Consider the following 64,205-nt stretch of genomic DNA (forward strand, 5'->3'; position numbering starts at 1 on the left):
ATTAAAATCCAAGAAACAAAATCGCAGGTTTACCACATTTTTACCAGATACATTTTTCAGATATAAAACAGTGAATCAAAAGTAGACCATGTACTTTTACAAATTGTATCTAGTAAAACTTCACATTGTTAAAAACTTCCCACTCACAATCAGAAATGTAACAATTGTTTCAAAAACATAACATCTGTAGAGTATGTAACATAGTATACCTTTATCACTTTGTCTCAAACAAGAGGGGTAGGACTAGATCCACTCATGGTCAGCAATGTCTGAGATGAGAGTGAGGACTCTGGGATTGACTGAGAACACTTTTTTCTTCTTGGATTCAACCTTGGTGCCTCTCTCAGGATTTATGGAAAAGAAACACCTTCATGAAAAAAGGGCGAGAGAGATTGAGGAAATTAACAACCTGAGGTGGGATATCAAATGGCCAAGTTTGAAAAGCACAAAAATAAATCCATAATAAAATAAATTTTACCGTTGAAGGAACTCCAGTGTTGATCGTAGTTCTACAGGGTAGTGTATGTTAAAGCAGTAGTAACTGCCAAACATTAGGCAGATAGCAGAGGTGAAGGTTGTGATGCGGTTGTTGACAATCTTCTTGTCAATGCTCAACATGAATGGCTCAGCAGCGAAGCAGGAGGAACCTGAGAATTAAAACAACAACAACAACAACAACAAATTAAAAACTTTAATAACAAGAACTTTAATGTCAGTCATATATACAAATACAGAGATGAGATACAGAGACTTGTTACATGGATCATAGGATGAGTTATGTAACTAGTTGAACTTATATGGTTGTGTTATCCAGTGTATTAGTGAGGAAGCAACAGAACATGAAACTAAACAAGCCAAGAGTACAAGAACGTGGCAGTTACAACAGAAAAAAAAAAGTTGAATTTTGCTCTTTCAGCTTACCGCAAACGATGATGAAGGGTGTTAGTGGGATGTTGAGTAGAGAGAAGTACACAGCCAAAACCTTGTGCTTCTTTTTGGCAGAACCAAGTGGGTTCACTACTTCAAATGCATCCTGGTATAGAACCAACTTGAGGCAATGTGGATTTTCCTGAAAAAATTTGTTTGACACAAACACATTACCATCACAACAGTCCCTGAGAACATCTGGTCTTGAAACATTATTAGGATTCACTGATATGAGACCTTGCCAAAAACTTGATTCCAGCATACCCTTCAAAATATTTAGCAGAGGAACATGATAAGCAAATCTCTCCATCCTGTTCTCGTCCCTGCTCAAAAACACTTTTCTGGGTTCAGCATACTTGAACACATCTTTAAAGCACTGAACTCTTGAATAAGCAGTTCTCAGGGGCCCTGTGTGACAAGCTGAGAACAAGTCAGATTGTTTTACTGTGTCACAGATTTTTATAATGTCTTCATCTGAAACTGACATATCTTTTAGAAGTGACCTTAGTCTATTCAATGTATACATCTGTCCCAATTCATGTATATTTTGTATTTCTTCAACAATGGTTTGAATGGTAGATGCTGGCAGAAGATGCTGTCCCTGTAGTTTAATGTAAAACATACATACATTTCTGAGATACAGGTCACTGAAATTAGACCCATCCATACCAGGGTCTTCTATATCTGATACACTGGCACCTTCCTGTATGGTGGCACTTGTAGATGGACTCTCTGAGTATCTTTGTTTAAACCACAAATCACATTTTCCTAACGTTTGTGTTTTCTAGACATATGGGGGGTAAATGTAGATTTTACAGAGAACTCACTTTGGCATCCTCTCACTGGACAAGTTACATGCCGTCCCTCTTCTATGTGTTCCTGTAAGTGAGCAATCAAAGCTTTAGTTCCCTCACATTGGCATTCACAAAGTGAGACAGTGCAATTCAAACCCATTAAGGTAGCATTCTGAGAAACAGTTGCGGTACCAGTGTGGTGGCGGTAGAAGTGAGACTTTAAAGCAGCATATCCAGAAAACACCTGCTTACAACTTACTTCAACACATTTAAAAATACACCGGGGTTCATTACGATGCAGTCTGCAATGCAAAACATAAGCTGCAAAAATACATAATCAATATGACACAGCTGCGAGGCTAGCTAACTTAAAGCTTCAGCCGGATGTCAAACAAGGCGGGAAAATCCAGGCCGCATTTAGACAAAGCATTCAAATATAGCTATACTAATTAGACGGTTTCCATTAATACACCCGTCTCCAAAACACGTCTCAAAACGCGCACTGCTGGTTTTGCAAGGCTCTTTTCAGCCTGATGTAGCTAACGCTAATACTAGAAATGAGCTAAAGCTAACGTAAATTTATCATTTGCGCCTTCACTGCCTGCAACACAATGCTGTCGATAAATAAACCAAGTTGGATTATTTTCTTACCGTAGTAACTGAAAATGAGCTGTGGCAGACGTTAAATTTAAAAAAATGAGAAACAAGTCCACGAAAATGAAGATAGCGTGCTGCCGTAGTCCAAAGCAAAACTTGTGTGGAGCTGTACAGACGTTATCTGCAGTGGAGCCTGATGCAGTGCGCTGATTGGCCCGTTTGAAATCAGGCGCCTTGATGTGAAACGGTGCTCTAAACATCAGGGGAAAATGCCTAGTTTTGGTAGGAGGTGCTTTTAAAATCTTTTTTCTTCATATGATAATTAACTATGAATAAATAGAACAAACAACAGATTATTGTTTTAACACTTTTGGGATTATATGAATTCACTCAATAATATAGTATGTCTATCATTAGCTGTAGGTCTCTCAAGTTGTTGTTAGCTTTTACATTTTAAACTCATGGTTTATTGAGTTCAACAGAATGTAGATTTAACAGCTACATCCCATATTCTTTACAAAAACTACATCCAAAAATTGCCCTAATACATTTCTAGTATAAAGATCTTGGGACATATGTACCTGTTATATGAATATGCTGTATTAAATGTGCTATGAATCAAGAATGGATTTAATGTAAAGTGCTTTGGGCTTCTTGAAAACCGCTATCTAATCCATTATTATTATTATTATGTGAAATTAATGCAAAAATCACAAAGTCATATTACAGCATGTATCCATTACCAGCACAACCACGCTTACATTCAGCAATTAAAACCTGTATTTTTTTCAATAAATAAATGTAAAAAAAAATTGTGTTTGCCTGTTCTAAAGTTTATTGGAATCTTCCGTTAAAAAAACTATGCAAGAGTGATTTACAGAAGGTTTATGTATTTTTTTCAGAGAAAAAATGTACATATTACGGTTTTTCTACATTTCTTTATTTACGGCAATTTCACATCAAATCAACAGTTTTAAACTGTTATATAGTTAACAGGAAGGAGCAGTTAATGGGGAGAACTGTAGATTTTGGCCAGTTAATTGAATAATCTGAAACTCTTGAAAACCAGTTTATTAAAGTAATTACCTCTGAGAGGTTGGTTTGTGTGTTTTGTAGAAAAAGCAACACATCATCCGCATAGAGACTGATTTTATGTTCTATGTTCTTACATTTTATGTCCTTAATTGTTGTAGCCTGTCTAAATGCTGCTGCTAGAGGTTTGATAAAAATTGCAAAAAGTGAAGGGGAGAGTGGGCATCCCTGTCTGGTGCCCCTCAGGAGACAGAAGCTGGAGGATGTCTGGTCATTTGTTCTGATACGAGCTGTTGGGGAATTGTATAATATTCTTATCCAGTTTATGAAAGAGTTTCCAAAACCAAATTTGTGTAAAGTTGCGAATAAAAATTTCCAGTTAACTCTGTCAAATGCTTTTTCTGCATCTAGAGATAATATTATGGTTTCGATGTTTTTATCGTATGAGTAGTCTATTAAATTAAGTAATCTACGAGTGTGTTAGGATGCCTGGGTCATCGACCCAGGGTTTTTGAGTTTTTGATATTATTTCTACTTCCTAGTTTTTGGTTTCTTTGAGTTCTGTCTTATGGCTTATGTCTCTGTCTTTAGTTGCTCTGTCTCCCCTATCACCTGCATCCCCTTGTCTAGTTCGCGTCTATGTGTATCTTAAGTTCCTATATCCCCGTGTTCAGTCAGTGTTTTGTGTCTGCCCTGTTCCCACGTCTCTGTTCCCTTTGTAGTGCCTGCTTATGAGCCTGTGTCTTTGTTCAGTCTGTGTTATGCGTTTCCTGTTTTACTTTGAAGGTCTGTGTCTTATCTCAGTGTGTTCAGTTTACGCTTCTTTGGTCTCGTCAGTTCTGATTTGTTCCAGCTGTGTTTCCCTCCTGTTACCCATTCCCTGATTGCTCCCTCTGTGTATTTAAGCCCAGTGTTTCTCTGTGTCCGTGTCGCAATCTACCGTTTTCCTAGCTGTGTGTTCTGTCATTCCTCCAGTTTAAGTTTGTTTTGAGTTTTTTCAGTTATGTTATATTTTGAGTACCAAATTAAAGCCTTTTTGAGTTCACGACTGTCTCCGGAGTCTGCACCTTGGGTCCTATTCCTGTCTGCACACAGCGACACCTAACAGAGTGTTTGTTGAGGAGTGCCGACCTTTTATGAAACCAGTTTGGTCAGGATGAATTAAGAGGGGGGTCATTTTCTCTAATCTCTTTGAGAGAGCTTTGCAGATTATTTTAAGGTCTACATTTAAAAGAGAAATTGGACGATAGCTTGAGGGAAATAAAGGGTCTTTGCCTGGTTTTAGCAGGAGACTAATGTTGGCAGAATTCATATTTGGTGGTAGTCTGCCATTTTCCTCGATTTCCTGCAACATGCCGTGGAATACTGGAATACTTTTCGGGTTTTTTTTTGCACCGCTGCGGGATGCGCAGTCTGACTCTGGGACTGTGGACTGGGTCGGTTTGTCATTTTGTTGTTTTTGCTTGTTTTGGTTCTGGCCCTCCGTCCTAGTCCCCCCGCCGCCCGCCCTGAGTTGGTTGTGCTGTTTTTGTTTTGGTTTTGGGGTCGTCAGGAGCCGACCCTTAGAGGGGGGGTACTGTCAGGGTCCTGGGTCTGAGCAACCCAGGATCCCTGAGCAGTTATGAATTATATTTTTATTATTATTATTATATGTATTTTGGTGTTGCTGCTACTCTTCTCCATGCTTGTAGATGTGAGTGTGTGTGTGTGTGTGTGTGTGTGTGTGTGTGTGTATGTCTGCGGGTATGCTTGGAGGATGGAGCTCAGCCACCTGCAGGCCTGAGGGGTGTGGCCTACATCTGCCCTCACTTGCATCCCAGTCACGGAAGCTTTGGAGGTATTGCGTAAGAGATTACAGGATGACCCCAACCTACCTATTTTACATACAAGGGTCAATACTACAGGCAGAAACATGGGGAGAACAAACAACCTCTGGCAAAGCAGATGGCACAACACAGAAGAGCTACCTTGTCAGGCCAGGACTCTGCAGTCTATTTACACCTACAGGTCAGTTGTTACGTGTTCAGATATTGAGGGTGAGCACAAAACAACAATTGGTCCAGGAGAGTCGGTCAAACAATGATTTTTAATGAACACACGCGTGGGGAGATGAACACTGCACACCGTCAGCATCGATCTCCGCCCAATAATACACAAGCAGTTGTTTTTATAACATCAGGGTATTATTTATGACGCCCCCTCATGCGTCAAAGCAGATACAATACATGCATAAGTTTCAAAACCACAAATATTCTGTTGACGACTTTTGACACATTTAAAAGGACATCTTCTCCGTCTCGAGGCCAGGTGCTTCCTATTAATCTTCTAACTCTCGCTTATCTCTTGGAACAAACTGTCCCTTAGGCAGACACAATTTTGCAGTCACAAGCTTTTGCAAACTATTATTTGAACTCTTACCTAAACATGAATCTAACTACTGTTTGTGTGTGTGTGTGTGTGTGTGTGTGTGTGTGTGTGTGTGTGTGTGTGTGTGTGTGTGTGTGTGTGTGTGTGTCGACCTCCAACGCACTCAGCCTCACCCCACCCGTTGATGCTTCTGGCCTTTTACCAGACAGAAGCTCTCTGTGATAGGTGTAATAATCTTAACTAAGAACATGTGTAATCTATTAAATAAATGCTTTGATGAAATGATAATTAATGTAATGGTAATGATGATGGTTATGAATAGTAGCAGTAAAATATTTCCCTGATCTCCACAGTATTCATGGTTATGTGCTGGGATCAATCTCATTTACATTGTTTATGTTTATGTTTCTGCAGTATCACTAGAAGGCAAAGAATATACTGTTGTCCTTTTTTCCCTCTTTATAAAACATCTCTTGTACAACATATCCAATTTCCTTCCACATGTGCAAAAAGCCTTGCATCTCTAACTTTCTCTCCAAATTGATCAATCTGAGCTATCCTTCTGTAGAACTGAGACCCATGAAGACTTGGGATCTATGGCATTGGTCTCATCTGACTCAAAAAGCAGAAGAGACCAGCTGTGTCTGGTATGCTAACTAAATCCTGGAGGTGGTGCTGCTGTAGAAGAGATATGAGGACCAACATAAAGATGATGGTGCAGCTGGCATGAATGGTTTTGATGAGCAGGCTGACTGATGCAGTTAAAAGATAATTCAAAAGCACTAGAGAAGATTTTTTTTTAAAACCATACTAGCCCCAAAATTTCGAAAATAATTAATGATTAATCAAATCAAAAATCCATCAAAAATGTCCCTCCCCCTCCCCCCAAAACAGATCCCAGTAAATATGTTTACTTTAGATCACAGATGGATTTTCAGGTAAAGAACCTCAAATCAACTGTCATGGTTCTGGGTCAGTTTGGCCCAGTATTTTGAGTTGTCATGTTTTTGCAGGTTTAGTTTAGTTCCATGTGTCATTTTCTGTCTGTCTCTCAATGTCGACTCTGCATCTTTGTGTGATGGTTTCTTGTTCCTGTTTTATTGAGAAGGTCTGCATCTCATGTGAGTGTGTTCAGTTTTACCTCTGTCTCGTCTTGTTGATTACTCCCAGCTGTGTCCCCCACCTGTGTGTAATGTCCCTGTGTTTCTCTGTGTGCATTTAACTCATTCACTGCCAGCCATTGGCAGTGAATGAGTTAAACCCATTGACTCATTCACTGCCATTGACGGCTATAGACGTCAATGGCAGTGAATGAGTTAAGTCGCGTCTTCTGTCTTTGTAGTTGCTGGTCCGTCTGTGTTTCCACCCTGTGTCATCTGTGTGTTTCCCTGCAGTCAACCATCATCTGTTTCCACCCGCTCTCATTCATGTCCAGGTTCGTGTTCTGTAGTTAGTTTGTTCCCAGTTTAGTTTAGTTTAGTTTGTCCATTTCCTTTTTGTGTTTAATAAACCACCCTCGCACCTGTACAAGTGCCTGCGTTTGGATCCTCCTTTATTTTCCACACGGCTCATCTCACTCACCGTGACGGTACGGACCAGCCAGATATGGATCCAGCGGCATTCAGCCCACCCAGGGAGCTTCAGGAGGCCGTTATCGACTCTGCTTCTAAATTAATCAACCAGTGGTTAGAGCATGAGGGAGAAGCGTCTCTTTACACTGTGGAAGCCAACCTACAACACCTTATTTCCAGTTACCCCTGGTTATTGGACTCACTGCATCCGCTCGTACAGAATTTTGTTCTTCACGAGCTTCACCTTCACCCTCCCACCGCTACCGCTTGCCCACTCGCTTCAATGGAGGACGTGCTGTCCGACCGGCCGGACAAGGAATTACCCGGTCCATCGGAGCCGTCTCCGAGATGACAGCGAAGTTCGCGCCAACGGCGCGGCACCCCACAACCGGATGTAGGGACATGTAAGCAGTCGGCTGTGGTGAGTGAAAGGGACAGTTTTTATGCTGCGTCAGACTCTGTGACTGTGTTTTCTGGAGCTATTTTTTGTGTGTCTTCTGAATATAACAATAATTTTTCCGTCTCACCCATGGCCACTGCTCCAAAGACTGCCTTTGCTGAGCCCACATTCAGGGTTAATGACTGTGTTTACGCTGTTGTTTCTAAACCTGAAATTACTGAGTCAAGCACCACGAGTTTAGGGAATGACTATGTTAGGGGAGCCTTTTCGTCCGCCTCGGTTTCTTCAGGTAAAGCAATAAACTTCCCCGAAACAGTTTTTCCTGACCATATCCACATCTTCACCACAATTCAATGTGGGGCCTGTAACACAGTTAGCAGTACAGTTAGCAGTTCAGCCAGCAGCCCAGCTGCCCTCAGTTCAGCCAACAGCCCAGCTGCCCTCAGTTCAGCCAACAGCCCAGCTGCCCTCAGTTCAGCCAGCAGCCCAGCTGCCCTCAGTTCAGCCAGCAGCCCAGCTGCCACCAGTTCAGCAGCCTACCCACTCGTTCATTCAGCCACCATCCTCACTGTCTCATTCTAAGCAGGGAACACACTTCACCACAACATCTGCTGGTTCTCTTAAGCTGGCCATGTCAGAGACAGTTGCTCCCTCTAGGGCCTCCCCAGAGGCTGGGTGTCAGTCACCAGCCAACTCTGGACCCCTAGAGGTCAAGACGCCAGCGCCAGCAGCCTCACCGGAGAACTCACCAGAACAGTCTCAGCTCTCAGCACCCCCTGAGAGTTCAAGTGAGTTCACCCGTCCGTCTCCGTCCTCTGCTGAGTGTATTGGGGAACACTTCCAGCCCTCTGAGGACTGCATCCCGCTGTTGCTGCCTGAGTCTAGCCACTGTGCTGCTCAGTCCCAGCCAGTGTCCACACTGGCAGAGGTCTCCGTGCCTGCTGCTTCAGTGTCTGTTTCCACTGGAGGGCCAGAGGGGCCCGTCCAGTCTCAAGCCATGTTAGCTGGTGGTTCAGGTGAACCCAGCCAGCGTCCTGCCTCGTCGGCTGGAGGGCCCGAGTTGCCCGTCCAGCCTCAAGTGTCGTCTGCTGGAGGGCCCGAGTCGCCCGTCAAGCCTCAAGCAGAGTCAGCTGGTGGGTCCGAGGAGCCCGTCCAGCCTCAAGCCGAGTCAGCTGGTGGGTCCGAGGAGCCCACCCAGCACCACTCCTCGTCTGCTTACGGTCTGGGGAAGTTTGTTAAGCCACCACCTGCTGAATCATCCCCTATGACTTCTACACTGTTGCCTGCATCCACATCACCTCCTGCAGCATCACCACTGTCAGGTTCCGCAGCCGTCCCGCTGCCGTCAGGTTCCGCAGCCGTCCCGCTGCCGCCTGGTCCAGCCTTCCAAGTGGTCAGCCTCCAGAACTGTTTGCCCGTCGCTGCCGTTGCCGTGTGCACGGTCGGCCTCCAGAACTGTTTGCCCGTCGCCGCCGTTGCTGTGTGCACGGCCGGCCTCCAGAACTGTCTTGGTCTTTGTGTTGTCGACCCCCGGGTCGACCCCTGAACTTTTCTCGGACTCTTGAGCTCTAGTTTGGTTTTGTTTTTGATCTGTTTTCCAGTGTGCTTGAATTGTTTGCTTGCGTTTTTGGACTCTTGTGCTCCTTGTTTTTTGTTTGGTTTCTGGTTTTCTGTATTTTCATGACCATTTACACTGAAAATCCTCAATGAAGGCATCAAAACTATTAACGAACATATATGGAATCATGTAGTAAACATATAAGTGTGAAATAACTCAAATAAAACATGTTTTCTATTTTAGATTCTTCAAAATAGCCACCATTTGCTTTGATTACTGCTTTGCACATTCTCTCCATGACCTTCATTATTTAGTCACCTGAAATGGTTTTCTAGCAGTCTGGAAGGAGTTCACAGAGATGCTGAGCACTTGTTGGCCCTTTTGTCTTAACTCTGCGATCCATCTCATCCCAAACCATCTCAATTGTGACTGTGGAGGCCAGGCCATCTGGCGCAGTACTCCATCATTCTCCTTCTTGGTCAAATAGCCCTTACACAACATAGAGGTGTGTTTGGCATCATTGCCCTGTTGAAAAATAAATGATGGTCCCATTCCCCTCCACAAATCATTACCTTATCATGGTGGAGGTGTTTGTATGTCCCATGGATCCCAGGGGCTATGTTGTCCGGGGGCTCCTCCTGCCTGGTAGGGTCTCCCATGTCAAATTGGTCCTGGGTGAGGGACCAGACAAGGACTGATCAGCAGTGGGGTTTTTTAGCAGGTGTTTGACCATAAAGGCCTTATTTGTGCAGTCTCCTCCTAATAGTTGATGTAGAGATTCTGAGGTGCTCTTAACTTTTGCCATTTGTGAGGCTGGTGACTCGGGTGAATTTATCCTCAGCAACAGAGGTGACTCTTGGTCTTCCTTTCCTGGGGCGTCCTAATGTAACCCAGCTTTGTCATAGAACTTGATAGTTTTTGGTCTTTGGTATAGTGAAAACAGGACTGTTGGAAAACCATTTCAGCTGACTACGTTATGAAACTCAGTGAGAGAAGACCAAGGGTTTGCAGTGCTGTCAATAAAGCAAAGGGTGGCTACATTCAGGAATCAAAAATATAAGATATATTTAGAGTTATTTATCCATTTTTGTCTTTGCTACAAAATTAATCTTGCTTCATATATTTGACCTCTCCAGTATGTGTCTACAAGTAGAAAGTAGTAAAAATAAAGATGAATAAAACCGTTGACTATTAGAGTATATAAGCAACCTGTCCATCACAACTAATCAGAACATGAAATCTGTTTTTTCTGTACAAAAAAATATGTTGATCCAGTTTAGCAGTGACGTCAAACAGGAAATAAGTCAGAGTGCAGGTTAGCAGTGTGGTCACTGTGTTTCCTGACACACGTCAGTCATGCTGGTTGCTCATGTGGTGGACATTGAGACATTCATACTCTGATATCATATGTATTTGTGTACATTATATAATCTTAATGGAGTGTTTAGATATTGGATGGTGATGGGCTGGATAACTTTGTCATATTGGTCTTAGAATTGCAACCTGACACTAATCCCTAAATTTTTTTACTGAGAGATGCAGACCCTAAATACAAGAGGAAATGAGGGCAAAGAGGAAACACCTGGCAAAAATGTAACAGAACAGGCAGGATGAAGCAAAACAGAACAGGATGCACATGAGACAGTAGACTATCAAAGTAAAAACATGAGGAACACACTGAGACACAGACTGACAAAACCTAGGAAACAAAGAGAGGAGAGAGCAAGGGATGAGAGTCCAGAAACAAAAAAGCAAACCGAGTTTAAAACTCAAATAATTCAGGAGGAAGAACATTAGTCCAGAAATGAGTCTGAACTAAGGAACAGAAGTTCAAAACACAAGAAAAAATAAGCTCTGGGGCTCGACTGCAGGGCCAGCAGGGCCAGTAGTGCCAGCAATGGAGCAGGTCTAGAGGCCAACTGCAGGGCCAATGGTACAGGTGACGAAGGTATAGGGGACAGCCACTGGTCCCTGCTCTCCAGAGCCCACAGCTGGCAATGGAGTTGCCTAGATGGGCTCTCCCGAGGCTCCAGCAGGTGATGAAGGTGGCTGGTTGGTTTCACCTGAGCCCCTAGCTGACATAGGAGGATGCTGTATGGGCTTGCCTGAGACACAGACAAAGAAATGAGTGCAGGCACCTGCCAGAAACCAGTCACTCCCACCTTAGCAGTAGATACCGGTGCAAGAGTATAGGCTGGATCAATACCAATCTCACCCTGGGAGTTGGTACCAGCACAGCGAATGGCTGGCACCAGCTGACCCCACCCGAAGAATAGATACAGCTGCAGGGACTAGCAAAGCCTTAGCGGGCCAGGGAACTTGAGTAGGGACCAACTGAGTCCCGACCACCCTCACCCGAGGCACTGGTATGGGTGCAGGGATATGCTGGGCCCAGGCATCCCTGGGAACAGGATCAGATGAAGATTTAGGCACAGGGGTGCCTAAAAACCGCATCTTATTAACCCTTTCACGCATAGTGGTCACTAGTTGTCCACCTAAATGGACGTGTAACAAAACTCTTTGAAAAGTACATGTTTAAAAAAAATAAGATGAATAAAAATACTGCAGAAAAAAAATCCTGCTTGAGATTGTCATAATTCATGCATGAAAGGGTTAATCAGCAGACCGTGATAATAATAATCTTAGTGAGCTCCCCGAACAGCACCACAGTCTCAGGACCATCCATCGCAGAAATGTGGCATGAAGTTTTCGATAGATTTGATGAGTGAGTATTTTTAACAGTATCAAAAGGTGAGGAACCATAAACAGCTCTTGAGGTGTTCAGATGAGATTCACAGACAGTCTTCAGGCAGATCAACTTGGATGAATAAACACTGGTCTCAGAACAGCCAGGCAAACATTAGTAGACTCTAACTCAGTGGTTGTGGACTTTCAAACAGTCTTAAAACTAGCGGACATAAGCACACAAGAAACAGATTCAGAGTGCACCGACAGAAACTCAGTATGAGTGGTTTGTGTGGTTCATTTGCACAGGTTTGAACACAGTGATCGTACTCAGGAGCAGAAAGAAAAACAACGTACCCTTTGGAGAGGTGGTCTTATTCGAAACAAACTACGGAGAGGATCATTCGTGGTGAGAATGTAATCCAACCATCTGAACCCATTATCGGGTTTACGTTCCAAGTTTGAGCAAAAAAAAAAAACATCCCATGATCACGTATGCTTCGTATTGTGGGATGCAAGAAGTTGCTATGTATGTACAAGGTTCTGCACATGCCAGAGTACTTCTGTTCTCCAAAGGTCCAAAACAAAGCACCACATTTTTTTTTATTTTATTGCTTTTATTTTATTGCTCCTCCCCTACAGAAGAAGCCAATGAGCAGACTAAACATTCTCACATAGTTTGTAGTGACACATTTTGGTTGGATGTGCATCATAGCCATCGTTCCCCCAAGACTCTGGAACTCACCCCTCTGAATCTGAGGTCTGTGCACTCATGGATCTCTTTTTTAAAAGTGAAAACTAATGTTTTTAAACCTTGTTTTAAGGAAACTTTTTGCTTTTCTATCATTTTTATTGTGAAGCTCTTCATAAATTAATATAATAACCTGACATTCTGTTGGCTAAAGTGTTTACTTAGATGAGTGGTTTGTGTGGAATGTGCAGGTGTTTGAAATGACCTCAAAGTATTAATTGACTGAAATGCTGTTTACCACAGTGTTGGGTTTGCAACACATGTGCAGGCATTTCAAAAATATTAATAGATTGATATACTGGTAAGAAAAAGTTTTACCCAGATATATTCAATTTATTCTTTAAAAAAATGCTTCACACGCACTATTAATCAGCTTTTCTTGCACTTAAAACTGCAGAAGGATAAATTAAAAAATATAATATAAATAGATAGATCTAGATTTTCAGTATTAGCATGTTGTTGGCCTGAAGAAAAACAGGAAGTACAACAACGATTGCAGGTAGCTGTGTGGTTACTGTGTGTTTACTGATCTGCTTTAAACTAGAGTGACACAGTTAGACAGACAGTACATAACAACCTAAGCTTCTGCTGCTCATTAAAAACAGCGTCAAACAAAGGTAAGTCATTTTTATTTCTATACCTGGATCCAATGATAATGAACAACATTCATGGTTTAATTAGGAGCGCAGGGTTTGTAGTTAAGCCAAAGATTCTTTATTTGTGCCCTGCGATCAATAATATGCTGCATACATGTTGTAGTTGAAGGCAACAGATGACCAGGAGGTAGAGCAGGTCGTCTAACGCTGTCACAGGCACAGCAATAAACTGAATACTGAGATGTACCCTCACTCGCTTTTGGATCAAGTGAATGCTTTTCTGATATTAAAGAATTTCAATACTCGACCCTCAGTTATGACTAGATGAAAGAAGGCAGTCCTAGTTACTTAAATAATCTGTGTGTTAACTTTAGACCTGCCAAGTTTCTAGAGTCATATACATTTAAATGATGTGATATTACTACTGCTGACACAGCAGGAGCTATTTTGATCATTCCAGGCACTTAAAGGACATTTCCTGATTATAAATAACTAAGTGTTAGCAGGGCCCAAAGTAAACCAGGTCTGGTTAGACACCACGTTGCTAAGATTTGTAGAGATGAATGTGTTCCTGCCCTCTGTCAGAACAATATTGAACGTGATTAAAAAACTAGGTGAGCTTACTCACATTCAAAGAGATCATTCCCACTTTAGTCAAGGGCTTAAATCAGATTAATGAGACGTTTGATTCATTTAGAAAGACATATTACTACAGAGTGAACATTAAAGATTAAAAACCATAAAAGGGGTTTCTTTTAAAGATGAAGATGATATCTATGCACGGTTTGTTTCAAAGAGGGGGGTTTATTTTTAATCTCCAGAAACATGGCTGACCCAACAAACATAACTTCATCTTACAATCAGACCTGTGATCTGGCCGTCCCGTCAGTCAGCCCTGTCTTTATGGTTGCCTACAGTCTGGTGTTTCTGGTAAGTTTCAAAATTTAAGATTACGCTCTGTTTGAAATGTAGTTATTACTGAAGTCCTGTTCTCTCGATCCCTTCTGTGTCCTCTTAAGGTGGGTTTGTTTCTCAATGGCATCATCGTGCGGTTTTACTGTTGTGGAGCTCGGCAGCAGGCATCAAGCAGCTTGATGGTCTACCTGAAGAACCTGACAGCTGCTGACTTCCTGCTCTGCCTCTGTCTGCCACTCCGCATCACCAAGTACGCCACCAGCTCTCTCACCATTCGGAGGCTCTACTGTAGCTTTGGAACTTCTGCCTTCTTCCTCAACATGCAAGCCAGTATCCTATTCATGGGGTACATCGCTGCCAACAGGTAAGGAACTAATAATTTATCATTTATTGTAAAAGTGACGTCTGCACTGATTCGTGAGTTTGTCTACTGCCTCCTTTCTCTTCTCTCTCCAGGTATCTGAAGGTGGTCCATTCTTCAGGGCCCCACTTCCTCCAGACAGTACGAGCTGCATACATCATCTCCATGATCACCTGGGTTAGTGTCCTGGCTCCAATAATCACCTATACCATACTATTTTTCATTACTCAACAACCTCTGACCTCTGACCCTGGTTGCTGTGAAGCCCTCATTAGTGCATCAATTAGACCGATCTACAAAGTCTTCCAGGCCTCCTCTTTCATACTCTTCCTGTTGGTCCTCATATCCCTGGTCTTCTTCTACTACAGCACCTCCCGCAGGGTGTTACAGGAACAGAAGAAGCAGCTGGCCTCCCGCCACTCTGAGAAGCTTGTGAAGTCTCGCAGGAACATATTGGTGCTTGTCAGCATTTTCTGTGTTTGCTTCATCCCGTATTACTTGGTTCGGCTTCCCTTGGCATTTAAGTTGGGCGGCAGATCTGTGCGTCAGGTGTTCTACTATTTAATGGATGCAACCACAATACTGTCAGTTTTCAATGTCTGTTTGGACCCTCTTGTTTACTTTTTCCTTTGTAAGAGTGTCCGAGCTCAGGTGAATCTGAAGATTCCATCCAAGAAGACCAAGAGCCGACAACCAAACAAGGGGAGTGAGTGGAGTGAGGAGCAGCAGACAGTTGTTACAACAGCAGCAAGTCAAACCAGTGAGCTGTAAGAAAAATGTAAACAGTTTAAAATATCCAGATTTACTTGAAACCAGGCCATGGATCCCAATTCAGTCTGTGAAGGTTCTCAGTCATCCAGGTCATCATGGTCTCCCAGAAGCTTCTTCAGTTCTAGGGTCAAATGATACCAGATACTCCCAGATACTAAATCTGGACCCTAGAACTGAAGAAGCTTCTCGGATGAGAAGTGAAATGTCTTTAAGCAACTTAAAGAAGTCCAGATGCTTTTCTTTCCGAGCTCCTTTGATCCCAGTTGAGATAAATCCTCTCCAATTAAAAATGTAATGTAAAAAATCTAAAATAGGAGGACAGAAAAGATAGTGTTTACAAGAGTTTGCAAGTTACAGTGTCTGATTTAAATAAACTGAACAAGTGGTCACATTCATTCCAACAATTCATATTGTTAATATGCCTGAAAAATGATTTCAACATTTTCACAAATTAAAATGATTCTTTCTGCCTCTCAGCAGTAATTTTTATATTTCAGTGCACAAATGAATAAATGTTTTCACAGCTTCTGCTTATTAAGGAAAGCTCTAACATTTCTGTGCTTTATAATGTTTCTCTCGCTGCATAACTACAGATGTCTGATTCCACAGTTTTATTCTGTCTTCATTAAAGACAAAGTTTTCATGTTGGTGTGTTCAAACCTTTGACTGTTACTGTTACGACCCGTCTAGGGCCAGGCCATAACATGAGCGAGGCACTCGCTTCCCTCCCCAAGACCCAAGCAGTCACACGCAACAAATCCGTTAGACGTGAAGTGATTTATTTACAAGGTGAATAAAGAGAACCAAAACGGGAGTGTCAACACTTCAGGGTGAGCCAAGGCCAAAACAATAAACAAAACAAACCTACACAAATCCCGCACCCCTGACCTCACCAAAATAAAGTCAAAATAAAGACAGAGTCTGACCTCCTTAACCAACTCAAAAACAGGGGAAAACGGGTGATCAAAATAAACGGCAGCTCACCCCTACCCACTCCACTTCCACAATTTTCGCACGTATACTGCAGCCAGCGGCTACCACAGGACTACTGCTGGGTGATGAGGAGAAATGCGAGGACCTCTCCCGCTGTAGCACTCCAGCCTCCTTTTAATGGGCGGGTCCTCCAGCTGGATCCAATCACGCCGGGGCAGTATATCCACGCACCAATCGGAACAGGGCCCTGGCACAGCTAAATTAACATAGAAAAAAACACAACACCTGCACAAACAAACACATGGACATACAAGTTCGTAACACCCCCTTCCATAAGATTTAAACAATCCTCCTATTGTTTAATTCCTAAACTACAAAATTGCTCTCGACAGGGCGTCCGCGATGACATTTTCCGTTCCTTTCTTATGCTTGATCTGCAGGTTGAAGTCTTGCAAAAGAAGGGACCAACGCATAAGTCTCTGATTTGGGTTTTGCATCTGGGAGAGAAATACCAATGGGTTATGGTCAGTGAACACTTGAACAGGGATAGAGCTTGATCCGATATACACCTCGAAATGCTGTAGGGCTAACAACAAGGCAAGGGCTTCCTTTTCAATGGTACTGTAGTTCATCTGATGTTTGTTGAATTTTTTTGAAAAGTAACAAATTGGGCGATCCACGCCGCAATGGTCTTCCTGCATAAGGACAGCTCCTGCACCAACCGCACTAGCGTCAACCTCGAGCTTGAAAGGGGACATGAAATTCGGGGCCGTAAGAACAGGGGAACTGCACAGTAATGCTTTCGCAGACTCGAAAGCAGTCTGACAAACAGGCGTCCACACAAAAGGCTTCTTCGGACTGATCAAATCGGTGAGAGGAACGACGACAGTGGCAAAGTTCTTACAAAACCCTCTATAATAACCACACATTCCTAGAAATCGGCGCAGCGCCCTTCTCGTTTGTGGGACTGGAAACTCAACGATCGCCTGTATTTTCGCGGTCACCGGCAGTATCTGTCCCTGACCCACCTGTTTTCCCAGATATGTGATGGTGGCTCTGCCAAATTCACATTTGGCTAGGTTCAACGTAAGCGAGGCCTCCTGAAAACGGCTGAAAACAAGAGAGAGTGTTTGTAAGTGGTCAGACCAGGTGGATGAGTAAATGACAACATCGTCCAGGTAGGCATCGCAGTTATTCACGCCCGCCAGTACTTTGGCCATAAGGCGCTGGAAAGTAGCGGGTGCATTACGCAACCCAAACGGCATAACCGTATACTGGAGAAAATGGTCCGGTGTAACAAAAGCAGATATTTCAGAGGCTCGGGGAGTTAAAGGTACTTGCCAGTAACCTTTTAACAAATCAAGTTTGGTTACAAACGATGCCGATCCCACTCTATCAATACAATCCTCCATTCTAGGAAGAGGAAATGAATCAGGTTTGGTAACAGCGTTAACCTTCCTGTAATCATTACAAAACCGAGGAGTGTTGTCGGATTTTGGTACTAGCACACACGGCGAACTCCATGCGCTGGCGCTCGGAAAGGCTAAACCGTGTTCTAAGAGATAGTCAACTTCCTTCTGCATTATCGCCCTTTTCACTGGGTTCACTCGGTAAGCATGTTGCTTAATCGGTTTATGTCCTTCCACATCAATATCGTGGCACAGGACCGCAGTTTGACGAGGGTGATCAGAAAAAAGTGATAAGTTGTTTTCTATCAGCTCAGTGATGTCAGCTCGAGCGGGTTCAGACAGGTGGACTAAATATGTGTCTAAATCATTTAAGATCTCCGAATTTTTCAACCGGCCGCTACCCAGCGCTTCACTTTTCTGGAGTAGCCCGTCATCAGAGGGTTCATAGGGAGAAACAGTACTAGCGGCGCACACTGGAGACGGCGCACCCAAAGGACTCCTCGAGTGAAACGATTTTAACAGATTAATATGACAAACCCTAGACTTTCTCCGGCGGTCTGGGGTCTGGATCACATAATTGTTGTCACTGAGTTTTTGTTCCACCACATATGGGCCAGCGAACTGAGCTGATAAGCTGGACCCTACCACAGGCAACAACACCAACACATTCTCTCCCGGCTGAAAACTTCTGCAAACAGCTTTTTTATCATAGCGAGTTTTCATTTTAGCTTGCGTATGTGACAGATTCTCTCGAGCTAACTGACATGCAAGGTGAAGCTTTTCCCGAAGTCCGCTAACATAATCCAGAACATTATGCTGAGTTTCAGAAGTTTCTGACAACCACTTCTCCTTCAGAAGGCGGAGGGGACCGCGGACCACGTGTCCAAACACCAGATCCATCGGACTGAATCCCAAGGATTCCTGAGTGACTTCTCTGACTGCAAACAACAATAACGGCAGACCTTCATCCCATTCTCTATCCGACCCCGCGCAGAACTTGCGCAGCATAGCTTTGAGGGTTTGATGGAATCTTTCCAGAGCACCTTGACTTTCCGGGTGGTATGGACTGGATTTTACATGTTTTATGTGCAACTCCTCCACAACCTGTGCAAACATTTTTGAGGTGAAATTCGTTCCTTGGTCTGTTTGAACAACCTTTGGAAGTCCGAAAGTAGAGAAAAATTTAAGTAGTGCTTTTAGCACCGGTTTTGCTTTCAGCGTGCGTAGTGGAATTGCCTCTGGGTACCTTGTTGCTGAACACATTATTGTAAGTATGTATTGGTGTCCGGATTTGGTTTTTGGCAGGGGACCCACACAATCCAATATTACTTTTTCAAACGGCTCACCTATTACTGGAATAGGATGTAACGGAGCAGGTGGAATAGGTCTGTTAGGTTTCCCCGCCATCTGACATGTGGTACAGGTACGGCAATATGCCACCACATCAGCTTTCAACCCTGGCCAAAAGAAGTTGCGCAACACCCGATGATATGTTTTGTTCACCCCAAGATGTCCAGCCATGCTGGCATCATGCGCTAAGCTAAGCACCTGCCCTCGATGTGGCTTCGGCACCACCACCTGCGTAGCACCAGGCAAACCACACCGGTCAGAGGACCACCTCCTCATAAGAACTCCATCTCGCAAAAAATAAGAAGTGGGTGATTCACTTCCTGCACTCTTAGCTGCAGATAGAAAACAGGGAGCGGCAGTGATGGCTGATGAGTTTACTCTCACCCACAAAACTATATTTTCAGCCGCTGTCTCACAGAATATTAGGGTGGGACAGGAAAGGAAGATAAAGTCACCAAAGATTTGCTCTGTCACTCTCACGGCTGGGAGATATTCTCTCGTCTGGCGTCGCCATAAACGTGTCAGCAACATCTATAACGTCATCAAATTTGCGTGACTGCGCACGAGTAATAGCACAAACAGGAAACACATTTAACAAAGGGGCGGCAACCTCGGTGACAGAAGAAATAGGCGTTTCCACCACTTCAGGCGGTGGGAAAACTGTCCCACCAGCCAAGTCATTTCCTAAAATAAACGAAACCCCTTTAATCGGCAACTGGGAACTCACCGCAACTTTGACATGCCCCGTTTTCACGGGCGAATGTAAATGGACTTTGTGTAACGGCGCCCGAAGAACGCTCATCTTAATTCCCCAAACCAACACATCCGAATCACAAGCAGTTTTATCTGACAATGGTAGTACACTATCCAACATAAACGACTGATGCGCACCTGTGTCCCGAAGAATAGTAACAGGCACTTTGTCCCCCTCTTCTCCCGTCACAGAAACAAAGCCTTTCGTGATGAACGGTTTAAAACGTGGCTCTATTTCTGCATCCACATGGTGCAAATCACGGGTGAGAGTGGAATGCGATTTAGGCAAAGGGACAACTTTGATGAGACCTACGCCCGCTGGATTTCTAGAGCCTTTGCGCTGCTCTTTCCTCCGGAGCGCAGGACAGGCAGCGATTAGATGTCCGGGTCCGCGACAATAAAAACAGTCGCGATTAACACCATCCTCCTGTCTATCTTTCAGTCCTATCTTTGGTGACTTTATCTTCCTTTCCTGTCCCACCCTAATATTCTGTGAGACAGCGGCTGAAAATATAGTTTTGTGGGTGAGAGTAAACTCATCAGCCATCACTGCCGCTTTAGCAAGTGAGGTCACCTTTTGCTCATTCAGATAAATAACTACTTGGTCCGGCAAACATTTTTTGAATTCCTCTAACAAAAGAAGCTCTTTCAGCCCCTCGAAATCCTGTGCTTTACTGGCCTGCAACCATCGTTCAAACAGGCGACTTTTCTCACGGGCAAACTCCACAAATGTCTGATTGGCGGTTTTTTCACACTTCCTAAATTTTTGACGGTAGGCTTCTGGGACAAGCTCATATGCCTGCAACACAGTCTTCTTCATGACGTCATAATCCAGGCTATCTTCAATCGATAAACTGGTACACACCTCCTGGGCTTTGCCAACCAATTTGCATTGTAACAGCAGCGGCCAAAATTCCTTCGGCCAACTTAACGCGGCCGCTATACGCTCGAAAGCGTTAAAATAGGAATCCACTTCGGCCTCACGAAACGGGGGAACCAGTTTAACGTGTTTGGTGATGTCAAAACCTGTCGGGACCGCGGTGGACGTACTAGGATGACTAGAGGCAGATGTGGAGGGCTTTCGCTCCAGCTCCAAAGCTCTGACACGGAGGTGCATTGCTTGTACCTCAAGCTCTTTAGCACGGGCTTCCACCTCCCTAATACGGAGGGTCAAACGGAGATCTTCCGTAGACCGCCCCGCCAGGGGTTCCCCGGCCGTACCAGACTCAGCTGCTTCAGGCTTCGCCCCAGCAGCATCAAGGTCCGCCTCGGCTGTGTCAGAGCCCGCCTCAGCCGCATCAGAGTCCGCCTCGGCTGGTAGCACGTTAACAGGCCCTTTGGCATCCGACCCCGGCTCAGCCTCCGGAGCCACCTTCACACCCCCGCCATCAGGCTGCTCTACAGCTGCCTGCGGGGCAGGAAGAACGCCTCGCTCCACCAACTCTGCACACAAAGCGTCCCTAACCACCGCTTTGCGGGCACCATAGGACACTTGAACATCATAACAACTAGCAATGATAAGCAAATCCGCCTTCCTGCACTTCACAATTCTATCCCACGAAGGCGAAGTAACAAAATCATCCAAAGAAAACTCCATAATTCCACACACCTACCACCCCCACACCCAAGAAAACCGCCAACAGACCAAACACACGCAAAAATCCACAGAAAAAGGCAGAGGACGAGCCCCCAATTCATGTTACGACCCGTCTAGGGCCAGGCCATAACATGAGCGAGGCACTCGCTTCCCTCCCCAAGACCCAAGCAGTCACACGCAACAAATCCGTTAGACGTGAAGTGATTTATTTACAAGGTGAATAAAGAGAACCAAAACGGGAGTGTCAACACTTCAGGGTGAGCCAAGGCCAAAACAATAAACAAAACAAACCTACACAAATCCCGCACCCCTGACCTCACCAAAATAAAGTCAAAATAAAGACAGAGTCTGACCTCCTTAACCAACTCAAAAACAGGGGAAAACGGGTGATCAAAATAAACGGCAGCTCACCCCTACCCACTCCACTTCCACAATTTTCGCACGTATAATGCAGCCAGAGGCTACCACTGGACTACTGCTGGGTGATGAGGAGAAATGCGAGGACCTCTCCCGCTGTAGCACTCCAGCCTCCTTTTAATGGGCGGGTCCTCCAGCTGGATCCAATCACGCCGGGGCAGTATATCCACGCACCAATCGGAACAGGGCCCTGGCACAGCTAAATTAACATAGAAAAAAACACAACACCTGCACAAACAAACACATGGACATACAAGTTCGTAACAGTTACCTTCTCAGTTTGTGAGACACTCTCCTGCTGATGTCACACAAAAGGAAAATATAACTTTTCTCATTCAAACCAACAATAAATTATTGAATAAACCAGTAAGTTTAAAAAAACAGCTTCATCATGTTTTCCATAAATGAAATTTGATTGAAGACAATCAAATTCAAATGTACTTTATTTCAGTTTTATTTATAAAGCACTAATCACAACAGTCACCTCAGGGGCTTTATATTGTAAGGCAAACTGAAGACAGGAGAAAAGACGTGCTGTGGAAGAGAGCCAGAAATTAGTAGTTGCTAATGATTAAATGAAGAGATGTACATTCAGAACTGTTGTACTGACTCATGAATCAGCGATGTGACAGAGCTCTGCTGGAGTGTCTCAGTGGGAGCAAATCTGCATCTAAAGGCTCATGTAGCTCAAATGTATAACATAAGTCATATTTACTCGGTAAAAATTTAGGATGATTAACTTTGGGTAGGACGTGATAGAGGTGCTGATGTAAAAACAAAATTCTGTGTCAGACTGAAGGTGATGTAAAGAGATGAATCATTTAAGTGTCTCCAGCTGTGTAACTAAAGCCTTTTATTGATTCTCTGAATAAACTTATTTATAATGTCTGCAGCTCTGCGCTGTGTGAAGATAAACGCCCTGAGCCAACTATTGTTGGGATTTGGTCTTTGGTCAACCACAAAAACAGTTTGAAGCTTAATTTTTTGGTGTATGTTTTAGATATTTTTGTTTTGTTTTATTTTTTTACAATTTCATTTCCATACTTTGATTTTGAACATCTTTCTTTTTAGTTAGAAACCCACGTCTTCCAATCAGTGAGTGAATCACACATGTCTGCTCCTCTTGTGAGTCTCCTGATTATTCTCTTTGCTCCTCTTCCTCTTGGTTTTTTTCACATTTTGATTTCTGGATTCTTGTTTTGTGATCTTTTTAAACATGAAAACCTAAAAAAAACCAAAAAAAAACCTCTCGCTCCTATTTTGCACTGGCTGTGTTTGCACTGTGTCTGCAAGAACACAGGCTGAAATATTGTGTTCATTTATATTTGCAGGCAGTTTATCACCAAGAATGTTCAGCCAATGAACTTGGTGGCTTGGACTGTAGCAGTAGGTTCACCTCTGGTGTTTTTAGGCTTTGTATCCATATTTGATTATTATTCTATAATATAGTTGATGTGCAGCAGCAGATGGAAATTAGCCAGAAGCTAAATCTGTTACAAGGCATGCTTTCTCTCAGCTGTACACAAGCAGATGGCTGTTTTTTTCTTAACATTGTGGGTATGTTTTAATATAAAGCACCTTGAGATCAAGTACCTTAAAGCTTTTGTGCTCAGTATATATAGTACACTGCAAATACATTTTATTAATTTGTAATACAGCAGAAGTGTGGTGTCCAATGTTAGGAACTGCTGAAGGCTCCCCTTTTTTGAGAGTACAGCATGAAATCAGCAGAAGTAAAAGTTAAATGTTAAGTTAAGATTAAGAACCAGCAGGACTCACCTGTCTTCGATGTATGCCTCTGAAGCGATCCCCTGCCGCATCACTGTAGATCAGACAACACAGTGACGACACTGCTAACCTGCAGGCTTTCCTCTGCTTCCTGTGTGTCTTCACTGCAAACAGCGGTGACAAAATGTTTGCACAGACAACACAGACATATCATTGGTCAGACTGAGGCTCGAGCAGTGTGTTCATCCAAAACAGAGGACTTGGAAAACGTGATCATCCAAGCATCTTCCGGTGCATCTGTGAAGTGAAATGACGTGTTAAAACTCATCAATCTTATTAACAGTTTGCATCAGCAGCTTTTCTTTGTGAATGCTGAGGGGGAAGTACTGAAGCACACATCACACACTCAGGGAGACGTGAAAGGGGAGGGGTTTATTTTCTGAATAACCTTTTCTTTTAGCTCACAAACAGATGACACCAAATATTCCTTTCACTGAAGCAGAGCAGGAGAGACTGAGCGTGAACAGCTTGAGTCTAATATTTGCTGTAGCGCTGGATCATTAATAAAAGAGAAAACGTTTTATTCTGTTTGAAAAAATCTCTCCAAGCAGTTCAAAACCATGCAGTGCAAGTGACCTCGTTTGGGCTTTGTGGCTGTTTCATTTTAATTCAGTGTCATTTTAATCGCACAGTGGTCAGTGTGTTCACTAGAACCATCCACACTCAGCCGCCTTCTAAAGCAGGTACAGTTACAGCTTTGTGTTGTTTGAAGCGTCATCATTCCTGGACGATCAGCGCAGACAGAAAAGGGCTTCAAAGTTTATCTCATGGGTATCAGTCAGAAATATAAAAACAACTTTACTGTATTTATTCTACTTTAGCCTCCTGTAAACTCAACATGTTCTTCTAATATTATAGTTTTATCTTCCTTTGTGAGATCCGTCGCTCTGCTGCTGTTAGCCTATCCATGTTTGTTATTGATCAGATACGTGAACGCACTCTTTTAGTAAACCCTGGGTTGGTGTTTGAAGTTTATAACCAACTTAAAGTGTCCTTTTAGCATCAATGATGATGTCTGGATATGTTATTAATATTATTGTTGTTATTTTGAATCCGTTATTACATTCAGGACACAAATAATGATGATGTCAAAAGAGAGCAAGCTGTTTATTGGTTGGTTGAGAAAGTCTTCAAGATAAGACTCCAACATTACATTGAGAATCATAGGAAACGAAGCGAGACGTGGGACTATTTATACTCTGAGGAAAGAAAGAAAATGAGAAAATGCAAATACTAAATACAGACACAAGAAGATTCAACGATGACGTGACAGTGACGGTGGAACAGGAAGTGATACGAGGCAGAGGGAGTAGAAGGCAAAGTACCGAGAGCTAAAATTTCCACTCACACTAATTAAAACAGTAGATTACAGAACTGACGGTCGTCATTAGAACAACCAAAATGTAAAACCAGATCTCACAGACACAAACTACGACTCAGAATTAGGAACATCCAAAACTGTCACACACCTCTGACCAACAGCACCCGCCTCCTCCTCACTAAGATCACGAAAGCTTCAGAGTGTTTTCTAGAAGCTTATTCAGTTTGTGTGGGATCCTTCAATATGATCCACGGTAAGCAGACGCGTCAGATTCAGTTACAAACTGTGGCACACAGGGCAGTATCTGAGGCAATCAGCCCCCACACGCACACTACGTGGGTTTATTTGTGATGTGTGTGTGTGTGTGTGTGTGTGTGTGTGTGTGTGTGTGTGTGTGTGTGTGTGTGTGTGAGAGGCAAACCACACTCTGTGGGAGTGCAGACTTCACTGTAGCTCAGCTATGTGCAATTTTATGTTAGAGGAAGTTAACTTGTGTGGGTTTTTGTGCAATTCTATGGAGTGATATGGGACGAGAAAGAGGAAACTGAATGCACCAAGTAAGAAAACAATGAACGAATGAACAAAAATATTTTGGAAGGAAGGACAGGAGGAAGGAAGGAAGACAGGAAGGAAGGGAGGAAGGAAGGAAGGAAGGAAGGAAAGAAGAAGATGGATTGCACACAAGGAGCTGTTTAACATTTGCAAACTCACTTGTATCGAGCAAAGGATGATAGTTTTATCCTGTCCAGGTTTGCTCTGTTTATATTCTTCTTCTTCCTCTTTTTTGTTTCCTTGTTTGTTTGTTTTCGCTTTGTTTGGTGGTGGTGGAGGTTTAATTTAGTAATGTAGATTTTTGTTGGAAAGAGGGATCATTAACTAACTTTGTTAAAATAAATACATCGATCGCTAGTGAACGTCAGCTGACAGAAGAACTTTTCATTCTCACTTCAGACGTATTTTGTCAGTTTTTTAAAGACATCTTTTCTCCTTATATGTCTTGTCACTTGGATCTCACTCATGTACACGGTGTACATCACTTCCTGTTCTGTTTCCTGTTGTAACACACAGTATTGTCTTCTTCTTTTACCGCACCACTGAACAGCTGCTGTTTACGCTGTCAAAGTGAAAATATAAACCGCACATTTGGGTCTCGAACAGAACGTTAGACAGACGAGAGAGCAGCCTCCTGTAAGTCTGCTACCATGTCTGCTGCTTTTCAGCACCCCCCCCCCCCCCCCCCCCCCCCCCCCCCAAGCATTTATACAGGAAGATGAGCTGCTAATAAGAGAAGAAACCACAAAACACTCACTGGTGTTTAGGTGCTCTGTCGCTTTAGAGGCACAGCTGGAGAGCAGTCAACCATTTTAAATGAACAACCCCCCCGAGCCTCATTCCGCCCCAGGTTTTCTAACCATTTTATCCCTGCACGTTCACCACATGTTGTCCAAAGAGAATCACCCTGAAGTCTTTAAATCACAAGATTTCATTCATGTCATGACAAATTAGTGCTGAATGGTAGAAAACTTCCACTTGGTACTTATTCATTTATTGATCAAACACGAGGCTGATTTTCAGCAGATTAACCTCAAACCAACTGTGAAACAAAGAGGAAGACATTTTCTGGCTTGTTGTTCCCAACAAGGGGGGGGGGAGTAAAGGAAACAGGAGTACAGAATGAGCGAACAATATAGTAAACAATGAAAATGAAGGCAAAGTATTTTTACTGGGCCGATAACCATAAAGGGCTTTGTACACGGGAATGTGTAAAACTGGCTCCAACACGAGGCAGTAGAATATGAGGATCTAGCTTTTTAGACCCTGTTATACATTTTAGTTTTTAGATTTTAGATCTATACTTTGTCAGTGTCAGAGAAAACATGCCTTACACCAGATTTAGCTGCTACGTTATTCCATCTGACGTCCTACACACTTTGCATAAGACATATAATTTCCTCATCATTTCAGAGTTCTGTCTGGGCGCCTCCTCTCTTTTGTAAAGGCCTGAACCACCTCACTTAGAAGGCATTTACAAGACATCCTAATTATTAATTTCCTTTGCTTATCCTGCTTTGTGTCCTCTTAATGTTTACCCCTGAACAGCTTCATTATGAAACTTTACTTTTGTCGAGCTCAGCAGCATCCAGCAACTAAAAGGTCTATCTGAAGAACCTGACAGCTGCACTTCTCTGCATCACCCACTATGTCAGCAAGTCATTTATTTTTCCAAAGCTCTGCTGCAGCTTTGGTGCTTCTGCCCTGTCCCTCATTATGCATGCATGCTTCTCTTAATGGAGTACATCACTTCCAACAGGTATAAAACCTTTAATGTTTTCATGTGGCAGCTCAAGGTAATATTAAGACAGCTTTAATTTGCTGCTGATCAAACCATGAACTTCTCTATTTACCACAAATCACTCTACACCAGTTACACCATCATCTCCCTGTCGTTCTTCATATCGTCCGTCTTCTTCTACTACAGGAACTCCCACGGAGTGTTACTGTCACAGCAGAGGCTGCTGGCCTCCTATGGCTCTAAGAAGATTTTGAAGTCTGACCACTATGGTGGTAGTTTCCAATGTCTATCTGGCCTTTTTGTTTAGCTTTTCCTTTGTAATGCTTTTTGGACCCAATGGAGGCTGGGGATTTTCTCTATGAGGACAAGGGGCAGCTCAAACTAGTTAACGGTATATAAAACTTTAACATTTTATAAAATGCCCACATTTCCAGTTTCTGCAGAGCTCACTGATCAATAAGGGGCTGAAATGAACACTATCACACTCCCACACAAACAACATGAGGGTTTCTGTTGCTAGCTTTCAGCTATTAGCACAACATCTTATTTAACATGAATAAACTGAACTAGCCTGTGATCAAATTTATACAAAAGCATGATATCTGAATTTTGATGTCTGAAAAAATATATTAACATTTACACCTATCAAGATGAACTTTTCACCAGGAACTGTTACATGACATAATACAAATGAAAACATAGATAATGTCTTAATTCTTTTGATTATAAGAAAAATTCAATTTCTCTATTTTTCAATTTTAATTTTTTCTCTACTGTCATAACTACAGATGTTTGATTTCATAAATAAAGATGAAGAGAAAAGTTGAAAAGACAGCAATTCTTCCAGAAAGAAGAACACTACTGCATCACTACTTGGTACGGCAACAGCACCGCCTACAACCGCAAAACTCTCCAGAGAGTGGTGCGCTGAAAGGATCACTGGAGGAGAGCTTCCTTCCAGGAAATCTACAGGAAGCGGTGCCTGAGGATAGCGGGGAGGATCATCAAGGACTCCAGTCACAAACTGTTCAGACTACTTTTGTCAGGCAGAGGTTCTGCAGTATCCGGTCCTGAACCAGCAGACTGAGAGACAGCTTTTTCCATCAGGCCATCAGACTGCTGAACACTTCACAGACACATCACTGTCACTTATTCTTATGGTTCTTGTATTTTGCACACCACGTTTGGCTTGTGAAGCTTGCACACAATGTGACAATAACAGTGATTTGATTTGAAAGAAGGAATGTCCAAACTTCAAATGGCAAAGGAGTGAATAATAAGCATGGGAGACCAACCCAAAAGTGTCCGGAGTGACACTGTGACCTGTGGCGGAGACTGGCGTAGTTTAACATAAACTTGTATTGTTAATGAACACTCAGGATCCGTGACACTGGTTTTTCTGGTCTTATTTGTGAAGAGAACATGCAACGTACATTGGCTGCAGGTACTGTCTTCTGCTAGATGTAGTGATAAGGACACTAAAACCAAAGAACAATAAGTCAGTGGTAACAAACAGGAAACAAGTGTAGTGTAGCAAGATGTCTAGCAGTTGTGTTTCCTGATTTACACTGACACCATTCCTTCTTAGAAGAACCAAAGCAACTATTCGTCCACACAGAAAGCTGCAGAAACAGAGGTGAGTCCCGTTAGTTTCTCACCCTCACATTTATTTTTTACTTCTACTGATAAAGGCATGAATGAATAAGACCATTTTTAAATTACTCCCAATTTAGGAAACAAAAATACTCAGCTAACTTCCGTCAAATTCAAAAAGCTTATCTGATTATACGTTTATAAATCCGTTACTGACTAAGCCAAGTACAATGATGAAAAATCTTTACCGCACCATTATATTCAGTCATATCATTCAAATAAGAGCTCTTTTCTTACAAATACTGCATGTGCATTTAGTTAACCAACCTTTTCACCACAGACACTGTAAGAGAGTGTGCTTGTGTCTATGAAGAAAACACAACCTGTATCAGCTGCAGGTACTGCCTCATGAAAGCTGTAGTGATACGGACACTAGCAAAAAGTGAAAACAGTGAAATATCAGTCAGCAAAGATAAAGAGATAAAAGCGGCCTGTGGCAACTTTGTGATTGAATGTGATGATCGCTTGTTTTTTAGCAGCGTGATTGCAAACTATTTATAGCAGCTTTAATCACATGATGGGTCTGCATTTTCTGTGTACCCCTTTCAGTCACAGCAAACAGGAAATAAGTCAGAGTTCAAAGAAGAAGTGCAGCAACCACGTGTTTTCTTATCTGTAGTGACATTATTACATCCGAGAACAACCAAAGTAACTTTTCCTGCTTACAGACGACCTCTAACCCGAGGAGAGTCCTGTTTGTTTCTCATTCTCAAATCTGCTGTATTTCTACTAATAGAAAACTAAATAAATAAGAAGATTTGGAATCAGTCATTACATAGGGAACAAAAATACTTAGCTGTCTTTTCTACTGTTCAAAAGGCTAATCTGTCTACATCCTGGGTGTCTTCGTGCCAGCTGCACTGATGAAAAACGTTATGCTCAAACACGTGGTTAATAATGGACAAACTGTGATTGGCACATCATTATAGCCAGTGCTAGATATTCAATAATCCCACTTCATTTTTCTGCTGTGACAGTGTGAGGTTATCTGAGTAGTAAAGCTTTAAGCTTTGCTTTTAACAGTGCAGGTGCAGTACTATCAACAACTTCAGGGTTGTTCATTAAAGATAGCTGAAAAGTGAATATTTGGTATTTCCCATGGAGATCACAAAAGCAAAGAGCGACTGCTGTGGTTTAATTTAAGAACTTTTTTGACTTGCTTTCTGAATTACTTGGATCTGGGATAACACAGAAATACTCAACATCCACTATTCTCTTTATTTATTTTTTGACCATCAACATAAATATTTTGATGTAACTTGTGTTTACACTTCCTTGTAAAATCTCCAAGGTTTTCTCACTTTTCAATGTAAAGAATGGAGATTTAACCCAGTGTGAAAGTTTTTTTGTAAGTAGCAAGTGCTCAACTCTCATTGGATGAAAAAAGGCGGTCCTACATATTTGTTCAAATGAAAAGACTTTTGCTGGTCGTAAGTGACTCTAAGGTTTCTCACAGTAGTACTGGAGTCTAAAGAAGAAGACTGAAATTGTGATTAATAGACAGAGTGGGTTTACAGCCAGCACACCCTGTGATTTAATAGCTGACAGAACCACTTCTAGCAGCAATAATTTGAAGCAAGCATTTCTGTAGGATTATATGAGTCTTGCATTACTATAGAGAAATGATTGTACTTGGTAATGGGTACGAGATGTTAGTGCTGATATTTGTTTGTTTTTTACTAACTGTGCTGCTGTAGATTATGGGCACACATTTACACTTTAGTCTCACCTGTTCAAAGGATGCTGGCCGACACCATTTATACACAAATCTCGATAAAAACCATGTGTGTAAATCAACCTTTTCTCTCCATCATAGCAGCCAGCTCTCTGTAGTAATGCCCCCATATTTAATGTCTGTACTCTCACCTCCTCACTCCTGCCTTTCCTTCTCTCCTGCTGCCTCCTAACATATGTCCTCCCTGCTTTTCCTTTGTCTTTGCCCCACAGTTTCCACCAAGCACCCTGTTGGTCAACAGCACTGGAGGCAGTGGTTGACCAAATTGTATTAAAAGACTGCTGCCACTATTGAGATGTTTAATTACATTTGATTGATGTTGTTTTCTTTCCACAAATAGAGTTTGCATAACAGATGATGTCACTAGCAATTTCCTATACAGTATTTGCATTTGCGTTAATTTTGTCTTTAAGGCTTGTTCATCATGTAAAAAACAAATATAACTGTTGTGCATTGAATTGAATTTAGGTAAACTGTCAGTAAACTCCACCAGAAGGGAAAGTGCTGTTTAAAAAGACAAATATGGTGGATTTTAGCACTTATCAGAATTTAATAACATTGGTTTAACTCTGATTTAACAAAACAAACTAAGAAATTATGAAGTATTTTAATGAAGATGGTGTATTTAAGACTCCTATTTAATCTTAATCTTTTTATCTATCTATTGTTTTACTGTACACCGAGGGCCATGGGAGCATTGCAATTTCAAATTCCTGTGTATGACTGTAAATATGGTCTTTGACAATAAAGCTAACTTTGAATTTGTATTTTTTTTTACCTTCAGAAACATGGCCGACTCAAACAACATCACTTCAAACCAGACCTGTGTTATGATCGATACGTCAGTCAGCACTTTCTTTATACTGGTCTACAGCATGGTCTTTCTGGTAAGTTTCAAATCTTCAGAATATGCTCTGTTAGAAATGGGTTTAAGGATCACAGTGCATGTACCAAGGTAATGTTTCTTCCATTGTCTATGTCCTGCTTAGGTGGGTTTACTTCTCAATTGCTTCATCATGAAGTTATACTTTCAACAGCAAGCATCTAGTAGCTTAATGGTCTACCTGAAGAACCTGACAGCTGCTGACTTCCTGCTCTGCCTCTTTCTACCGCTCCGTATCGTCCACTATGCCAGGAATTCTGTTCCCATTCAGAGACTCTACTGCACCTTTGGAGCTTCTGCCATCTTCCTTAACATGTACGCCAGCATCATATTCATGGGGTACATCGCTGTTAACAGGTAAGGATTTCCGAATGCAGTTGATGTCAATTTCAAAACTATATTAATGGGTCGACTACAAATCCTGCACTCCTGAATAGAGAATGGTGGTGTCTTTTAGTCTCAATGACTTTTGTAGATTTAGCAGAACTATTACTGCTTAGTGAAGTACTGCTTCCTTTCTCTTCTTTCCTCAGGTATCTGAAGATTGTCCATCCTTATAGGACTCACTTCCTCCAAACAATACAAGCAGCCCGCAAGATTTCCCTAATCACCTGGTTGATTCTGCTGGCTCCCACAGTTATCTACAACATCCTGCTTTTGATCACTCAGCCACATGTATCTGCAGGTCCTGGTTGCTGCAGTGCCTTCTTTAGTGAATTCGGCAGTGTGCTCCACAAAACACTCCATGCTGGCTGCATTAGCATCTTCCTGTTGGTCTTCATATCCCTGGTCTTCTTCTACTACAGCATCTCCCGCAGGGTGTTGCTGGTACAGCAGAGGCAGCTGGCCTCCTCTGGCTGCGAGAAGCTCCTGAAGTCTCGCAGGAACATGTTGGTGCTGGTCAGCATCTTCTGTATTTGTTTTGTTCCCCATCACCTGGTTCGCCTTCCTTTTACTTTTCTATGCAGCAAGGGCTTTGTTGGTCAGGTGTTATACTACTTAAAGGAGGTGGCTACCTTAGTGTCAGTTTTCAACATCTGCGTGGATCCTGTTGTTTACTTTTTTCTCTGTAAGGCTTTTCGTGCCCAGTTGAGCCAGAAGACAGCATCGCTGAGAGCACATGTCAATATTCAACAATCAAAGAAGGAGAATGAAAACACTGAGCAACAGCTTAGCATCCTCCAATCAACAGCAACGAGTCAAACCAGTGAGCTGTGAGGAAAAGTTCAACATTTTTCAAAATTAAAACAGACACCTACACAGACAGCATTGATGTTTATATTTCTATCTTATGGCTATTAGTACAATGGCTGTTTTAACTAGAATAGATTATGGCAAAGTCCACACATACATGGGTGTTTTCATCCTGTCCACATGTGCAGTATTGAAAAAATATCTCTGTCCGCAAGTAAATGCAAAAAACGAAGTCAAACGCTGTTAAGAACATGCCAAATCATTTTTTTTGTGTCCCGTTTGGATCTTTAGCCATCAGAATTGTTGTCTTAAGGCCAAGAAAGATGCGAAGTGGATTTATTTTACCAAGTGGATCATCATGGCCTTGTCATATTGGTCCATTTGATTGACCTTTATTATAATTATGTATTTATTTTACAAACGGGACAGACATGACTGGGGGATGGGACAGAGAGAAAGAATGAAAGAAAGAGAGGGAGAGAAAGAAAACCAGAGGGAAGTAGAGACGGTGAGAAAGGGGGGAGGAAAGAAAGAAAAACAAACAAAACACCTGGATCACCTGTATGGAGAAAAAAAAACAGAAGAGAAAGCAAACAAAAAAGAACATCAACATAATAAAAACAGCACTATCACAATAAAGTAGCTAGCAGTAGATAACAGTTGATACTAAATACTAAACGATATTGTGCAGCACGCAAGATAGACAGCGCACAATGTGCTTTGAGGCAGCAGCCAAGAAATCTGTAGTCCGCGTCTGTGAATACCCGTGTGTACACCTGTGTGCATACCTGTGTGGATCAGCATCCTTGTATTCCAAAGGTTTCTCCATGTAATGATCTGCTAGGGAGTGCGGCGAGCTATAGCCCCGTCCACCAGGGTATGAAGCAGGTATGGAGGAGATCCAGGCCCCAGATATCCAGGTGCCCCAGAGTACGAGGACCCGAAGAGGACCACCAAAAGGGGGGGAACCGTGCCACCCTCCTGGGAAGAGGTCACCCCGCAGCTACGGAGCAGAGGCCAGAGGGGGTTGCAGTGGCGTGCCCGCGGGCTCTGCCGGCAGCCAGCTGTGCCAGAGAGGACCGAGCTTCAGGCACAGAGGCCAGAGGACTGTTAAATTTCAGACACTTTGATAAGTCTTCACATATCTCACGCCAAAACTTTTGAACTGGTGGACGGAACCAAAGAGCGTGGATGTAATTGTCCGGTGTATTTGCTGTGCAGTGTGAGCAGTTGTTGGAAGGCGTATAGCCCATCTTGGACATCCTATGACCAGTATAGTGCACTCTGTGTAATATTTTGCATTGTATTAATTGCAAACTGGGATTTCTGATCCACTGAAAGGTTTTTAAGTATATCTGAGACCAAAGGTTTGGGTCTAAGCTGATCGATAAATCTGCTTCCCATTTTGCAATAGGAAGGGATATTGATTCATCCATTTTAGAAAGTGTTCTGTATATTTTAGACAATAATTTGGGGGGTTTTAGACTAAAAAATTGTACCACACTTGGTGGTGTTTGTAATTCAGCTTCACTGGGATTTAATTTCTTTTTTTACTATGGATTTAATTTGTTGATATTCCAAAAATCGTTTCTTGTTGATCCCGTATTGTGTAACTAGTCTGTCAAACAAAATAAAGTCTGTTCCTTCCAATATATGTTCCAAGTATTTAATTCCTTTGCAACTCCAATCTGGAAAGTTTATCATATTATTGTTTTGTAATATGTCCGGATTGTTCCAGATAGGTGTACGTGTGCATGTCATTTTTAGAAACTCCCACCATGCTGTCAGAGAAGAGCTGCTATTGATGCTTTTAAAATATTCATGTCATTTGATGTTTGAGCTGATAAATGGTAGGTCTGAAATTTCTATGTTATTACATAGTGACTGTTCTACATCTATCCAAGGTTCATCTAAGAGGGTGTGTTTAAACCATCTGGAGATGAACTGAAGCCTGTTGGCTAAAAAATAGTGATTAAAGTTAGGCAGATCTAATCGTCCTTTATCCTTGGTCTTTTGTAATGTTTTTAAGCTGATATGTGGGGGTTTATCTTTCCAAAGGAATTTAGAAATATACGAGTCTAACATACGAGTTGTATGAAGTACAGTTATACAGAAATGTGAACTATGCAAGTTATAAACAGTTGTAGGATTAAAAATTATCGTATGTACAGAATGATTATTTACACAGAGCTATACAGTAGTGCAGTTAAGATAAGTGAGATATAATTCCTACAGAGGCTATATAAAGTGCCAGTGGTTGTGAGTGGTGGTTCACTCCATGTTATTATTGTGTGTTTGAGGGTACAGTTGTCCATTGTGGGTGTGTATGTCCAGTCCATGTGTTAACGTGGGTCAGATGTCAGGAGGCAGAGTTCAGGAGTCTGACAGCTGTGGGGAAGAAGCTGTTCCGGTACCTGGTGGTCTTAGTCCGGAGGCTCCTGTAGCACCTCCCAGAGGGCAGGAGGGTGAATAGTCCATGTGATGGGTGACTGGGGTCTTTGATGATTTTCCCAGCCCTTTTCAGACACCGCTTCCTGTAGATGTCCTTTATGGCAGGAAGTGGTGCTCCGGCGATGCGCTGGGCAGTTTTCACGACCCTCTGCAACGCCTTCCGGTCCGAGGCAGAGCAGTTCCCGTACCAGACTGTTATACAGTTGGTCAGGATGCTCTCGATGGTGCAGCGATAGAAGTTCACCAGGATGTCTGAGGACAGGTGGTTCTTCCTCAGAGTCCTCAAGAAGAAGAGGCGCTGGTGAGCCTTCTTGACCAGCTTGGAGCAGTTGGTCGTCCAGGTGAGATCCTCGGAGATGTGGACTCCCAGGAACTTGAAGCTGCTCACACGCTCCACAGCCGTCCCCTTAATGTGGATGAGTGGATGTGGGTCAGCATTCCTCCTGTAGTCCACGATGAGCTCCTTGGTCTTCTCGGTGTTAAGCAGCAGGTTGTTTCTGTCGCACCACTCAGCCAGACGATCCACCTCCTCCTTGTAGGCGGCCTCATAATTGTCACTGATGAGGCCAATCACCGTGGTGTCATCTGCAAACTTAATGATGGTGTTGGAACCATCAGCAGGTCTGCAGTCGTGGGTGAAGAGGGAGTAGAGGAAAGGGCTCATCACACAGCCTTGTGGTACACCGGTGTTCATTGTGATGGTAGATGAGCAGCGGTTATCCAGCCGGACATGTTGGGGGCGGTTGGTCAGGAAGTCCAGTATGCACAGTCCAATATGCACTGTTGTAAATTTTGACTAGCAGTTAGTGGGGATAGGTTAATTGATTAATCTAAATTGCCCATAGGTGTGAATCTGTGTGTGAATGTGAGCGCGAATGGTTGTCTATGTCTCTATGTGTTAGCCCTTCGACAGGCTGGCGACCTGTCCAGGGTGTACCCCGCCTCTCGCCCTATGACATCTGGGATAAGCTCCAGCGCCCCCCGCGACCCTGAAAAGCAGAAGCAGAAGCGAATGGATGGATGGATGGATGGATGTTTTAAATTACTTTTATTTATTTTTTAAATTCAGTTCAGTATTATTTCTATAGTGCCAAATCATAAGCTTGAAAGGGCTTTGTATTCCAGGGCAAAGGCCCAACAAAAATAGAGAAAAAACCCCAAGGCTAATTTACACCATTTACCACCATTGAGGCCTGCTCTCATAAAGTGTCATAGGTTTTACTCTGTCTGTAAAGCTGGTTTTCAGAAATATAAGATTTTAGAGTACCATCTTTAGCCAGTATAGTGTGACGTCACCAGGTTGGTTGGTTGGGGCATATAGACTTCGCTAACATAAAGTAATGTAACTAATGACAGAACCAATAACTCACTAGAAAACAAGGACGCTGAAACTAAAAATGAGTCTGAGAGGTTGGTTTTTGTTCTGTCCCTGAGTGCAACAATGAGCTTTATGTTAATCAAGAAATCAAGAATAAGGTGTCTACTTTAACTGTCTGTTTCAGTGGTTCTTATTGTTTGTCTATTGCATATCAGTCTTTCCTTTGCACATGATATAATTAGTTGCCTAACATAAACTAGTGTAAGTCTGTTAGCCACAACCAACCAGCCTGGTGACCTCACATTCTGTACTGGCACTAGATGGTACTAAACATGTTTTAAAAAATTAAAGTTTTAACATGTATTTTTAAAATCCAACTTTACACACAGAGTTAAACAGATGATAATTTTTGGAGTTAGCCTTTAAATGTGTAGTGTTCACTGATTTTATCTTTGTTTTTTTGTGAACAGTATTTCCGGGTTGGTTTGCTGATTTGTCTGCTGGTTCACGCCTTACATTCAGAGTGTGCGATGTTGTCACATTCTTAGAATATTATGGGCTTGACCTTTGAACTGTTCCCTGTTTGGGCAGAACATGGTGGAAGTGCAGACGACAGCACTGTGAGTTGCAACAGAAAAGCAACAGGAAGTGATACAACACGCCTTAATGCATACATTACAGCACCCAGTGAGTGAAGTGGAGAGACACGAGACTCCGCAGAAACAAAAGATATAAACCTTACTTCTGTAGTGCTCAGTGCCATTATCATCACCATCACCATTATCTGACAGTGGGGATGGAGGTTGTATTTATTTTAACTGTGTGATAGCTAGCCAATATTACTTGGTTTTCAATTTTCCAACTGATGAGGGGAATGAGGAAGGCCTGCAATGTTATTATAGGTGTCAGTAAAATAATACATTTTGGCAAACCTGAGAAATCTGCAAAGTGGCCACTCTGTGTGTGTGGCAGTGTGTTTGTATTGAGTTCAGCCTCGTATTGACCTTTGAGCTCAGCAGAAGCCCTGGTGTAATGGCCCTGGCAGTATTTCGGTCATAAATCCTATAAATATGAATTATGACCACTAAATCCATATGTCTGGACTGTAGTTTACATGTGTGTTCTGTACCTTTAAGAGTCCTTTTTCTGATTAAGTGGGCTGTTTGGGGTTGGCTTGAACATGGCATCTGCTGATTGGACCCCACTGCCAACTTAGCCACCTCAGAAACTCTGGCAGCATCAAGCAGCAGCAGGCCCGTCTTCCACCGCCAAATTCATAGTGTTTTTTCTTGTGCGTGTGTTCTGACACACATTTATATATAGTATTGGAAAATAGCTCTGCTTATTGTTCAGGTAGCACTTTTTTGGAATAGATTTTTTGTTTGTTATTTTGAACTTGGTTCACCCTGGGGTTTTGGTTCAGTTTTGGTACGTTCGCAGTAGCAATACACTTCACCTTTATCTGTGAATTGGCTACTAGGTGTGTGGCTTTGGGAACCAGGGCGGGGAAACACTTTTTTAAATGGGATCTATGACACTGGTTTCACTGAATTCATCTGCGGCGAGAACACAAAACCTCAATAGCCTAAAGGTACTGTCCTAATCTACCAGTTAAGGCCACCAGCAAAAAACTTAACTAGAGAAAAATCTGTAGTTATAGTCTCTGACTATCACCTGCTAAACTATTTATTTTGAAGATTGACCTGTTGTTTCGTCTCTAGTGTAGTTGTTGTCACTTTCATCTTCACCAAAGCAGGTGAAATGAATTCACAACTTACTTGGAGAGACTGATACCCTTGATGTGACTTTGTGTTGCACTGTGATACACATACTGATGATAAGTGTATAAACAGTACTTTGTTTTAAATCATCATTTAAAAACTGCGTTTTATATCTATTCGAGTTATCTGTGTCAAATATTAAAATTGTGTTGATGATGCGAAACACTTAAGCGTGAAAATATATTTAAAAAAATTAAAAAGACATTACAAAGGAGGCACAGAATGATTCCCAGCATTGTATATGGCCTGTTTATCACAACTAATCATAAATGAAGTGTCAGCTTTCTGTGCAGCAATTTCAGTGGTTTCAAACAGGAAACACGTCAGAGATCAGGGTAGAGCTGCAGTTACTGTGTGTTTTCTGATTTACAATGATACCATTAAACCACGAAGACATATTGACTGAAGTAGCGTTTCGTGCTGACAGAAAACTGCAGAGGGATACATCAAATACAGGTGAGTCCCGCTGGTTTCTCAGACTCACATTTATTTGTACTTCTGCTGATTAAAAAAACAAAAAAACTGAAAAATGATTATCTTTAACATGTGGAGCAAAAACAGTCAATGATCAGCACCCACAACTAACATCCGTGTTCAAGAGACCAATCTGATCTCATGATTCTAAATTTGACTAAGGCCTGGGCCAAAACTACCAATAGTTAACCATGATCCAGATCTGGACTCAGACCTATCTTTAGAATAAGTCTGAGGCCATTTCTAGTTAACTCTGCACAGCTTTTCTCATATTTACGGTAGGATTATTTTTAATCTATGCAGCCTAATTTGTTTGTCTTTATGGAAGTCAATGCACGTACACAGGAAACTCACAAATTAGTCGTGTGCATTGTAACTGATACCACATGATGTTACTCAGCAATTAAATAACCTATTCAGAGCATGGGTGAAAACACAACTCTGCAAGGAGATGAGATGTAGAAATTCAGGTCAAAGTTCAAGTAGTAAGTCTGGCAAATCATGAGAGATAACGGTTAAAGATGAGATTGTTTCAATGTTAAATAGAGGGAAGAAGGATGCCATGCAGTAATTATCACTGTCATCTCGCTGCAAGATGGTCCTGGGTTTGAATCAAATCTGGGGCCTTTTTTTGTCCAGTTTCCTGGTGTTTGTTTCTCTGGTTACTCTGGCTTCATACCACAGTCTAAAGACTGAGGTTAGATTAACCACTGATTCTACATTGACCGTGAGAGTAGAGAGAGTTCACCACCTTGGCCTTCCTTGTTGTAGTAGACCTCAGTCTCTATCGATCTTGTGCTTAAGGCTCATTCCTGAGCTGGCACGTGCTTTCTTTCAGCCCAGCTTTCTCCAGCCATTAGTAAGATTTCTCAGTGTGAGTCATGTCTTTTGTCTGCTGGCAGTACATGCCATGCAAACGCCTGTCTTTCCACGGCGATTTTTCTTCTTGCTCCTCTTCTTTCTTGAGTTTCTGCTGCCTGAGACATTCACTAGGCACATGGTCAGTAGTGGCCATCTTCCTAATATACCACACATCTGTTGTTTCATCCAATTTTAGTCATATTTAAAGCAACAAATCACAAAAACAGTTTCCTTAGCTTTATATCTTCAGGTACAATTATACAGAGAAACCACCAATAATCGTGTGCCCCCTTTGCGTAAGCACTTTGGCGACAGTTGGAAGGAAAAACTCCCTTTTAACAGGACTTCCTTTTAACTCAGAAGAACCAGGCTGTATGATTCAGTAGCTTTTAGAATCACTTTTAGCAGTAATGAATCACTTTTGGGGTTGTATGGAAGCCCCAAACGCAATTTCATTGTTCTTGACAATGACAATAAATAAATAAATACTAATACTAAAATAATACTAAATGTGAAGTAATGGTTTTCTGCATGGCTTTGTCAGACTCTCACATTGTTGTGGAGCTCTATTGGCTTTCTTTTCATGCTTCTTTGAGGTTTGCCGTCTCTCAATCATTCTGATGTTGATTTGCTGCTGTGCTTAGGATCTTTGTCCTATTGACGGTCTCACATTTGACTCCTATAATACTATATTTGACTATAATACTTTGGTATGCAGAGGAGTTTATGGTCGACTCTGTGACTTTAAGGTGCCCAGGTCCCGTGGCTGCAAATCAAACCCTAATCATCACTCCTCCACCACTGTTCTAATAGTTAATGATACCTTTTGCTGAAATGCTGGGAATGCCAAACATGGTGCTGCCAAATATCTGCACTTCTGGCTGCTCTGTACAGAAGTCTTGTGGTTTGTTTAGAAGTAACTTCCCAAGCCTAAGCCATGTTGCCATATTCTTTATAAGGAGAAGAGGCTTTCTCCTGGCGGGCACTTTCAAACAAACCATAGTTGTTCGGTCTTCTTTAGATTGTTTGTCACGAACTTTAACATTTATCATGTTCACAGTGGCCTGTGGAGTCTGACATATATCTCTTGGGATTTTTTCACAGTTTTTCTGAACATTGCACCATCTGACCTTAGGGTGAACTTACTTAGTTTGACCATCATCACATGGTGGCACGGTGGTTAGCACTGTTGCCGCACAGCACGAAGGTCCTGAGTTCAATTCTACCATCAGGCCAGGGTCTTTCTGTGTGTAGTTTGCATGTTCTCCCCGTGTTCGTGTGGGTTCCCTCCGGTACTCTGGCTTCCTCCCACTGTCCAAAGACATGCAGCTTGTGGGGATAGGTTAATTGATTAATCCAAGTTGCCCATAGGTGTGAATGTGGGAGTGAATGTGAGTGTGAATGGTTGTCTGTCCCTGTGTGTTGGCCCTGTGACAGACTGGTGACCTGTCCAGGGTGTACCCTGCCTCTCGCCCTATGACAGCTGGGATAGGCTCCAGCGCCCCCGCGACCCTGAAAAGGATAAGCAAATGGATGGATTGATGGTTTCACTTTGAGTTACTACATCAAACAAAGACACCATGAAGATAATTTCAAAGATTAAAATAGCAATTATACATAATTTGTTGCAAAATGATGTATATGTGAGGTGGATTTTTGTTTCCGCTCCAGAAACATCACTGACCAAAATACCATGACTTCACCTTCCAATGAGACCTGTGAGGTTAAGGATATTTCAGCCAAACCTTTCTTTATACTGGTCCACAGTTTGGTCTTCCTGGTAAGTTTCAAATCATCAAATTGTGCTCTGTCAGAAATTGGTTTGAGGTTCCCAGTGCATGTACCAAAGTCTGTTCTCTCCATCCTTTCTGTGTTTCTTTAGGTAGGTTTACCTCTCAATGGCTTCATCATGAAGTTCTACTGTAGTCGAGGTCGAAAGCAGGCGTCCAGCAGCTTGAAAGTCTTCCTGAAGAACCTGACAGCTGCTGACTTCCTATTCTGCCTCTGTCTGCCACTCCGCATCACTTACTATGCCAGAAGCTCTGGAATAATCCCGAGTCTCTACTGCAGCTTTGGAGCTTCTGCCTTTTTCCTCAACATGTATGCCAGCATCATATTTATGGGGTACATCGCTGCCAACAGGTAAAAAAAAAAACCTTTACAGTGTTGTTAAGTACAACACTGGGTGTTACATCAGTAAATGTAGCTTGCCATCACCAGTGTGTGAATGTGTGTGTGAATGGGTGGATGACTGGATATGTAAAGCGCTTTGGGGTCCTTAGGGACTAGTAAAGCGCTATATAAATACAGGCCATTTACCATTTACCATTTAAATCCTGCAGTCCTAATTAAAGCATGAATGCATTTTTTAACTTAATGATTTTGGCAGCACTGTGGCTGATTAGTGAATTTGTCTATTGCCTGCTTTTGCTTCTCTCTTCAGGTATCTGAAGATCGTCAATCCTTCAGGAACTCGCGTCCTGCAGACAGTACGAACTGCCCACATCATCTCTGCGGTCACCTGGGTTTTTCTTCTGGCTACAGCAATTTCTTACAGCAATCTGTATTTGATGACTCAGGAATCTCTGACCTCTAACTCCAGCCGCTGTGATCCCCTCTTTAGTGAATCAGTCAAGTTGTTCTTTAAAATCATCCAGGTTCTGTCTGCCATCATCTTCCTCTTAGTCTTCATATCCCTGGTCTTCTTCTACTACAGCACCTCCCGCAGTGTGTTGCAGGCACAGCAGAGGCAGCTGGCCTCCTCTGAGAAGCTCTTGAAGTCTCGCAGGAACATGTTGCTGCTTGTCAGCATCTTCTGTGTTTGCTTTGTCCCCTATCACCTGGTTCGACTTCCCTTTACTTTTCTGTCGGGAAACTGCACAGTAGGTCCAGTGTTGTACTACCTGAAGGAGGTGTCCACCATGGTCTCAGTTTTCAACATCTGCCTGGACCCTGTTGTTTACTTTTACCTCTGTAAGGCTTTTCGGGCCAGGGTGAGAAAGTTGTCCAGGAGAGCCAACATTCAACAAGTGAGTGAGGGGAGTGAGAGCAGCAAGGAGCAGTTTGGCATCGTTACATCAACAGCAACGTCTCAAACCAATGAACTGTAGGAAAACTTCCATATTTTATGTACAGCCTTGTTTTGTGTGTGTGTGTGTTTTTTCTTTCTCTTTTTTTGTCACGTGAGTTCTGTGCAATCATGATTATCCACCACAAATCTTTACAAATAATATAGTTTCTGCTAAGCTTATTTAAACATATCATGAAGAACTTTTTACCTTTCTGCAATATTTTTTTTTATTATTTTATTCATAACAAAAATTAAAGCATAGTAGTAGTATCTATTTATTGTCATTGTCAAGAACAATGACAGGGTGATGTTGGTCCCACAGGATACTGTGCACCCTCCTCAGACAGCGAGTGGGGAAGATATTACTGATCTCTGGCAGACTTGTTCCAATAATTCTGCCAGCTTCTTTCACCACCCGCTGGAGTGCTTGCTGATCGGCCTTGGTGCAGCTGGGGAACCATACTAGAAATCCATACGTCAGAACGCTGCTGATGGCACAGTTGTAGAAGTTCAACATCAGAGATCTGGGAATGTGTGCGCTCCGCAGTCTCCTCAGGTAGTAGAGGCGCAGTAGATAATTGGTGTTGCTTAAAAAAAAAGAAATCTCAGATTTTTTTTCTACTTGGCTGTTTTCCAGAAATGTTTCATTTCATTTTGATGTGTATTGTAGGAAATACACTGAATAAAGCGACAATGTTTTGAGGTTGGCATGTGCACATCATCATGATTTATATTCGTGAGCACATTCAGTCACATCATGATTCAAATATACTTTATAAATAGCATTGTTGTACTGACTTCTTTTTTGACTCATGAATCAGTTGTTCCACACCGTTTTAGTCAAAAGGACCTATATGCATCTATAGGGTCATATACGGTAGCTCTAATTCATAACAGAAGTTATCTCAAGGCATTTTAGCTAATGCTTTGGATTTGGTAATCTCACAGTCTAAGAAGGCTAACCTGCAGTCTCCATATCCTCCCTGGTGAATTTGATGTATTGGTCCACTGAGTTAATGTGATCTGTGAAATGTAGGATGTCCTGAGATTTGATTTTCACCCAGGTGTCATCCACATATCTGAACCAATGGCTTTGTGGTGTTCCAGGGTAGGATAGCAAAGCCCTCTTTTCCACTTCTTCAATCGATCAATCAATCAATCAATCAATCAATCAATCAAGGCTTCATTTGCTATGTGCAGGTTGCCCTGCAGTGAAATAGGACACCCCCCCCCCCCCCCCGCTCCCCCGATCTTACACACACAACACAGACATCACATGGGGATACAGGTCGAAGATCGGTAGTGTTACAGAAAAAAAAACACTGAAATATACACTACAATGGGAAAGTAAAAGAGGAAAAAAAGTGACCTCTACTCATGCTGGGCTCCTGGGAGGACAGCATGAGCACAGGAAACAAAAAAACTCCTCTGCACAAAAAGCACATAAATGTCCACAGCACAACATTATGGAACACGTGACAAGCCACAGGGTCGGGTGGGGGGTGAGGAGTAATCCGAAGCAAACACAGCAGCCATTCCAGCCTGGGCTCAGACCCGCCTCGTGTTCCCAGGAGGGAACAAGCATCGAAGGCGTTTGGAAAGGGAGGGGGGATGAGTGTGTGCATATCAGTGTATATGTATGTGTGTGCGTGTCCAGAGTTCAGCTGAGACAGTGTCCTTCGCCCTGCTAGGCTAAGTAAACAGTCTTCCAGCCAACCCAAGTGGCCTTGCATGGAATGGGAAGGCACAGACTAAACACAGTTGTTATCAGGGTGTTGTTGTTCGGCTCCAGTCTTGCAACCGCAGCTGGCGCCGAAAGGGTATCCACAAGAAGTGATGGTGGTTTTAACTTTTTACTTTAGTGCAAACAGCTCATATGAATTTCAAAGCAGTTCTAACACTGGTCTCTTAATCTCCCGTTGGAGAGCCGCGAGCTTCGCCATACTTGGGTTCTGTGATGTTGTCATTCTTGTGCTCAAAGAGCCAATTCTGAGAACTCACGACCACAGTGAGCTTCTCCAAGATGTGATCCAATTTGCGCTCAGAGGTGTTATTCTGAGTATTCACAGCAGCCGTAGCCTTTCCAAGATCTTATCCGTGCCGACTCAATGAGCCCATTTTGAGAAACTCACGCCTCTCCCATCGTTTCAATCCCAGCAGGCAGCCTTAAGTCTTCGATAAGCCAGGGCCAAGCCAGCTCCAATCAGCCAGAACCCTGTTACCATGGTTCCAAATAGGTAGATATCTTCAGCACTCAGGCTCACCCAAGCCCAGACTTCTCGTTGAGAAAGGGGTGTCAATTGCATTTAGGGACCAGTTGATCCAATCCATAATTCCTCTTTTAGGTTTTAGAGAACAGACTGAGAGAGAGTGTTCCAGGGAAAAGTAATACAAAATACACGAGACTAGACAAGGACATAAGAGGCTAAGCAGGGAAGCTAAGGGAGAGGAGGAGGAGGAGAAAAGTGTGACCGCCTTTGTCAAGAGCAAGAGCAGAAAAAAAAATTGGCCATTGTACAAATTGGCCATGATGGGTGAAACTGGGGAGCCCATTGCACACCCATGTTTCTGCCTGTAGAATTGACCCTTGTATGTGAAGTAGGTGCACACAGTTCCAAAAACAAACACACTTGATTGTGATCCACTAGCGGGATTTGTCTCGGCGTCACAGCAAAGCTCAATCTTTTTTTTTTCTGTTCTGCAGCTCAAGACTGTTTATGGACCCTAACATGTGAGACTTTGATAAGGTCAGAGATATTTAAGTTGTTTCTTTGTGTTTTCTTTAGTTTTCACAGTGTCTGAAGAAAATAAGAGAGAGAAATAAACTTCAGAAGACATCAGTAGGTGTGGCCACTGTTTGTTGGACCCTGTAGTTACAATACTGGTTAACTTGAACATATTTACTTTATTTTATTTACATTCAACATGTCAGTATTGAGCATAACTAACTCTCAGTAAAATCACAAATAAGTTATGTTATGTTTAACATGGGTTATATTTTGATCGGTGATTAACCGACTACACCACTACTTCTTTTATTTTATTTTATTTTTTATTTTTGATTACGAATAAATTATTTTTTAGGAAAAGAGAAAAGCTCTGTTTTACCACTCTTATAGTTTTTACTCACATGAGGCGAGATATTAAGACCTTTGACCACTTAGCTGGGATGTAGGCAATAGTTCAAGTGATTCACTAACAATGACATACGTGTTCCAGCAGGAGGCAGTAATGCACTAAACTGCACCTGTTGTGTTGAAAAGAAGGTGAAAGAGACTCAGAGTCTTGTCAGAAGTATTGTGAGGGAGTTGAAAGAAGAGGGTTATATTTCCAAGTCTCGGGAAAAATATCTGTCTGCTCCGATTTTTCCTCATCCTCGCCGGTTTTATCTTTCACCTAAGATTCATAAACCTCCAGAAACCTTGTCTGTTCCATTTAAGATCCCTATTGTTAGTGATTGGGACTGTGAATCATTCAGGATTACAGCATATAGAGTCTTTTCTAAATTCCTTGTCTCATCCGTTTAATGCACCCTAGTTATGTGAAAGATACATATGACTTTATTGACAAATTGAAAGATGTGAATGATCCATGTGACGCCTTACTTTTTACGATGGATGTGGAGTTCCTCTGTACCAACATAGACACAAGGTTGGGCTTATTGGCAGTTGATAAAATATTTAAATAAAATATGATTTTACACGTTCTGATGATAATATTTTAAAATTATTAAAATGAACTTTGACTAGAAATGATTTTCAATTTGAGGATTCCTTTTTTCTCCAAATCTCAGGTTGTGCACTACGTGGATATTTATACGTCCCACTGGGAAACGACAATTTTAGAAATTACCACTAATTTATTTTACGGTATTCGGACAATGTTTTTGGGATTTGGACACATGGATTAAAATATTTCAAAATCTTTTTGCATAAATTGAGCAATCACCACCCCTTAATAAAGTTAAAATTTCAGCTAGATCAATTTGTAGTTAATTTTTTAGACAAAGTTGTTTTCTTTAGAAAACAATAATAGTCAAAGTAAACAACTATGTAATAATTATTAATTATAGTAGTTACATTAATAGTAATGTAATCATTACACACACACACAAAGAGATGATGTTCATTTGGTATAACTGAGCTGCTCACACACCTTTGATTTTAATAAACACACTGAATAACTGAAGATTGTAGAGTCAATAATGATACTCTTCACACATAATATGTCAAATGGAATAAGCCAAAGGTCAAAATAACGATGACGATGATGATACTTTCCACACAAAAAAACTGAAGTAGGTCAAATGTCAAAGTGGATGTAGTGATAAAACAGTCAGCAGTGTGTTAGTTTTGCACCAATATCAGTGGAGGACTTTACCCTGAAAAATGCAGAGTGTAATGTAGAGCTTGATGGTTTTCCCAGAAACTGAGATTCTGTGGCTAGGATTTCATTGTGGATTGAGGTTTCTATCAAATCACTTTGAACGTCTATGTGGTGATAACGTGTTCACAGCTGAAAATGACACAGTGGGGTCTAAATCTTCTGGCAGTGGTTGGACAGCATGAAGGAAAATGGTGGAGCAACTTTATTCGTGAAGACTTGCTTTGTTGGTGCTGTGAACAGACACTTTATTTCCTGCTTTGAACTGTTTGTTTTAATGACACTTTAAAATAGATTGATTTGTTCTTCATTCAGTTATTGGATGACTCTTTTTATTTTTAGCAAATATTTATGTGCTCGTTCACAAATGAAAGACATAAAGACGTCAATCTTTTTGTGTGTTTGAGTGTTGAGAATGAGACTGACAGCAGGGTGAAAAGAAGTGAAAATGAGATTGATTTTATCCTCAGATGCTTTATTAAAGCACACAGGAAGTGATTGTGAATGCCCGTTCATGTTGGATCATCATGTGAAGTTTTCAGGATTCAGACTGGAAATGTGATTTCTCTTTAAGGCTCTAAAAACTGCGCTTTGCCCCTTTAAATCTCTTCCCCTCCTTTATTTGTACTGACAGCGAGCGCTCTGAATCCACACACACTTTCAGTTCTTCTTCTGCTGTAAATAAAGGAAAAACTAGCTGATTAAACGAGCTCCGTCATTACAAACTTCCTGCTGATGTTTCCATGTGAAGCAGTCGGAGATATTCCTCCGGCTGGACGACACGCTCTGCTTTGATACTAAAGCATTATAAATCTTGTTTTTTGGTGCCTGTGACCCATCTTATTAATTTATCAATCACGCAGGCAGTCGTTCCTCTGAGTTGGAAGGTGGCAAAAGTTACACCAATTTATAAATCGGGTGATAAAACAGACCCTGGTAATTATCGACCTATTAGCATACTCCCTATCTTTTCAAAGATAGCAGAAAAGTGGGTTGCTAACTCTATCATCAAACATCTTAATGACTCCAATCCGGGTTTGCACCCTATGCAATTCGGATTTCGCACTCTTCATTCAACTGAAACGGCTGTCTGTGTTTTTGTTGAGAGAGTGAAATCTTACTTAGACAAGAGCAGTTATGTTGCGGCTGTTTTTCTTGATTTCAAGCGTGCGTTTGACACTGTGAATCATCTTAAGCTCTTGTCTAGACTGTCGACATTTAACTTTAGTAATCACACTGTTAAATGGGTACAGTCTTATCTATCAGATAGAAAACAATGCGTGCAAATAAAGAATAGCAAGTCACCCTATCTTTACTGTACGCAAGGTGTCCCCCAGGGTTCAATTCTAGGCCCCCTGTTATTTTCACTTTATGTAAATGACTTGCCTAATGTGTGCAAAAATGTGGACACGATTATGTATGCGGATGATACGGTAATTTTTACGCAAGCCAAAACTGCTGATGATGCAGCCCATCAGCTTTCACTGGCATTACATGATTTACAAAAATGGCTGAATGACTCATGCTTGTGCCTTAATTTTAAAAATACCGTATCAATGTTTTTTAGTAAACCTAAAACAACCGTGGCTGCAGTAAAAGTCTGCTTGAGTGCACAAGAATTAATTAATGTTGAGGAATTTAAGTATTTGGGAGTGCTACTAGACTCTAAATTATCCTTTAAAAAACACATTAAAAAAGTAGTGAAAACTGTAAATGTTAATATACAGAACTTTAGACAATCATTAACAGACCGCAGCGATTACATTCCTGCACTCTATGATACTGGCTCATATTGAATATTGTATTACAAGTTGGTCCTATACGAGCTCTGCTGCTATTGGGCCAATTGAAGTATGCTACAAAAGAGCATTGAAAATATTAGATAAAAAAACCTTTTTCATATCACCATTGTCAAATTTTAGAAAAATACAAGTTTTTAAATTTTACTAATTTCAAATTATTTAAATCTGCCTGTCTAATATACAAAGTTATACATGGTCTGGCGCCTCCACCAATGAGTGATTTTATTAAACAAAAGTCTAGCAGTGTTGCCGGGTCTCGACTGACTCGAGCCACTGTTAGAGGTGATTGTGAACTGGCATTCAGGCGGACGACCTTTTCACAGAATGCTCTGTCATATCAGGGAGTGAGCTTCTGGAATAGTCTTCCACTGTCAGTGAGGGAAAGTACAAGTCTACCCATCTTTAAGATTCACTTAAAAGGGCAGCTGAGGGACACACAAACATGTAATCATGTTTTATATTGGACGGGAAAAAGAGTTAGTGTATTACAAAAAGGGAAACAACTGTTAGTTCAATGGGTGAACGCAATATCACGACGGTCAGGGCATGTACAATACTGGGATTTGTGCAATATAATTGATGTGTTTCCGTTATTGTTATCTATACTGTCCTCGGTGTCCACTCTCCTTGTCATTGTTTGTTCTAGTATAATGTGATCACTGTTTTTGTCCTTGTCACATGACCTGTAAATAGTGTCTCTGTATGTTTTTACTAACTTGTGTTTAACACCAACCTGCCAGAGGGTCTGCAGATGGAAATTAGCCCAAGGCTATAATCTGGCATATTTACATTTGTTAAAATGTTCATTAATATGTATTGCCCCTCTTTCTAAAAAATAAATAAATAAATAAATAAAGCTCAGATATTTTTATCTACACTAGTTTATCTCATTACAGCAGTTTGATGTTTCCCTTTGAATCCCCCTGAAGATCCTGACAGTGAAGCACGTACATAATACTCCAGCCTTTCAACTCTGAGCTTATTTAGTTCTATTAATACACTGAAATCTCATTTGTGTCATGAAGAAAGTCTTTAATCAAACAGAATTCAAAGATCAGAAACATTTCATATATGGAGTTAAACATGAATCATTGTTTCAACAACACATTTATTGTTGTCATAAACAGACAAGAAGACAACAACAAACTGCTCCTCCCATTCAACACATGTCAGTCCATATCCCAGCAAACTAAATCATCTCCATTTACACATCAAATAGAAACATGAATCACTTGTAATGATTAGAAACTTGATAGAATTTCAAATCTAGTTTGGGGAGTCATTCAGTGAGAAACAGTGAAATGATTTTCCATGTGAAAAGGTGGACAGCAGAAACAGAAAGAAAGAGTGAAACTAAAAGAGAAACAAAGAGCTTTGGAACAACGAGGCAGCAGGAGGACAGCTGCAGTTTAACAGCTTCAACTCACTGACAGGAAACAACATTAGAAACATCATCATCCTCAACTCATCTGCTGCACTGACACTGACACCTTCAACGGACACACCTTCACTTTATCAACAGTCCAAATATATGGAAACATCCTGTGAGTGAAAGTGTGTGTGAAGGTGTGTATGTGTGTGTTAGTATCAGGATCAGAGAACGACAGCTTTCCTCTGTTCCAGTCCAGATTCACTCTGATCCTCTGGAGCTTCTTCTGGACTGAGAGAAAAGATTCTGCTGATGGTGAGTGTGTGTAATATTTACCTTCATAGAAAAATATTCTCCATAATCCAGACTCTATGTCTCCCTTCCTCTGCTCAGACTCTGCTAACACACCCAGTTCCCACCATGTACTGTCTCCAACATCAACATCCCAACTGTGAGTCCCTGAGTTAAAGCCCTCAGAGCCCAGGACAGAGCAGAGCAAATCAAACCTCTCTGGATTATCAGGAAGCTGCTGCCTCTCTCCTCCTCCTCTCACACTGGTCAGATCTTCAGACAGGATGAGTTCTGGATGAGCAGTGTTTGGGTCCAGAATGAGAGGAGTGTAGGAGACCATGTCCTTCATGTTGTTCCAGATGTTGAAGGTCAGGTTGCCCAGGTGTTTGGCCTGGTCTATCAGAGCTCCTGAGGGCAGCTGTGGATCATCCAGCAGGGGGCAGCGCTGGACTCTTTCCACTGCAGCCTTGTAGTTGTGCAGGAATGAGACGTCTTCAGCTCTCAGCTCCTCCTCTGTGGCTCTGACTGTGTCTGAAAGAGCTGCTATCTCTCTGCTCAGAGCCTCCATCTTCTCCTTCATCATCCCACTCTTCTGCTCCTCTTCCTCCCTCAGTGCAGCCAGCCTGGCCTCCTCTTCCTCTGCTAGAAACTGCTGAAGCTTCTTAAACTGCTCCTTAATCTGCCTCTCTGTGTGTCGGGCCTGGACCTTAATGTGTTCTGCTGTTTGATCAAACTTCACTTGAACTTCTTCACAAACCTTTAACTTCTCTTTTAAGGGCTCCAGAGTTTCCTGAAGTTCCTTCTTGTGTTGTTGTGCAGCTTCATCGATGGGTCTGAATCTGTGATTGGTGTGTTTTTCTGAGTCTCTGCAGATGTGACACACTGGCTGCTGATGGTCCAGACAGAAGAGTTTGAGTTTCTCAGAGTGCAGACTGCAGAGAGCCTCTGAAGCTCTCTGATCTCTCTCCTGTAAGAACGACTCACACAGATTCTTTAAAGCCAGGTTTGAAGGTGGATCATAAACTGATATTTCCTTACAAACTGGACACTCGTGTGTTGGTCTCTCTCTCCACCATCTCTTCAGACAGTCTTTACAGAAGCTGTGGCTACATGACAGAAGAACAGGATCTCTGAAGACCTCCCGACAGACCGGACAGCAGAGATCCTCCTCTGATCTTGAAGCCATTGAGTCTGTGAGTGAAGCTGAAAACAGCAGACAGGAAGTACAGTCAGTCCTGGCTCCCCTCCCTCCTCTACCACCTTCACTGAAACTTCCTTTGAGTCGTGTTTTTGCTCAAACTCACATTCAGTGTGTGGAGCGTCAGCAGCTTGAAGCAGCAGTGTTGGAGTTTTCCACTTTTCTCTCCTGTAGCTGGACTCACTCAGAGGAAGCTGCTAGTTTGGTCTGAGCTCAGTCTGATCATCTGTGCGTCTGTCTTCACTGAAGAAGAAAAAGAGTCTGTTTCCTTGTTTGTCTCAGGTAAGTGATGTGAGGGGCGGAACTTCATTCACCTTCACTTTACAAAGGCTGTTGCTTCACCCATAAACGAGGGTGTGTTTAATTCTAGAGTTAAGTCGTTTAGGTGCCACCAACTGTAAAACAGGTCACAGCATTAAGCTCAGAAAATATGACTCAAATATGACACAAAAAATGTGACTCAGCATTGCAGTCTGTCAGCTTTTATTCCAGACTTTGTTCTGGTTATTTGTCAGGTTCCCAACAGTGGGAGTGTAGTCACAGAAACACAGGTGGTGTTAGGGTGGATTCACTTTTTTACAGACAGTGGTGTTATTTCTTGTAACTAAGGGTTGGTCAGATGGGAGGTGTTTGATAAATTTATGTGGAATGACCTGTACTTAGAAAAATGTCAAGTGATGTGAGCGGCTCAGAAACAGGATTGCAAATGGGTGCAGTTGAGCCGATATTTCCAGTCCTGGATCAGTAAACTTTGTTTGAAATCAGCTCTGATTTATTGAAATATTAAGAAAACATTACAGTTACAGATACACAGATATTTACAATCAATCTGATTCTGTCCACTCAGATGATGATAATGCCACAAACCCGGGCATGTCTCCTCATTTGCACCCCGAGCTAACAGGTAAGTTATGACCAGAGGTGGGTCGAGTATCCAAAAATTCACACAATATTATTTAACCTCCTAAGACCCAAACTCTTTCATGGCATGCATTTTTAATTTTTCTTTGCTATTTGCGTTGATTGGGACCTAAAGAATGTAAAAACAAATAATTACCTGTTTTGTTTTGACCTATTTTTGTTTTTGAGAAAAACGAGATCCACATGAGGGCATTTGTTTCAAATTTTGATAGAACAGTGGCAGCATAATGTCCTCATAAGTGGATATCAGGCCCTTGTAGAGAAAAATTAAGTATTTTGGTCTAGACGTCCCAAAATGTGATGTCCACATATGTGGACACCAGGTCCTGGGCGATCGTGGCTCAAGAGTTGGGAGTTCGCCTTGTAATCGGAAGGTTGCCGGTTCGAGCCCTGGCTTGGACAGTCTCGGTTGTTGTGTCCTTGGGCAAGACACTTCACCCGTTGCCTACTGGTGGTGGTCAGAGGGCCCGGTGGCGCCAGTGTCCGGCAGCCTCGCCTCTGTCAGTGCGCCCCAGGGTGGCTGTGGCTACATTGTAGCTTGTCATCACCAGTGTGTGAATGGGTGGATGACAGGTTGTGTAAAGCGCTTTGGGGTCCTTAGGGACTAGAAAAGCGCTATACAAATACAGGCCATTTACCATTTAAAAACAAGTTTCATCAACTTACATCTTTATGGAGTGGAAACATTGCAGATTGCTTTCTCTCCTTGCTCTTTATGAATGCATACAACAGGGAGCTCCAATGAGTCTGGTTGGGTCGAAGAAACTGCAACTTGCACTCACGTTCCACTCTTTCATAAGCCATGATTGACCCACTGGTTTTATTCCACAGAGCTTGACATTTTGCAAAAGCAGACCAAGACAGCCTCTTGTATTGAACATTGGTAGCTTCTGCAGCAGTGGCATCAACTATTGATATAAGCAGAAGCTTCTCAAACGTTGCTTGCGTTACCCGCCTTGAGCCAGTGAAAGAATCTGCATTCTTCATAGGTGGCTCGGTAGAAGAGGACGACTTTCGTTTTCTGTGGCTTTCCATTAATTCTGTATACATCTTCATTTTGTTGGTATGTGGTGGACTGAGTTGAAAACAGGAGGAGTCACAGGAATGATTTGAAAAATAGGGTTGCCATTAAACCCAAAAATTATGTTTACAAAAGTAATAAATATTGAGCTAATGAAAGAGGTCAATGAAACAAAACTAAACTCAGGCAAAGACTGCAACCTTAGCAAACCAAGCAACAGCCCAAACAAACATAACTGACTTAAACATGAAATGACACACAGAGGTATATATAATGGCTGATCAGACCACTATGACACAAGCGGGGTAACTAAACAAAACAAAATTGTAAACAACAAACAATGCAGTACAGTCTGGTTTGATAATAAACACCAAAGAAGAAAATCAAAACTAATAAACCCCAAACTCAATATTTAATTAAATACAAATACTTTGTATTTAATTAAAGAAAACACACATTCTCCCCTTCAGCAGGAAGTGGTGGTGCCGTCCAATTATCCCTCTTTGCATTTAATGGTTTCAAACCCTAGCCTCCACCTTTGTCTGGCAACTCCCTGGATCATGGCAGGTTAGAAGTAAAAGAAACAAAGGTTAGCCAAAATCAAAGTAATGAACTGATATGAATACATAAGTAAAGAACACATGTATCCAAACTAATCAATAAACTTATTGGAAACTAAAGTGTGTTATTGTGTTCAAAAAAGGAATGAAAATACAAGTGTTACAAACTTTAAAGTGTGGCCATGGGTTTGACAATCACATGGTACTATCCTGGTACATTGTCATGGTAACTAGTGATGTGTCGGCTCTAAGGCTATGTTCACACTGCAGGTCTTAATGCTCAATTCCGATTTTTTCATCACATCCGATATTTTTTGTCTGGTTGTTCACACTACAAATGAAATGTGACCGCAAATGCGCTCTAGTGTGAACGTTCATGGCTCTAAAAGCGGCCTGCATGTGCAAAAGAAGATGTCACACACAATGTGCTCTGTTTACGGAAGTAAAAATGGGGTTACAGAGCTAGTAGTAGTAGGTGTTGTTGCAGTAGACTGTCAATTTCTTTAGAATTGTCTCCCCATATGCTAATCAAGTCCAAAACCTCAGCTTCTGTCCATTAACTCGCTCTGTCTCCAGTTTCTGCCGCCATGCTTTCTTGTTTGTCTTCAACGGTGCTGATAATTGGCGTCTGTCTTGTGTGGGCGACGTAAAAGACGGATTTAATGCGACATGACCGTTCAAACAGCAGTCGCTTTCTAAAACATCAGATATGTATCGGATTCAGTACCACATACGAAAGTGACCCAGATCAGATTTGAAAATATCGGATTTGTGCCGTTCACACTATCATACCATGATCAGATATGGGTTGCATAGGGTCAAAAATAATCGGATTTGATGCACTTTCGCCTGCAGTGTGAATGTAGCCTTAGAGCCAGATCTTTGAAGTGAACAACGGGAACCTTGCTTGTTTATATTTCTTTCTGTCACCCTCTCTCTCACTTTTTTTTGTACCTGTAGTACTTACCCTGAAATATGAGGAATGAAGACAGTTTCAAGAACAAACACACTTGGTCAGTGCTGAGAGTGGTCCTGTTGTTGAGGTTGGGGTCATCCTGTAATCTCTTACAAACTACAACCAATGCTTCAGTGACTTGCACAAGTGAAGAGAGATGTAACATCATACAAGACCATTGTTTCATCTGCCTCCATAATAAAATCTCTGATCTTCTCAAAATATTGTCACTGAGTATTAACAGCAATTCCCATGTTAAGTCGTTCTGGTTTAAGAAAACCGTGCACCTACTTGAAGAAGTCAATTGGATGAGTGACAAAATATTTCTCAGACTGAAAACAGTACGTCCAGATGAACAGAATCAACTTTTTAAAATTTCCTTACCTAGATGATTCAACATAGACACTCACGCTTGTACATTATATATTCATTTTGACAGAAAGGACAGTTGTTGGCTGTTTAGTTGGTGCATTAAATTCTGAAAACAACCCTTTGAGTTGCAACAGGAAAGTGTTGAGTGTTGCAACACTCGGTGGGTGTGTAGTGATAGACTCTGAAGACTCTAGAGATTAGATATAAAAAATTACTGCTGTCATCATTAAGATTTTTACTGTTACCTGACAGTAACTTACCGATGAGCATTAGGATCACATCAAGGAAAAAAAATATATTGTTTATCATTTTGAAAATAAAGTCAAAATTCTGTTTAAATGGGAGGATAACAGTTTCATGGCAAACTGCCATGGCTGGTAAAGCCTCTACAAAATACCTTTTGTACTTGAGTTAATGAAACAATTTGATCAGCTGCCTTGTGATACAACATACGTCTTTAATGCACGAGGATGTAACCATTGATAACCTCGCATCTGTGCACCGCCAGACATTTCCTTTCGTACAAATCCAGCCAACTCTTCCGCACTTGTGCGTAAAAATGCAGCTTTCTACGCCATCTTTTCATCACGCCGTGTTTATGTGCTAAACGGAAGTCATTTCCTTGTTGCTAAAACAGACTCTGAAGTATGATTTCACTAACTCAGAGGCTATAGCAACTGTAGCAGTTTGTCTTGACACAACTTTAATCTCCACATTTACTTTTTCTTGAAAAAAGCCTGAATTTTGGCTTTTTTTCGAAAATAGATTTTTGACCTTAATGGTAAATGGCCTGTATTTATATAGCGCTTTACTAGTCCCTAAGGACCCCAAAGCGCTTTACATATCCAGTCATCCACACACACATTCACACACTGGTGATGGCAAGCTACATTGTAGCCACAGCCACCCTGGGGCGCACTGACAGAGGCGAGGCTGCCGGACACTGGCGCCACCGGGCCCTCTGACCACCACCAGTAGGCAACGGGTGAAGTGTCTTGCCCAAGGACACAACGACCGAGACTGTCCAAGCCAAGGCTCGAACCAGCAACCTTCCGATTACAAGGCGAACTCCCAACTCTTGAGCCACGATCGCCCCAATTTTAATGTTAAAATTTCAACATTATTGTCAAAACGATCAATATTTTCTCTCCTTAATGTGGCCCTAACACTCTGTTGTAATAACCAGTGATGGAGACTGTATTTGAACTGTAAGTATTATTAAGCAATTTTGCCTAATAGCGCAAAAGTGAATTTGGTTAAAAAAGCAGTCATCCTTCCAATAAAAAGGATACATTATTTAAAAAGGCAAGAAACAAAGTGTGGAAGAAACCTTTTTTCCTAAGGTGCACTCTGCCCAACACAACTGTTTTCTGACTGATTACAGTTACTCATATAAAGACACACCTTTAAAAGAACAAAAGAAACAGTCACACCAACTGTTAAAAGTTTCACACAACCACAGCCCATCCAAATCACCGCAACTCAACGCCCAGGAAAATGGAAAGAAAAAGGGCATGGTGTTTTGAGATGGCAGTCTTTATTCAGTGGCCTACAAGCTGCAAGACATCTCAGCTGTGCTTACGAGGCATAGCAGCAACACAGAAGGAGGACAAAGAGCTCTCTCACATGGGGAGAGCCTAGAGGTCAGCGACCGTAACAGTAGCAGAGTGGTCACCGTGTGTTTCCTTATCTAAAGTGATGCTTAACTTAAAAGATGCCTTTTAGCAGCTTTTGATATGAGGAACAGAACAGAACTTCTGAAGCTAGTATTGAAAAAGGTTTCATTACTCGAACCCTTTCAGCACAGTGCTCTTTGGTGACATCTTGTGGCTCAAAGTATGAAGAGCAGCTTGAATCGACAACTTGAAATAAACTGCTTTATTGTGATTCCCTCCTCCACAGAGCTGAGATATCATTTCTATGTGATATGATGTGATGGTGTTTTGAAGATGAATTTCTTTGAGGGGATGAAAAACAACAATGTTATGTCTGTTTGATTAATAAATAATTTTGATGAATAAAATTAAAAATGTGTCATTGTGTGTTCTTCCTTTGTTTGACTTCTTGACATTTGAAAATATAAATGTCAACAGACAAAACATTTTACACAGCATCCCTGATTCGCCCATTCATACACAGATCCAATATTCTATTAACAATGATGACCGATACCTCCCAATACCAATCAATTTTGATCTGGTTATATGCAGAGAGGAGTGAGGTTCGATGGGTTCCAATAGAACAATATGAGGTGAATCCCATATCATTAAAAGACGTCCCATTTCTAGGTACGAAAAAATGTTTATCTAAGCTCACAAATAATTCGATAATATTAAACACCTTCCGTGCCTGGCAGGAATCCCACTCACTTCTAAAAATAAATATTTCTTTTCTTAGAAGGACACCCCTATGGGGCAATCCTGATCTCTCCCATCATATTTCCGACTCCATATTGCGGGGATGGAAGGATAGAAATATTCGAACTGTTGCCGATCTATATAATAATGATACATTTATTGACTTCCAACAACTAAAGGAAAAATTTAAACTTCCAGACCAAATTTTTTTTAAATTTCTACAAATAAGAGACTGGATCAAAGAAAAAACCAAAGGAACATTCCCTGAGATTCCTAAAGAAAGTCCTTTTGAAACGCATCTTTGCACCAAACCATGGAAGTCAATAAAAGGAATAGCATCTTCAATATACACTATTATTAATGAAAAATTACCTGACTACAACAAAACGTCTCTGAAAAGAAAATGGGAGGCAGATCTGGGCTATGTTTATGAAGAGGTAGAATGGTACCATCTAATGGAACAGGCACAGACCATGTTAATTTCTACAAATCATAGACAAATGCAATTTAATATATTCCACAGGACATATTACAGATTACATAAAATTGATATTAATTATTCTCCCAAATGTTTGAGATGTAAGGTGATAGATGGTGATCTCCTTCATATGCTGTGGAATTGCCCAGTAATAGAGGAGTTCTGGAGACGGACTACTGAAATAATTTCAAGGGTAATTGGGATCCAAGTCGAAATGGACCCAAAACTATGGATTTTAGGTGACATAGATTCTATAAATGTGGATTACCACAAGAAATATTTTATTTTACTTGCGAGTACTGCAGTTAAAAAATGTATTCTGACACATTGGAAATCTGAAAATTCTCCAACACTGAGATATTGGATTAATGAGTTAGCATCCTACTGTACACCTGAGGGTTAACTGGTGATTCTAAATTACCTGTGAAATGGTTGTTTGTTTCTATGTGAAAGACTGGTGAGGTGTCCAGGGTGTACCCTGCCTCATAACCTATCATTTCAGGGTTATTTCCCAGCCCTCCTGCAACCCGGAGGATGGTAGTCATTGTAAATCCATTCAATTTTTATGGTAACCAGGATCTAGACTTTGTTGAACATTATGTAATATGAAGACAACATGTAGTATTTAAGTGACCAAGTAGTATTGGGGCAAAAGTTATTGAATAGTGTTGAAATAAAATGACAAAATTGTGAAGGATTAAAACATTCCAGGAGCTCAACTTACTCCATCTGAACATGTTTCAATCGTGTTTTAGGAACACAAAATGCACAGGTTTATTGAATATGAAAAAGTTGTGTTGATTTAACTCAGTTGTTTAATTTTCTGCCAAAACATTTGTGTGCAACAAATGTCCATTATTGAATCAAGTAAATCCAACATGGCCTTTTTTTCCAGTGAAGAGGTCTTCCCTTTTATCTTCTGCGAGATGAGCAATTGAGAAGATTGGATCTAAGAGGTTCACAGTTTTACTGTGTTTAATGGCTAATTCAAAAGGATTTGGATCCACAACATACTTCCACTAGATGCCCAGCTGCTTTCAGAGAGCCAAACTTCCTGCATCAGCGTTTCTGTGGGCCTAAAGATCGACAGCTTATTCTAAATGACATCTGATCAAAGAGTTGTATTCCAGAGCACTAAGCACTCACATCATGACTCAAACATAGTTTCTGGTACATGTTGCACTGTTGTATTGTTGTATTGTTTTTAACTCGTGAATTAGCAGCAACCGACTGATTGGAAAATGACAAGTCTGTGTCAATCTACAGTTATGTCATTAAACTGAGAGCGTAAGTGTTAGGTTAGCAGGATATAACCTTACATATATGTTATATCCTGCTAACCTAACAAAAATTCAGAAACATGCTTAACTTACGTTCTACACTAGAAAGCATCTGAGCAATTCTAAGGTTTATTTTAAGTATTAGACTCTAGAATCAGCCATTAGAATTATTATCTACATTTATTTAAATGGTTTAAAAACTTGTATTTTAAACACTAAATGTTCTAAATGCAGTTCCAAGGTTGCAACTAACCAAACTGTTTTCTAATCTGTATAAAGCTCTGGTCCCACCAACATACATGCACTGGGAGGTGCAGCTCGCCTTGAACAACATGACCGCTGCAGTGACCAATGTGACCTCTACATGTGTGCACTTATCGCCTTTTAAGGGCTTTTTAGAACTTATAGATATTGAGTGTGGTTAGTTTACTCACTAAATCCTTATAAAGTCTTCAGCAACTCAGTCACCACTGGATGGTCAGTGTCTGTACACAAGAAAACATGACCCCTTAACTGCTCTTAATCACACAGACTTTTGAATCAAACTCAGAGTTGATTTTAATGACATGTCTTTTTAGTTTTTCTGTGTCAGCTTGTCCTTTAAAAACAGTTTTATGTCTTGCGTGTTTTTGTTTCTATGTTGTATGTTGCATATGTTGCACCACACCAGCTACTTCCTCCTGCTGTTTCCACTGAACTGATGTGTGAAACTACAGTGAGATTTCTCAACACGGAAATCTTTTCATAATGCTGCTCCACGGTGAGAACAGAAGACGTCAGTCATTGACAAATGACTGTCCCAGCAGAAACAAATGACACATTATCAAATAGTATCATTTACAAGACATTATCAGTAACAATCAACCCTCTAAAATAAAAAAGAAAGAAAATAATGCATTTACTGCACATATGTATGCTTCCCAAGTGTTGGTGACTAATCCAAGATTTAGATCGCTTCCACTTTGCCACTCTGTCAAGCTCATTGCAACATCACAGGTGTTGGTGACTTCTTTCCCTCCTGTTTCCACTTCTACTCCTGTACCAGGGCTCACACTTATTGTACTGAAGATGACTTTAGATTTTGAGGATTGCAGCTGAAGAGGTGTTCGGTAGGTGCAGTGTTAAGAAGAGGAATGTGGAAGGACATTTTTGGATTTTGCCTAAAGAAGAGGGAGGAACACAGGGTGACTACCTGAAAGAGACAGGAGACTGTAAGTGGTGTCAGGGGATCTTGTAGCTTGTCAGGAAGAGCAATAAGAGCCCTGCTCAGAACTATTCATTTAAATACCACTCCAATGTAATTTCTGACCATTACCACCTGCTCCCGCAACATGTCTATCCAATCCCACCAAACCCACAGACTCATTGATATTCATAATTTTCATGTAATGTCTGCTGGAGGTGAGCTGGAGGCCCTCACCCGATGAAGCCAACAGAACCACATCATCCGCAAAAATCAGAGATGAGATTCTGAGGCCACCAAAGCGAAAGCCCTCCGCCACTTGGCTGCGCCTAGAAATCCTGTCCATAAAAATTATGAACAGAACCGGAGACAAAGGGCAGCCTTGGCGGAGCCCATCACCCACCGGGAACGAGTCCGACTTATTGCCGGCAATGCGAACCAAGCTCTTGCAACGGTTGTATAGGGATTGAATGGCCCGTGGCAATGGGCCAGACACCCCATACTCGCGCAACACCTCCCACAGGACGCCCCGAGGGACACGGTCGAATGCCTTCTCCAGGTCCACAAAACACATGTAGACTGGTTGGGCAAACTCCCATGCACCCTCAAGTATCCTCGAGAGGACAAAGAGCTGGTCCAGTGTTCCGCGACCAGGACGAAAACCGCATTGTTCCTCCTGTATCCGAGGTTCGACTAGCGGACGAACCCTCCTCTCCAGCACCCTGGCATAGACTTTCCCGGGGAGGCTGAGGAGTGTGATCCCCCTGTAGTTGGAACACACCCTCCGGTCCCCCTTCTTGAAGATGGGGACCACCACCCCGGTCTGCCAGTCCACAGGTACTGCCCCTGATCTCCACGCAACATTGCAGAGACGTGTCAACCAAGACAGCCCGACAACGTCCAGAGCCTTCAGGAACTCGGGGCGGACCTCATCGACACCAGGGGCTCTGCCACCAAGGAGTTGTTTAACTGCCTCAGTGACCTCGCCCCCGGAAATCGGTGGGTCACACCCCTCATCCCCAGACTCTGCTTCCTCCCCGGAAGACGTGTCAGTGGGATTAAGGAGGTCCTCGAAGTATTCCTTCCACCGCCCGACAATTTTCTCAGTCGACGTCAGCAGCGCTCCGCCAGCACTATACACAGTGCAGGTAGAGCACCGCTTTCCCCTCCTGAGACGCCTGACGGTTTGCCAGAATCTCTTCGAGGCAGTCCGAAAGTCTTTTTCCATGGCCTCTCCGAACTCCTCCCACACCCGAGTTTTTGCTTCAGCCACTGCCCGAGCCGCATTCCGCTTGGCCTGTCGATACCTGTCGGCTGCCTCCGGAGTCCCACAGGCTAACCAAGCCCGATAGGCCTCCTTCTTCAGCCTGGTGGCTCCCTTCACCTCTGGTGTCCACCATTTGGTTCGGGGATTACCACCACGGCAGGCACCAACCACCTTGCGGCCGCAGCTCAATGCAGCAGCTTCGGCAATGGAGACGCTGAACATGGTCCATTCGGACTCAATGTCCCCAGTCTCCCTCGGAATGCTGTTGAAGCTCTGCCGGAGGTGTGCGTTGAAGATCTCGCGGACTGGGGCCTCTGCTAGACGTTCCCAGCACACCCTCACTACGCGTTTAGGTGCACCAGGTCTGTCCAGCGTCCTCCCCCGCCACCTGATCCAACTCACCACCAGGTGGTGATCAGTTGACAGCTCAGCCCCTCTCTTTACCCGAGTGTCCAGAACATATGGTCGCAGGTCTGGTGATACGATTACAAAATCGATCATCGACCTACGGCCTAGAGCATCCTGGTGCCACGTGCACTTATGGACACTCTTATGTTCGAACAGGGTGTTCGTTATGGCCAAACTGTGATTAGCACAGAAGTCCAATAACAAAGCACCGCTCGGGTTCAGATCAGGGAGGCCGTTCCTCCCAATCACGCCCCTCCAGGTCTCGCTGTCGTTACCCACGTGAGCATTGAAGTCTCCCAGCAGGACAACAGAGTCTCCAGGTGGAGCACCTTCCAGCACCCCCCCCAGGGACTCTAAGAAGGCTGGGTACTCCGAACTGCCACTCGGCGCATAAGCGCAGATGACAGTCAGGACCCGTTCCCCGACCCTAAGGCGCAGGGAACAAACCCTCTCGTCCACCGGGAAAAACCCCAACGTACCGGCAGCAAGCCGAGGGGATATAAGAATACCCACCCCAGCCCGCCGCCTCTCACCAGGGGCAACTCCAGACTGAGACAGAGTCCAGCCCCTCTCCAGGAGACTGGTTCCAGAGCCCAGACAATGCGTAGAGGTGAGCCCAACTATATCTAGCCGGTACCTCTCAACCTCACGCACCAACTCAGGCTCCTTCCCCACCAGAGAGGTGACATTCCATGTCCCTATTGCCAGTCTTGGCAGCCGGGGGTCGGTCCGCCAGGGCCTCCGCTCCTGGCCGCCACCCGGCTCACAATGCACCCGACCCCTATGGCGCCTCCTGCGGGTGGTGGGCCTGCGGGAGGATGGGCCCATGTCTCCTCTTCGGGCTGTGCCCGGCCGGGCCCCATGGACTAAGGCCCGGCCACCAGACGCTCGCCCTCGGGCACCCTCCCCGGGCCTGGCTCCAGGGCGGGGCCCCGGTAACCCTATCCCGGGCAGGGTAAACTGTTCCCTCGATATTCTTTTCATGGGGGTCTTCTGAATCGCTCTTTGTCTGGTCCCTCACCCAGGACCAGTTTGCCATGGGAGACCCTACCAGGGGGCAAAAGCCCCCAGACAACATAGCCCCTGGGATCCCTGGGACACACAAACCCCTCCACCACGATAAGGTAGCGATTCAAGGAGGAGCTCGCACTGGAGCGGTTCGCAGCCGAGTGTAACGCAGCGGGAATGAGGATCAGCACCTCCAAATCTGAGGCCATGGTTCTCAGCCGGAAAAGGGTGGAGTGCCCACTCCGGGTCGGGGATGAGTTCCTGCCCCAAGTGGAGGAGTTCAAGTATCTCGGGGTCTTGTTCGCGAGTGATGGGAGAAGGGAGCTGGAGATCGACAGACGGATTGGGGCTGCGGCTGCAGTAATGCGGACGCTGCACCGGTCAGTCGTGGTGAAGAGGGAGCTGAGTGTAAAAGCGAAGCTCTCAATTTACCGGTCGATCTACGTCCCTACCCTCACCTATGGCCACGAGCTGTGGGTAGTGACCGAAAGAACGAGATCGCGGATACAAGCGGCGGAAATGAGCTTCCTCCGAAGGGTGGCTGGCCTCTCCCTTAGAGATAGGGTGAGAAGTTCGGCCATCCGGGAGGGGCTTAGAGTAGAGCAGCTGCTGCTCCACATCGAAAGGAGCCAGCTGAGGTGGTTCGGGCATCTGGCAAGGATGCCCCCTGGGCGCCTCCTGGGCGAGGTGTTCCAGGCATGTCCCACCGGGAGGAGGCCCCGGGGCAGACCCAGGACACGCTGGAG

At 42.6% G+C, this 64,205-nt stretch overlaps 2 protein-coding genes and 1 long non-coding RNA gene across 4 annotated transcripts in view; 1 reads left to right on the forward strand and 2 right to left on the reverse strand.

Annotated features, from left to right (window-relative positions):
- The window catches only part of LOC143416932 (uncharacterized), a 2,992-nt gene extending 497 nt beyond the window's left edge, over positions 1 to 2,495 (reverse strand). Inside the window, exons 1-5 of the long non-coding RNA XR_013097169.1 lie at positions 2,373 to 2,495; positions 1,755 to 1,806; positions 922 to 1,069; positions 479 to 647; positions 1 to 367 (exon numbers count right to left, since the gene is read on the reverse strand). The exon at positions 1 to 367 is cut by the window's left edge and continues 497 nt beyond it. This is a non-coding gene — a long non-coding RNA (uncharacterized LOC143416932). The remainder of the gene's footprint in view (positions 368 to 478; positions 648 to 921; positions 1,070 to 1,754; positions 1,807 to 2,372) is intronic.
- Positions 2,496 to 37,726: 35,231 nt separating this feature from the next.
- On the forward strand, positions 37,727 to 42,862 carry LOC143416933 (P2Y purinoceptor 14-like). 2 transcript variants are annotated; one of them, XM_076882603.1, is made up of 4 exons: positions 37,727 to 37,848; positions 41,208 to 41,316; positions 41,419 to 41,678; positions 41,980 to 42,862. In XM_076882603.1, exons 2-4 carry the CDS (start codon positions 41,230 to 41,232, stop codon positions 42,644 to 42,646), a joined length of 1,014 nt encoding a protein of 337 aa, XP_076738718.1. In that variant the 5' UTR covers positions 37,727 to 37,848; positions 41,208 to 41,229; the 3' UTR covers positions 42,647 to 42,862. The 2 variants fall into 2 exon arrangements, with proteins under 2 accessions (XP_076738718.1, XP_076738717.1); XM_076882602.1 differs by lacking the exon at positions 37,727 to 37,848 and adding an exon at positions 37,907 to 38,011.
- A 6,937-nt stretch (positions 42,863 to 49,799) lies between these two features.
- On the reverse strand, positions 49,800 to 51,866 carry LOC112432739 (nuclear factor 7, brain-like). The gene has a single exon (XM_076878798.1). It carries the CDS (start codon positions 51,635 to 51,637, stop codon positions 50,252 to 50,254), a length of 1,386 nt encoding a protein of 461 aa, XP_076734913.1. The 5' UTR covers positions 51,638 to 51,866; the 3' UTR covers positions 49,800 to 50,251.
- Positions 51,867 to 64,205: the final 12,339 nt, after the last annotated feature.

The sequence above is a fragment of the Maylandia zebra genome, linkage group LG3 (genome assembly GCF_041146795.1).
Source record: "Maylandia zebra isolate NMK-2024a linkage group LG3, Mzebra_GT3a, whole genome shotgun sequence".
Lineage (NCBI taxonomy): Eukaryota > Metazoa > Chordata > Actinopteri > Cichliformes > Cichlidae > Maylandia > Maylandia zebra.

What these genes read in the sequence shown, in the direction of transcription:
- LOC143416933 (XM_076882603.1), top strand. Translation starts at nt 41,230, where the DNA reads ATGACTTCACCTTCCAATGAGACCTGTGAGGTTAAGGATATTTCAGCC. An exon ending in TCCACAGTTTGGTCTTCCTG is followed by an intron (nt 41,317 to 41,418) that starts GTAAGTTTCAAA and finishes GTGTTTCTTTAG; the next exon opens with GTAGGTTTACCTCTCAATGG. An exon ending in GGGTACATCGCTGCCAACAG is followed by an intron (nt 41,679 to 41,979) that starts GTAAAAAAAAAA and finishes TTCTCTCTTCAG; the next exon opens with GTATCTGAAGATCGTCAATC.
- LOC112432739 (XM_076878798.1), bottom strand. Translation starts at nt 51,637, where the DNA reads ATGGCTTCAAGATCAGAGGAGGATCTCTGCTGTCCGGTCTGTCGGGAG.